This window comes from Sitophilus oryzae, unplaced genomic scaffold, assembly GCF_002938485.1.
Source record: "Sitophilus oryzae breed Bouriz unplaced genomic scaffold, Soryzae_2.0 scaffold_1576_pilon_pilon, whole genome shotgun sequence".
In the NCBI taxonomy this organism is placed as follows: domain Eukaryota; kingdom Metazoa; phylum Arthropoda; class Insecta; order Coleoptera; family Curculionidae; genus Sitophilus; species Sitophilus oryzae.
The window spans coordinates 7434069-7506157 of NW_022146254.1; the positions used below are offsets into that span (position 1 = coordinate 7434069).

Below are 72089 nucleotides of genomic sequence, written 5' to 3' on the forward strand. Positions count from 1 at the left end.
CATTGACTAATAAAGCTTGTCCACTTTAAATAAGGGGTCACGAAATATCCTCCTTGGAGTGTTTGGGTTAAGGGGTGTATAATAAATTAATCGTTGTTTTATAATAAAAACCATAAAACATTTATTTGTGAGTAAAATAATGCAATGGTTGGATATCTCTCTTGTTGGATAAACTCCTATCCTCCAAACAGAGAAAACACGCAAAAAAGTAGAAGCACGAAATCCCATTATAAGGAAGCTGACTAATAGTAAATGGGCCAAACCTATCGTAGTCAGAACTTCTGCTCAAGCTCTATGTTTCTCAGCTGCTGAATATGCCTGCCCAGTGTGGTGTAGATCTGCCCATGCAAAAAGGTGAACATCAGCCTGAATGAGACATGCAGAATGGTGACAGGTTGTATAAAAACCTTTACAAGGCCGCAGGTTTTACAAGCCCCGATTTAAGCAGAAAAGCTCATGAGCATACTGAGAAGCTAAAACAAACCTTTGATGCTCGACACTCAATTTTTGGCCAAGAGTGCGGCCCAGGTAGACTTAAATCCAGACGCCGCGGCCGCGCTGCTTCCTAAGCCACCCCCTGGAAGAACCTCCTCCCTCCCACTACCCACTTAGAAACGACCCACCAAATGGTGTTTCTGGCGACTGAAAACCTGGAGAATGCTCAACCGTATCAGAACTGGGGTGGCCCCAGTAAAATCCAATTGATCAAATGGGGTTTGCTGGACAGGAAATGACGACAAATGCGACTGTGGCGCATTTCAGGACATGGAACATCTTCTTTCAATGTCCTGCGTGCCCCCACAGATGTACCTCGATGACCTATGGCTGGCTGAAGGGGCAGTATTGGACATAGCCCATTACTGGGCTAATAAATTATAATCCGATTCGAAAAAGTAAAGTAAGTAAGAGTCTCTTAAATAACTTACTATTGGTGAGTTGCTTTTTTCCACGTTTTTGGGATTTCCGGACAGTGTCGACAAAAAATTGCATAATAACAAATAGTTGAATTGATTTCTATTTCATAAACGGAAAGCATAAACGTTTCTTTTTTCGTTCTTTAGTTTGCCAGAAATTTGGAATTGGGTAAGAAACCCGTCATTTGATGTTTTTTTTTCAAACATTTTTTTCTTTTTTAATCAATAATTTTGTTGATAGAAATGAAAGAAACAAAGATGGAATTCTAATCTTCCAATTCATTATGTTCAAGATATCTTCAATTCATTCCATTCGATTTAAATAGACTAAAATTTCTTATTTTCTCAGATAAAATTTGATTATTTATTAGCGTTTTTTTTATTATTAAACTTTCTCGTCTTTAAAATACGTATGCTTATACCTATCAAGTTTCTTATTGTTGAGTATCTATTTCTAGTTTAATTTGATCTCCTTTCATCTCTCAATTAGCGATGTAATGGTTTTTGCGCGCGCTGGCCGACTGCCGCCGCTGCGCCGCGATTTCCTTTACCCTTGTATATATGACGTCATGGTGTGGCAAATGTAGCATTTTAATTCGATTTGGGCTCCCTTATATAGGATAACAGAAACATTTTCAATGTTAAAACACCAAACACACGTAATAACACAGTCCAAAATGCAAAATATTTATCATTTCTATTTCACATAATTTGACACAAAACTATAACCTATAATTTGGCAAGAGTTTGACAACTCTCAAAAATTTAAGTCGAGTTCATACGCATCTGTCATCGTCGGTCAAAATCTTACCTGAGAAAAACAACAGAGTATATATGCTGCTCCTATTCTACACATTCGAGTAGTCAGAATACCGGTCTTGTTTAGTCCAGTAAATGAGGATTGAAACCACAGCCGAATTCGTCGATCGGACCTTTTCAAGCGCATTATGTACCTTTTGGGGTATAGTGTTAGGAGAAAAAATTGTAACACCGTACTCGGCCAGCTTTAGCCGAAAAAATGACCCCAAATAGCCAAAAAATAGTTTTTCGCAAATATCTGCCAAATTTGCAATTTGCAAGATTTTTCTTAGCATAAAAAATGAAGAATGAAGTTTAGGTAATTACCTACAAAAACAGTCCTTATCTATATTTCTACAACCGCCAAGTCGAGCACAGCCGTACCATCTTTTTCTCAAAGGTATTAGCTGCACTTTTGACCACCCTGTAACTTCGTTGTGGATAAAGCAATAATATTTTCACTACACATGAAGACATACTACAGCTGGCTAGGTTACCAAAATTTCTAGTAATTATACCTCATACTTTATGAATTATCGCTTGTTAAATTTCTTTAATTTCGACATTGACTCACTGGCAGATCATCAAAATTCTAAGGTACTTCTAGATGTGTCACAAACTTAAAATTTCGAATTTTAGGTAGCTTTAAGCTTATAATAGAAGGAAAAAATGAAAAATCTCGAAATATCCCTATGGATCAAAAGTTTGATGTCTAGCCGCTGCCGGTAACCGAATTTCAGACGATGGTAATAGGAGGACCGGTGAATAGGATTGTAACGAAACAGAGAAAACACGCAAAAAAGTAGAAGCACGAAATCCCATTATAAGGAAGCTGACTAATAGTAAATGGGCCAAACCTATCGTAGTCAGAACTTCTGCTCAAGCTCTATGTTTCTCAGCTGCTGAATATGCCTGCCCAGTGTGGTGTAGATCTGCCCATGCAAAAAAGGTGAACATCAGCCTGAATGAGACATGCAGAATGGTGACAGGTTGTATAAAACCTTTACAAGGCCGCAGGTTTTACAAGCCCCGATTTAAGCAGAAAAGCTCATGAGCATACTGAGAAGCTAAAACAAACCTTTGATGCTCGACACTCAATTTTTGGCCAAGAGTGCGGCCCAGGTAGACTTAAATCCAGACGCCGCGGCCGCGCCGTTTCCTAAGCCACCCCCTGGAAGAACCTCCCTCCCACTACCCACTTAGAAACGACCCACCAAATGGTGTTTCTGGCGACTGGAAAACCTGGAGAATGCTCAACCGTATCAGAACTGGGGTGGCCCCAGTAAAATCCAATTTGATCAAATGGGGTTTGCTGGACAGAAATGACGACAAATGCGACTGCGGCGCATTTCAGGACATGGAACATCTTCTTCAATGTCCTGCGTGCCCCCACAGATGTACCCTCGATGACCTATGGCTGGCTGAAGGGGCAGCATTGGACATAGCCCATTACTGGGCTAATAAATTATAATCCGGATTCGAAAAAGTAAAGTAAGTAAGAGTCTCTTAAATAACTTACTATTGGTGAGTTGCTTTTTTCCACGTTTTTGGGATTTCCGGACAGTGTCGACAAAAAAATTGCATAATAACAAATAGTTGAATTGATTTCTATTTTACCATAAACGGAAAGCATAAACGTTTCTTTTTTCGCTAAGTTCTTTAGTTTGCCAGAAATTTGGAATTGGGTAAGAAACCCGTCATTTGGATGTTTTTTTTTCAAACATTTTTTTCTTTTAATCAATAATTTTGTTGATAGAAATGAAAGAAACAAAGATGGAATTCTAATCTTCCAATTCATTATATTCAATATAATCTCATTCATTCCATTCGATTTAAATAGACTAAAATTTTATTTTTCAGATAAAATTTGATTATTTATTAGCTGTTTTTTTTATTATTAAACTTTCTCGTCTTTAAAATACGTATGCTTATACCTATCAAGTTTCTTATTGTTGAGTATCTATTTCTAGTTTAATTTGACTTTCCTTTCATCTCTCATTTTACGTAACATTGCTTTTCCGCAAATTGGCGTGTGTTACAGAAACGAGTTCATATAATAATCAAGAAAGCTTTGCCAAGGGTTACGGGAACATGGTAACCGAATCTATTAAAAAATTAAACGAATTTCGGGAAATTGTTTTACGTACATGTACTATACAGACGGTCTTTTACAAGTTAACTTCGTATATTAATATAATTTTGTATAATATAGAGTAAAGTAATTAATAGCAACATTTAAATTTAATTCAAAATTATTAACTTATGCAGTTTTAGATTTAAGTTTTAAAAATGATGTACTTTTATATCCCATTTTATCAATTTAGTATAAATATTATGCTTTTAAGAGTCCATTTCACTAGTCCGACAAAGTAGCAAAATAAGCGTTCGGCATTTAACGTTTTATGTAAAACTGGCTAGGTATTTTTACACAAATGAAGAAGGAAATTAAAGATAAAAGATTATACTATATCCGTATTCCGTATTGTAGCACATTTTTAGAGTACTTCTTTATTTTTAAGATTTTGATGGTCAAACATCAACAAAATATTCCTTATGTCTGGACTAAATTTTCTCGAACATAAAGACATAATTTAAAACTCAGTTTCAATACGGAAATATATTGAAGTTTGGTGATTACAGTGATATATAGAATAAAAATACGAGACTCATTGTCAGAAAGCATAAAAATTACAAAAGGCCTCAAGCAGGGATGTTGCCTATACTATTCAAAATATACCTGCAACAAGCACTAAAAAAATGGATGCTTAAGTTTAGAGGAATGGGAATCCCCCTAATAAATGAGGACACCCTATACACCCTATTTTTTGCGGACGACCAGATAGTCCCAGCCCAAGATCACGACCTTGAATATATGGCAAGGAAGCTGATAGAGGAGTATAAGAAATGGGGGTTGGAGGTAAATATCACCAAAACTGAATGTATGACTGTAGGGGGGCCACAAGAGAACATAGTCTTAGAGGATGGAAGCGTGATAAAAAAAAACTGTGACAAATATAAATATCTCGGATTAAAAATAACTAACGATGGAAAACTCGACGAGGGTATAAAAGATCGAATAATGCAAGGCAGAAGGGCAATATCTATGTTGAATGGTGTACTGTGGGATCAAGGAATCTCTAAAGCTAATAAGAAGAACATATATAATGCGGTAGTGAAAAGCATAATAACTTACGAAAGCGAAGTATGGCAGTTGAAAAGCAGAACAGAGAACATGCTATTAGCGACCGAAATGGATTACTGGAGGAGATCTGCTGGAAAATCGAAAAGAGAACAAATAACCAACAACAGAGTAAGGGAGATTATGGGAGCAGAACACAACTCATATGGTTTGGTCATGTGCAACGAATGCCCGATCACAGAATACCAAAACAAATTTTACTGTGGACACCTCGAGGCAGAAATAAAAGAGGAAGGCCGCGACGAAGGTGGAGGGAGGGTGTGGATAAAGAACTAGAAAATAGAGAAATACCTGATGAACTCTGGCTAAATAGACAAGAGTGGAGGTTAGGTGTCGGAAAACGTCGTAGAACGCTCTGAACCGACTTGTATATGCTATATATAGCAGGGTAACTTGGGTCCGCATAGCCAACAATAGACAACAATTGGCCCAACTACAAAGAGAGTATGTGAGGGAGACTACACCATAATTGAAAATGATTGAATAAGCTGAAAATGATGAAGATGATGATGATACATTTAGTATCGTTTGAGTCAAAATTCGACGTTTTATAGCTCATTGAATTCCAGCTCAAAATCAATAAATTCACTGAAGTCTCCTCCTTCAAAGTCAAGTTCCAAAACCCGTCTTATCCCAAAAACATTGTTTCGGGATAATAAAACTGTTTTAGCAAATGTTTGAAGCGTTGTTTTACAAAAAACGTGTCGATTGAGTGGAATCATCGTTTTGTGTCGGGTTTTTTTAGAAATAAAAATTAATATTTAATTTTTATAGAGATACAAAAATAATTCAGATAAAGCCGGTTTTGTTGCAGTGTGGTGCATATTGCGGGTTTTTTGCTATAGCAAAATATTTGCATCCTAACTTGATTTATTAGATATGCAAATATTATAATTAATAAATCAAAATTAGGTAAGGACTTGAAATCGATAAGATGTCAGTATTATACTTATGTAAAAAAGCCTATGAAAAAATGCCGGATTTGCAACAATAATGGCAATAAAAAGCAAATATAAGTTGACAAAACGGATTTTGCTGCACTAACGGAATTTGCAGTGAATTTTTTATAGGAATAGGCGATTATTGCTGCAGTTAGGGACTATGTTTATGTAGATCTCAGGGTCCACTCTTAATATATTATGTCATTAGACAATTTTTTTAATGGATAAGGCCGGTTTTGCACCTTGACGCCTCATATTCTTATATTATAATTCGTCAAGAAAACTGTCAAAAATGGGGGGAAGGATTATGATATCAATTCCGCCTTTAATGTATTAATATATGAATAGTAGAATATTATAATCATTCCTTAGTGTTCTTATTCAAATGCGACACCTGACCTGACATATGACAGCTTTAACTAGAAAATTCGCATACAGTAAACCAGAACAACCAAACCAATCGCTAGTAATCTAAACTACTCTGACAAGATACAAATATAAATTCTAAAAAATAAAATTAAAATCGTGACATGCTGTATAGCAGAAAGTACATCAGTCGCCGAATAGTCTGGTTTCGCCTAATGAAAGTCATTAGTATTGAAGTTTTTTTTAATTTTCACCGACAAGCAGGTGTTTGAAAAACATCCTATTAAAAAGTTTATAAATTTAGAATTTCCAGTGATTCGATTACGTGAGGAATATCCAACATATCCCGACACCGAAGAGAATGTCAAACGCAATATTAAAATTTACTTTAGAAAGATTGTTTTCAATTAAGATACCTACTAAATATAACTGCAAGCATATAATTTCGTCTTGCTTCTACTTTTTTTATTATTTTCGTCCATAGCTTGATAAAAGAAATAATGAAATAAAACAAGGTAATGTGACATTTACATGACGGGTTGCTCTATTCAAAGTCAACTCGAAAAATTAATTTAGATGTGTTGTCATGCTGTCAGAACGTTTAACTAGCGGTTTTTACGGGTAATTTGACACTATTTGCGTCAATTATATTTTTGAAAGACGAACAGCTGAAAAGAAAAATGACACATGGTAAAAACAAAAGGAGAGATGATACATGATATACATGCTAACAGAAGTATATCAGTTTATTAATGACTGTATTGGGGACACCGCATAAAATAATTAGAATAATAATTATGGATATATTATAGCGGGTGTTGGCATCGCTTGCCTGAACATAGAAAACTACAGGTTAATTCTAATCATGACAGAATTGGCAATACTGTCTTAGAGCAGGGGTGGCCAACAAGTCGATCGCGATCGACCGATCGATCAAGAGGCCCATTTTGGTAGATCGTCCCAGATGAAGAAAAATTCCTATTGAATTTTTTTTAGCTACGGCATATACGGAATGCTATCAAAAGTTGGGGCTACAAATTTATTTTCTTCATAAGTCGACAAGAGTGGTTCAAATTATATTAGGGAAACTCCGGCAGCTTATTCTGCAGATAAAAATAAGTAAAATATTCGTATAAATATAATAATAGCTCCCGTATATAGCGTTTAACGCCTTGGGAGTAGCAAGGTACAGCTTGCCATGCTAGAGCCGTTCGGTATACAAGGAGGTAATGTGGCTAGCACTACGCTTCAACCGCCTATTATTACCTTAGGATTGTGAATCTCAAGAACTCATTTAAGGCTGAATCGACCTAGGTACCCAAACTACACACACCGGAAAAATCTAGGGATATCATTTTATTAAAGTTAAAAATAAATGTTTTGAATAAACAACCACATATTTGTAGGCCGATTATTTCTACTTCGATTGAAACGAAGTAGTCACACTAGTTATTTCTAAATTTGGGATATTTGCAAAAGTGTTTGTGCATTTTTTGTCAAATGTATAAAAAGCACCTAGCATCAATTATTCGAATTTAACCTGTACTGGCTATGTTTTTATGATAACTGGCCAGCATTCATTCAAATAACTCTGTTTAGTATTAAACGATATTATGGAGCGTAGACATCTTAACAGAGTCGAAATGCTAAGGGCCATGGGTAAGCTCGACGTATGGGACGCGGTCCAAAAAAGAATTTTGAGAATGTACATGCCTCGTGAAACTCGTAGGGATCTGGTTCGGGCCGTGAATGCAGCGTGGCAGGGTGTACCTCAAGAAGAGATCGACAACCTGATCAGGAGCATGGAGAGACGATGTAGGGCTGTAGTGAACAGTAGAGGAGGCCATACCCTTTATTAAGTAAAAATGGTTTTATCTTTTTTTTTAATTCGCAGTTCAGAATTTAAAAAAATGTGTGTATTTTTTTGAGTTCAAAAAAATCAAGGTAAATTTGAAAAATTCGGTAAATTTCGCATTTTTATTTCCAATACGTCCTGTAAACTATTTGTTTATTTTAATTTTATTATATCAGAAATGCAAATAATAAAATTACTGACGATGGCTGGATAAAATTGTAATATCCCTAGACTTTTCCGGTGTGGTATTTTTATGTTATTAAAAATATTCGGTTGATGAAATGCCGGCTATAGGATTCGAACCCACAACCTTTAGATTGGTAGACGAGAGATGTACCTCTACGCCATGCCACCGGCCAACCTAATAATAAGAAAAAGGGTTGTACAGTAAGCAAAAGTTACGGGTGCTACAGTTATCTCGGCAATTCAGAATTGGTAAATTTTCTTTTTTCGGATGAGACCAGAATTGGCCTAAGATCAGATGACCATCGAATTCGGATTCTCAGAGAGCCTGGAAGACGAGCGAGACTCCAGGCTGCCAAAAATGTACCAAGATATAAAGAAGAAATTGTAATGTTCTGGGGAGGTATTATGCTGGGAGCAAAAATTCCATTGTTACCACTTCAGCAAACTTTAACGGGTCGGAGGTATGTTGATTTAGTGCTAGAACCAATCGTTAGGCTTTGGAGAGGTACAGTAATTACGGATAATTTTAACTTTATGCATGCACGATAATGCACCTCCCCAGATCAGCAGAGTGGCTAGAGAATGTCTTGAAACAGAAGGTGTCATAGTTTTAATCAGTTTAGGACTGGGCTGCATGTTCACCAGATTTAAACTCTATCGAACACTTGTAAGACCAACTCAAAGGAAGGGTTAGAGTTCATCAAAACAATCCAGGAAATCTCGCACAGCGTATTGAGAAACAGCAGAATGGGAAAACCTAAGGGGAAAACATACCCCAAGACAACGTTGATTCAATCAACGTTATCCAAGATGATTGAATACTAGAAACAGCGTATTTTTTTAATTTTTAAATTTAGAAACATACATTCCTATCCTAATATCCGTTCCTTAACACATTATCAGCCTTTTTCTGCCTAATGCTATCTATCTGACATGTATCATCCTTGTCCTTAGTATAATTGTTCCCTCCATAAGATATGATGCATGGCTTAATACTGAAATATGCTGATCCTCTGAAATAAACTAACGCTTCTAATAATTACACTAATCGATCAGAAGAGAAAATCTACCATATACAGTTAAAAAGTTGTAGGTGCAAGAACGTACCTCAGTTATTATTATAAAGAATATAGTATTTAATCCTCCTTTTTTCCTCCTTACAGGTTACAGTTTTAACGTCAAATGAGCAGAAAGTTACCCATGCAACATAAAATAGAGGGAGATTGGGTATATAGATAAACAGGGATATATTCATAAAGGATTGTTTGGCTGGATACTAAAAAAAATCCGATTAATAAAAATAAAACCAAAAAAAAAATTTTTCAAACTAAAAAGGTCCGTCTAATATAAATGTAAAATTCTTTCTTCCTACAACATTAAGACAGGATTTATATAAGCACTGTTCAAAAAGCAAAATTAGAAAACTTATTTCCAAACAACCACGCAGATTGTACAGTAAAAGTATTTTTTTAATTAAAGAATAAGCATTTAATAAAATGAGATATTTTTCTGTCTTCCCAGTGTCCGATTTTAGTTCCAAGATCGATGTCATAAAAGAGCTAAAAATAGTCATCTGATACGAAGGGTTCTTTTCACAATATTCATTAAAAAGGTGATATTTTTTTCGCATAACAGAAATAATAATAAAGGTATTCTTTCCTATTAACAATATTCTACTCCAATTTTAAGATAGTGCAGTTCATAAGTATGGGCTTGCTAAGCAAAAAGAAAAAACACGTCTAAAAAATTTGAAGATTGTAAAGATGCAGTATGCATTAACTAAAAATGTATCTTTTTTATTTCCACAATATCCGATTTCTATTCCGGAAATCGTATGTCAATAAGGGATTTTGCCTAAGCAAAAAGAAACGCGGTTGTTTCCAAAGATCCATTGACATGTAATGTTATAAAAGTAATATAGTTTAATTTTCTAGTTAGAACCAGGTATTTAGTTCTCAGTATCGATTTCAATTCCATGATCAATGCTCATAATAGAGTGTTAAGCCAAAAAAAGTAATGCCTAAAGAACAAGGAGGATCGAATAGAAGTTTTTTTTAAATACCAAAACTATTGAACTAAGACAAATGCGGTATTCTTTCTTCTCGCAATATCATATTCTAATTTTAAGATCGGATATTAAATGATGTTCCCTAAGCAAAATGAAACAAGTTGTTTTCAAAGAACTAAGAAGATTGTACAGTAGAAGCGCTGTATTTTAATTTTCCAAATAAAAATCATATGGAAAGGATATTTTTCTTGAATTTGATATTTTTCTTGAATTAACAAGAAGGTAGTAGAACAAGTATCATCCATAAAATATTTAGTGTCCTCGTTACCGACTCAAAAACTGAAATTTTGCAAAGATCGAACAGGCCAGACGTAGTTTTGTTTCCATGAAAACCCTCTTCTCTAGCTGAGATCTAAGCCTCTATACTGCGTTGCTACATCTTTCCAGTATTTCTCTATGGCTCCGAGAGTTGGACACTCAATCAGACATTGGAAAACCGCATTAACGATTTTGAGATGTACTTGTATCGTCGTATGCTGCGTATATCCTGGATGGATTGAGTAACAAAGGAGAAGGTGATCAAGCGGATGGGCAAAGATAAAGAGCTCCTGTCAACAGTTAAGGAAAGGAAGTTTCAGTACGTCGGTCACATCATGAGGGGTGAACGATACGAGGTGCTCAGACTCGACATTGAAGGCAGGGATGTGTATTATCCCCACTCCTTTTCAACATCTACTCCGAGGCGGTATTCCGTGAGGCATTAGAGAGCGTCGAGGATGGTATCAAAATCAATGGTACCCTAATTAACAATATTCGCTTCGCAGATGATACGGTCATTCTAGCTGGCAATATTCTACACCTTTAGAACATGATGGACTGCATCGTTGAACATAGCATGCAGTACAGATGACATGTCATTTCATACATATCATGTTTTGTTAACATATCATGTTAACAAAACTAAACTTGTATTTTCCAAAACACCGGGAAGACTGTTCTCCTCTCACCGGGAATGAATTAACAACAAGATTGTAGTATCAACAAGGCCCAAGTGTCAACAAGTATCGTCCATAAAATATTTAGTTGCCCTCGTTAACGATGCTTGCGACCCAAAAACTGAAATTTTGGCGAATATTGAACAGGCCAAACGTACTTTTGCTTCCATGAATATCCTCCTCTTCAGCCGAGATCTAAGCCTCGAACTGCGCATACGTATGCTGCGTTGCTACATCTTTCCAGTATTTCTCTACGGCTCTGAGAGTTGGACATTTAATTAGACATTGAAAAACCGCATTAACGCTTTTGAGATGTACTTGTATCATCGTATGCTGCGTTTATCCCGGATGGATAGAGTAACAAATAAGGAGGTGCTCAGGCGGATGGGCAAAGATAAAATGCTCCTATCAACAGTGAAAGAAGGAAAGTTACAGTACGTCGGTCACATCATGAGGGGTAAACGATACGAGATGCTCAGACTCGACATTGAAGGCAGGGGTGTGTACTATCCCCACTCCTTTTCAACATCTACTCCGAAGCGGTCTTCTGTGAGGCACTAGAGAGCGCCGAGGATGGTATCAAAATCAATGGTACCCTAATTCAGATGATACAGTCATACTAGCTGGCAACATTCTACACCTTGTTAACAATGATAAATATAATAATTACAATGTTAACAAAACTAAACTTGTTGAAAGACTTGTGAAAGCCTGTTCAGAATTAACAACAAGGTTGTAGAACAAGTATCATCCGTAAAATATTTAGGTGCCCTCGTTAGCGACGCTTGCGACCCAAAAACTGAAATTTTGGCAAAAATCGAACAGGTCAGACGTAGTTTTGCTTCCAAGACAACCCTCTTCTCTAGCCGAGATCTGAGCCTCGAACTGCGCATACGTATGCTATGTTGTCTTTCCAGTATTTCTCTACGGCTCTGAGTTGGACACTCAATCAGACATTGGAAAACCACATTAACGCTTTTCAGATGTACTTATCGTAAGCTGCGTATATCTTGAATGGTGAGAGAAAACAAATGAGGAGGTGCTCAGGCGGATGGGCAAAGATAAAGAGCTCCTATCAACAGTGAAGAAAAGGAAATTACAGTACGTCGCCGTCGGTCACATCTGAGGGGTGAACGATACGAACTGCTCAGACTGCTCATTGAAGGCCAAATTGAGGGCAGGAGATCAGTGGAAAGAAGGCAAAACTCCTGGCTTAAGGATCTGCGTCGTTGGTTCAGAAGAACATCGATTGAAATTTTCAGAGGTGCGGTTTCACGCACCATCATAGCCAGTTGGATCGCCAACCTCCGAATAGAGACGGCAACCTAAGAAGAAAAACATAAAAAAGAGGAAGATTGGGTCAATAGATGAACAGGGATAAATTTGTAAAGGATTTTTTGACTGGATACAGGAAAAAACGTGATTAATAAAAATAAAACCCCCTAAGATTAGTGTAATCTTTATTGACAAATGTATTTTACACATAGTACGTATTAGAAGTTATTAATATTATTAATAATAATAAGGGTTTTTGATAAAGTACAAAAAGCATCGTACAAAGAATAAGTACTAAATTCTTTCTTAACCTTCTACATTGAATAGACTTTTTTCCAGTGTTTTTGAACTAGTTTAAGGTACTAATATTTTTTCGAACAAAGGAATAACGGCAGTCTAATATAGTTTCAGGTAAGTTACTAATTATATCACTGTTTTAGCTTTGATTAATTTTTTTTGGTACATACTAAAATTCAGACGATGTGATGTGATGATTTTGTAAACGAAAACTTGATTCTACACTAGGCTGCGCCGAAACATTTAAATAACTAGATAAATTTGTTAATTTATTATTATATAACTAACTAATACTATTAATGTTGAAAAATACTGATTATGAAATAATATCCTACCTAGTAGTAATGCAACTTTACAAGGTTGCCGAATTTGTCTCGACAACGCCCGCTTATTGTTACTAAGTATATCACAAAGGATAATGAGCGCAATACATGCAAAATAAGTTAAAACAAAATGTACAAAAAACATTACATTCTCCCCGTTCGGTTTCCTGGAAGACACCCTCCCTCACTCATTCCTAAAACAACTAAAAACAAACATTCTTCAGCGAAAGTCTAATAAACGATTAAAAACAAAAATAATAATTCTCATTCGGAGGTTGTCTTCCACGAAAAAAACGTTCACAATTTGAAAATCCTATTAAATATTAATTTGAACATATAACTTGATACTTATATATTACATTTTTTTTGACGAGTTACATGCCCCGCTAAATCCCTATATTTTGCACAATCCGTCAACGTCTCGTTTTATAAACAATCTAATCGGCCCGGTTGCCGAATCGTGCAAACTATCGTATATTGTCTGAAAAGTTTTGAGGCAAACTGTAACCCGTCAACGATTTAACATCCGGGACTAGCGCTATAATTCGGATCACAACAAGCTCTAAAAAAATTGTTTCATTTTTTCTTTTTGATATATCGTTTGGAAGAAATATGTATTTTTTAGTTATTTTTTTGGTCGGCTTTGGTCGATTAGATCGACGAAAATTGGTCAAAGTTATCTTTTCTTCTAAAAGCAATGGAATTAACGATACTGAAGAAATAGATTCGTATGTCTTTTTTGATGATGCGTTCGACATATTTAAGCTTACTGAATTGAAACTGGGATCTCCTTGAAGGAAATACGTAATGTAACGGAAAAAAAACTCTCGGCGCTTAGTCCTAGAGATGTCCAGGTACAATATAAAAAAATCACTCTAATATCACTTCCACTGAATACAAGGCTCGAAAAATTTCGTTGTGAACGTCGTGGATTTTCGGGATTCAATCAATGTTGGCAACGTTTTGCAACGTCGCGGACATTCCCAGTCGCCGAAAAACGACGACCCAAAAAAGCACAATGAAATTTCTAAATCAGTCACATTGAATAAACTACTACTCTTTTTTGTAATATATGTATATATAGTTTTTTCTATTTGTTTATATTAATTTCTACGTAATACGGTTGGATGTTTCCATAATCCCCAAAATTTCGATAAACTCGAGAAAATATTTCCTCCATATGTAAACCACTTGCATACTGGTTCGTTAATGAAAAATTGAAAAACTTTTGGAAGCATAACATTTTTAGATCCACATTGTACAGGGTGGTCTCATACAACGCAGACACTCCAAGGTGAGATACAGTTGCATTGAAATGAAATTCTGTGAACATGTTATGTAGGTTAATTTAGAGCATTTTAAAAAATAGATTCTAGAGTTCTATAAGGTGTCCCCAAAAAAAGTTACACATCAAAGTTGTGTTTTTTGTATCCGCACACCCTATATGTTAATTGATTGTCGGACTCTACGAAAAAATAAAAGTGAGTTTGATTAAAGAAGCATGTAACTTAAATGTAAGGTATTTGACATCTTTAACATTTTCTAAAAATGAAAAAAAAAATTTGTTCAGTACATTTTCGGAAATGCATTGGAAAATTCATGTCTCTTCAAAGTATTTGCCCACTTCAATAAAGTTACCCACCCCTGAGACAAAGACTTTTCTAAATATTTTTATTTTCATGATCTAATATGAATAGGACTTTATTATGTGATAAAAATGAAGGATCTTGTATTATTCATAACATTACTTCAACACAGCTGTCAAATTAGTTCAACTTTTGTAATTAGTTATCATTTTGTGTTGGTTGAAACAAAAAAAAATCTCATAAGTTTGTCGAAAATAGAAACCAATTTAAAAAATTCTTAAATATTCCTTTTTGGGGGAGGGGGGATAGGCAACCTTAATAGTATATTAAAAATGACCCCTGTTCATATTAATTTTTGTCTGACCTTGTATAACTTTTCGGGACAAGTGTTAATTTGATTTAAAATATAATGGTTATTTTAACTACACATTAGGCTATACCGGGTAAATTCCAATTTATGTAGCTTTTATTCAAATTTAAAATGTATTCTCTATGTGTGTTGTATGTCGAAAGCCTTACATTTTCAGTCATCTATACTTCTCTAATAAAACTCATTGTTGCATTACAATAAATATAACTTTGATGTGTAACTTTTTTTGGGACACCCTGTAGAACTACATATTTTGAACTTACAATGCCTACATTTTTTAAAAAAAATCTCTAAATTAACCTACATATGCTCCCAAAATTTTGTTTCTTTACAAACTGTCATTCTACTTGGAGCCTTCGCTTCATATAAAAGGCGCCCATCCTGTATATAAAGTATTTGAAATTAATTATACTAGCTGAATGTCCTAGCTAATGTTATAAAAAATAAAAAATACATTTCGAAGATATTAGTTATAAAAACACGCCACATCGGAATTATACAAACATTCAACCGTGAATTCTAAAAACGCCATAAAATATTATATTTTGTACGGACTATTTCTTTATTATTATTATTATTAAACAGTAATAAGAAGTGTTTGATTAAATTGAATGTATATGTATTGGTTCCTAATACCGGGCGATAACAAAAATTACCTTCCTCCCAAACCAGGTGTATTCAGGTCTTAAAACACTAGTAATGACAACAAACATTACTATTATACAAATAATGTAGTATATTTCTTTAAAACAATCGAAATACACTGCCCTTTTGATTTAATCCAACTGTGCCCTTATGTAAACTATTCAAGATATGTTGTAAATTTGCTAGCCGTAAACGTGTGTAGCCGTAAATTTACTAGCCGTAAACATGCCCGAGGCATTGAATTGACAGTGACAAGTTAATGGGAAGCGTGACGATGATAAGGGTTTAGAATTAGTGACACTTTTCCCATTTGCACTTCAACCGCCCCTATTTGTTCTTAAACGAAACAGGAACATATGTTTACAACTTACAAACATATTATCTCTATGGCAATAGTTTATCTAGCGCTAATATTTGTACTTAGGTTCGACTAATACACAGTGCAAACTTTTTATTCGTTAAAAAATGGCTAATAAATTTTAATGATCTTACAATATATCCCATGTTTGTTTATAAATATGAGTGAATAGGTTAACAAAATATATACAGGGTGGTCCGAATTGTATTCCGGAAACTTCGACAACATATTCTTCAAATAAAAATAAGTGAAAAAGTTCGTATAAATAAATGTCCTAAAATGGGCTTAGTTTTGGAGATACAGGGTGTAGAAGTTTCACTTTTATTTCGAATTATTCCAAATAATTTCTGAAGTAACGTCAATATTTGGATGAAAATTAGTGTCTGCGAGTTTTTTGACATGAGAAATTTTATTTTGATGTCAATATGACTCCTACATGTAGAGGGCGCTACCTACATATTTTTAACTGGTTTGAAAAGTAATAACTTTTTGTCCGTACCTGTATAAAACTACTGAGTAAAAAAATATACATTTACGATGCTTTTTACGTAAAAAATGTATCTTGGTAAAAATCGCTACGAGTAATAGTTCTCGAGATATTTATAATCGAAATTATTAATACCTGTCATGATTGACATAAATTATACATGTTGACTAAATAGTTATTAGACTGAAATCATAAATTTGAAATGTTTTTGAGCTAAAAGTTCAACAGAAACTGTTTAATCATCATTTTTTCGAAGAAACCACCCTGTATTTATAATAAAATGTTTTGAAGGAAATGAGAAAGAATTAAAAATTAAATCAAGAACGAGAAACAAGATAATTATATTAAAATATAAAATAATTATTGAATTTTAAACCCAATTTTTTTTTTATGCAAACAAGATATTCGCATCTAGAAAAGTTGATTTTTGCAGATAAAAATACGTAAAAAAGTTCGAGAAAATTATAAGTATATACTATATAATATCCAGAATACAAGATATGTTATTACACACCCCAATGAACGCGTAGAATATAACAACAAACAGTGTATTTTATCGTCCGGCCAAAAAAACTCATTAGACATAAATCCGTCCCGAGAGCGACACTGGCATCTTTTTAAATCTACATTTTTCTACGCCATTTACCCCGGTCCAAAAAAAGGGAAGGAAGCAATTTTCCGCATCACCCGGTAGCGAAAAAAACTATATGACACCGAGTCCCGTCTATGACAAACGACGGACGTTTTCAAATAACATGGAAACGCAAAATTCCACAGACTTCCACAACTAACCTTCGTACATATTGTTGTTGTTCTCGTTCGTATTCTTTGTGGACTTTTTTGTTTGTTTGCTTACGCTTGGGAGATTCTTATTCAATTTGCCGATGCTCAGTCTTGGAGGGCGACGTTCACTTTTCCACCAGCGGTTGATCGGCATGAGATCTGTAAAGTTTCTTCTTGCTCAACATGTAGGCCGGGCTTAAGACCACCGTTCCACCCCGAGTAAGGTTTCTGAAACAACGGAAAATACACATGTTGATAAAGTAATTAACTCCATGTGAAATGTTGATTGAAGAAGAAAGACACTTTAACGTTAAAAACGTATATTCTGTTAAGGTACGCGCACACTGACCAGAGCCGCGCGCGCCGCGTCGACCGAAGAAAAATATTGTTTGTGTTACTTTCAATGAAAGTGCGCACACTAGCCAGAGCCGCACGAATCACATAGACGAAAATGTGGCCAGCATTGTTGGGCCAGAATTATTTTCGATAAATGCGGCTAGTGCTGCTGACGTCACACGCAATTCCTTCCACTCTACGTAGGTAGCCGAAGAAGAGATTAGAAATTCAATATGGTAAGAAAGTTCACAAATTTTTCATGTCTCATATTGAAAAAATTTTAGTTCATCCTCAGTTAAATATGGAAATAATGTGGATTTTTGCAAATATTGTGAACCTATAACTTTCGATTCTTTCTCATGATTTCTTCTTATTCTATTAGCAAGGAGCTTATATTTCTTGTTCATTGTTATTAGGGAATGCAATCTAGCAAATGCTGGATCCCTCTGAGATTCCGCGGGATCAAAGTTGCGGGATTTACCGTGCGGGATCTGCGGGATCGACACATTACTACTGAGTAACCGAATCGATCTCAATCAAGATCAAACCGCTTCGTTCCGGGCTGATGCCGTCGACGCTCGGAACCCCGGGGGATCCCCTTACGGGTTGGCCATTAAAAATAAGTAAAACAAACAGGTTAGTTGTTAGATTTCTTTCTGGCTTATGTGAAGTGAAGAAAAGCGTTTAACTAGTACTTGTGGACAATTTCGTCAAATAAACCGCCGGACATAATTATCGGGAGAAGCAAAATTTTAGGGTAAATTTAAAGTTGAATATCTCTTGAACTAAAAAAGATTTTTGGATGCGGTTTGGACCAGGTTTTAGATGCATATATTGTGTTTAAAGTGCTATGTGGTTTTCGGAAATATATTTAGTGAATTTTCGTAAATTTGGTTAAGAATCTCTTTTACCGCCAAAAAATTACTCATATAGAGTGTACCTAGAAGCAGATAATTAACACAAGTTAAAAAAACTTCAACATTAGAATATTTCTATTTATAAAATAAGTACATAACTTATAATAAAATTTAAGTTTATTTAATATTAAATATATTTTTTGAACACTCTGTATACATCGGTTCAAATTTCTGTACAGCTAGTTTAAGATACACGCTATATCAATATATTATGGACCTATGCAAAATGTACAATGCCTTTTGCACCATTTAGGACCAAATGTATGACTATTGTTTAGTCCCGCAATTTTGCGGATCCGCGGGATTGATTGCTGTAGTCCCGCGGGTTTGCGGGATTGAGATTTTGGTGCGGGATTGCATTCCCTAGTTGTCATTCATTGTCGAGAAATATTAAAAAACACGCTTATCACCGCAGACAGGACTCTGGAAGCGACTGATGACAAATTCGATTGGGAAATACGGGTGTAGTAGGGGAAAAAGAAACAAAATAGCGAATAAGGCGGCGCGTGCGGCGCGTTCGGTACGGCTCAGTGTGCGCGACAAGAAAAAAAAGTGCGATTCGTGCGGCGAGTGCGGCTCTGGTCGGTGTGCGCGTACCTTTACAGTTTTGTTAACTTTTTACAAAGGTCTCAAGATAAAAGTTACGGTAATTATTGGAAAAACTATAAATCGTCCAATTTTCACCAAAATTGGTATACACTCTATTTTGAGTTCGTAAATTACGAATCTGCACATGGAAAATTTTTCCTGGGGGTCTCTTACCGTTTTTCAGAAAAACGGAAAATAATTTCAACACTGAATTTTTCTTTATTTCAGCCGTATAAAGTAATATTTTCATTATATTATTTATACCTGCAACAAGTCAGTTATAAAAAGACTTAAGTCTTAAATCATTTCTAAAATCAAAATGATTTCAGTCTTATGTCAAATTCAATACAGGGTGGCCCATCGAAAACGTTCCGCAAGACATAATCAAAGCTATTGAAAGTCTGAAAGTAATAAATGAAGTATCCATCAGCCATCTCCAACTTGATGAAAACATTGATATAAATGATATATATATATATATATATATATATATATATATATATATATATATATATATATATATATATATATATATATATATATATATATATATATATATTAGTTTTGTTTATTTCAAATATCAAACTTAAAATGTTCTTTTATTTTTAGCATAGTTATCTTTAAAAAAAGTTTTATTTTTGTTAAACAAAGATACATCCAAATAAGCATAAAAATATTTTCAAAATTTTGTATATTATTTAAGCCGAACCAGTCAGTTTTTAATTCAAATATATTTGCTGCAGATAATTGATATTGTTGTGTACTTAATTAGGTATATAAATAACGCCACATACACTGAAATAACACTTATTTGCAAATATATTTGAAAGAAAAATTGACCGTGTATGATTCGAGTTAAGGTGAATTTTTGTTACAAATTCCCAGTGCTTTAGTTACAAAAACCACAGTGCCTTTGTTACAAATTCGCAATGATTTTGTCGCAAATTTCCACTATGTTGTTACAAATTTGAAGTGCTTTTGTCACAAATTTGCAGTGTTTTATAACAAATTCGAAGTGCTTTTATCGCAAATTCTCAGTACTTCATAACAAAGTTGAAGTGCTTCTGTCGTAAATTCGCAGAATTTTGATAATGATCTTTGAAGACTTTGGGATGAAGTCGTGCAAATCGCAATACTTTCAAGATAAGGCTGTAGTCTTTGCAACCAGGGATTCTAAAGCCTTTATCCCAAATGCATCTTGAAATTACCCCAATTGAACCATGCATTTGGCATATATCAAGAGCATGGCGAAATTGGTTCAAGTGCCTTCGCCCTTGGGCCGATAGATTTGTTTTTTCAGTGCAGTTTAAAAAGGAACGCTGCTGTTAAAAATTTATCAAAAAGATATAGAAAAATCTGACTTAAGCCTTTTATAAAAAGACTTAAATTTGTTTAATGACTTAAGTATTTTCTAAAAAGACGGAAATCTTTTTCTATTTCGGAATAAACATTTAAATCGGAAGTCATTTTGAAAAAGACTTAAATCTTAAGTCTTAAGTCAGCTTACGAAACATGACTTAAGTCACTAAAATAATTTAAATCAAAAAAAGACTTTAGTTTTCTGTGAGCTTGCAGCTTTGATTATAGTTTATTTAAAAGCCATGCACACTGGACTGAGGATAGAAAAATTTCCCAAATTTTACTGAAAAACACTTTTCTTAACAAAATAATACAGAAAATTGAGACAAAATGGAAGTTTTTTTTTCATCATCCTAAACGATATTTTCACGGTAACTAAAAAGAAAAAAAATAGTTTGCTTTTTTTTTGGTGCACCCCCTAATATATACATTTAAAGTTTTCTCTAATTATTATTCCTTCTTTGGTAGACTATTATTTTAATATTGTAAATGCTAAAACTTCGTTAATTTTCTAGTTTAACAAAAAAATAATTTCCCAATTCAATAAAACACCAGACTAGATTAAAAAACGCTCAACTGACTAGGAGGGATCTAATGAGGCAAAGCAAAAAAAAATCAGCGCTATGAAGCATATTCGATTATTACTTTTTCAAATTGCCTTTTAATTGCACCACGAACGATCGATATAATTACCACATTGTGTGCGAAATAGCACGATAATGACCGAAATGAACCGATGATGGATAGATAGGGCAGACAAGTGGTCGTAAGCTATTGGGAAAGGAGCCTGTTTGTGCTGAGCCTATGTTAATGGTCCTTCTTCATTATAACTGTCAGACAGGGGTGATATTATAGTTGCATTTCGTCAAAATATGATAAGTGATGATAATCTTCTGATTGAATAGACACAGTCATTAATCAAAAAGATATTAAGTGTATTAAGTCAATTACTGTATAGAAGGCGGTTAGAAGCTAGTGTCACCGTACAGTTAAGCTCGATTTATACACAAGTGAACATTCAAAAGTCAATTTCAAAAAGACTTAAATCTTTACCAAACCAAAGGCAAAACCCCTCACCCCTAGCCAACAAGAGAAGAGCCTACATATGCAAAATCAAAAAGATTTTAATTAGTGATGGTCATTACAATTCTTTTTAGTGAATCGAATCTTCCCCTAGGAGATGCAAGACCTTGTCGTTGGTGGGGAAGCTCCTGGTCCTGGAATCCCCCCTAGCACTTGGCTTGGTCTAAGAAGCATCTCACTCATCGTCTTGTCCCTGACTGTAGTGTCGTGGCCAGGGAATTGCACCAAGACATATAACGATACCGGGCGGGGCTACGGTCAGCCTCAACCTTGGGGCATCGGGGGGCACCCCATTGTATTTTACCCCTTACTTCTACATGCGGGGCTCTGTAGAAGTGGACCGACTGTCCCTAGCGACTCATGGGAACACTATGAGATCTGGTAATAATAGTAATAAAAACATCACTGGTGAAGCTGTGGGGAAACCCCCTAGCAACACTGGGAACAGTAACAATGAAAGTTCCAAGGGGCCAAACCCAAAGAGAACTACAGGAGAGGTGGCTGACACTTGTGTGAGACCATCCTCCGCAAGTGGCATACAAGTTACCACCTCCTCCAAGGGTCGGGAGCCTACCTCCTACCTCTAAACCCAACAGGCGACACAAGCTACTGTTTCGTCTACCCGGCCTGGGTCGTAGCCCCTCGACTGTGAAGGACACGGGTCTCCGTAGGAAGTCCTGGGACTGTATGATGAGTTATAACTCAAGAAAGGGGGACACAATAGATCTCTAAGGTCGCAGAGATCAACCCCCTCCCACTTATTCTAAATTCTAGTGAATCGAATCACACGATTCAATTTCTCATATTGAATCGACTCCTACGATTCGTTCATTTAAACGAATCACATGCACAATTTACGTTTCATAAAATCAAGAATCGTAAATGGCACTACCGGCGATAATTTGGTGGGACAATTACTTAAGGGGCCAGAAAAAGAAATATACAGTTCCTTCATTTGTTTTTCAACACTTGATGGCACTGGCGTAATTGGATTGATTGTTTTACCAACAATAGTAAATTATCAATCCAATTCATATATACTATTTATTAAACACTTCTTAATATCAATTTAATATTTTTAGTATATTTTAATTCCGATTTAATAATCGTATAATAAATAGTTTATAATACCGTATGAAAATGGCGTCCAGTTGCCTTGGAAATGGACATGGATGATATTCCCCATATAATTTTAAAATGACAGCAATCTTCATTTCATAAGCAGGCCAACAATATTATTTGGAGTTGCATAAAAACTCAAAATGTTATTTTAACAAAAATATTAACGTAAAAATTAAATGCATTACAGATACTCCCGTACTAAGCACAGTATAAATATTTTTTTCTTGTAAATAACTTTCTTATCGTTTGCATTTTATGCCCATGATGTTTGTTTAGGGCTTTTGTTCAAAGATCGCATTATGGTCCGATTCAATTCTTACGACTCTTTTTTACGGCTCATCTTTCAAATTTTATGGATCTGTACTGGCCACGATTCAACTGAACGAACCGTATTGTAAACAATGAATCAATTCTCACGACTCTTTGAACGAACGAGCCGTAGAAACGAACAACCGCATTGTGACTCGATTAGGGTAGGTTAATTCTCACGACTCTTTTTTACAACTCGTTCGTTTAAATTTGGATTCTGGATCCAGGAGGATTTTATGGATCCGTGCTGGCCACGATTCAATTGAGTGAACTATATTCTAAGCAGTGAATCTATCTGTTCACTTCTAATACTCGTTCAAATGAACGACTCGTTCAATCTTTGCCCGCCTCTAATTTAAATAGCTAGTCAATTTCAGCATAAAGTTCAAATGTTTAAATCTTATATCTTTGACATGATCTTTGACTTAAATCATTTTCTTTCAAAATCAGTCATTGTCGCAAAGACTTAAATCAGCATTTTTTAAATTGTAATTTATTTTAAATATATTTATGCATACATTATATATTTTAATGCCCAATTATTATAAAAACACATTTTTTATCGGTTTCACATCGGTTGACTGTAATATTTTCAAACATAAAGAAGAAAGAAAAAAACACTTTCGTGTGTTGCAATACAGGTTAAACTTTGTTGCGTGATAAAGCACCATATTTATCATTATTATTTCCAGGTAAAGTTCAAGTATAAAATGGTCAAATTAAATGGGATAGGTTGGTACCTTAAAAGCATTTTAATCTAAGGCTTGTCATAGAAGGGGGTATAGATCTATAATATAAGAGAGAAAAAAGAAATAGATAGTGGCCTACACAAGTATCGATTTTGTATTTAATACAGAAAGTTTGCGTGTTCATGGCTTTTTTCATTGTTTAGATAATAATAAACATTAACACACTGGCGAGTATAACGAGTTTTGTTTTAAATGGCCGTTATTAAAAATAGTTTTTAAATACTACATATTGCAACAGAAATAGGCCAGTAAACGTAGCCGAGTATTATATGTAATGGTGGAAAAAATTAGTAACCAACCAATCTCAACGGGAATATGTAGATAATGATCTCCTACTTAACCCCTCAAAAGTCCCATTCGGTCCCAGTGGGGGAAGTTTTTTTTTTCAAATATCTCCGTTTGCTTAACTTTTTTCGAAAAAACTAAAGATATGTTTTTTGTAGAGAATTAAATTTAGAATATTTTACCTTCAATCATTTTTCTCTAAAATAAATAGTAATAAAGATAAAGCAATATTTTACTTTTGAGTTAACAATATAGTGTAAATATAGATTAACCAAGTATAAATTTAAGCATTAAAACAATTAAAAATATCGTTTAAATATTATTTATTAAATAAAATTATTGTTAAAAAAATTATTATTAAATTAAAATTATTAAATGAAATCTGTTGTGACGTTTACTCAGAGCGTCATTTTCGTCCTCAACTAAAATAAAAGTTTGTGCAATTGATTCAGTAGCACTAACCACACTTTGAAGAACATTAAAACCCAGTTTTCTACAAGAGCAATTTTTAGAGCACTGTCTTTGCAATTGTCAGGAGGTGCCACATCTTCTGTTGATTGAATGTGTCAGATTGCCTTTCTGATCTTTCTTCCATCCATATTGTAAAGGATCTAACTTGTTACCAATCCAATAGTTAATCCATTCTTGAATCCAAAAAATACAACTTATAACATTTCCTATAATAGATATAGGTATCTTGACAGTTACCTGAAAGTATGTCCTGAGTAAATGGAGTTTTGCAGAATTCTCAGTTAAAGGTTTGTCTTGATGTAATCCTATTGTATAGAGTGTATCTCAACTGGTTAATATGTTTAATATAGCTTGGGCACTGATGGGCCCTTGCACTTGGGCCCTTAAGACTACCTTCAATTTACCAAATTTGCCTCCAACTGAGAACTCTGCAAAACTCCATTTACTCAGGACATACTTTCTGGTAACTGTAAAGATATACATATCTATTATAGGAAATGTTATAAGTTGTATTTTTTAGATTCAAGAATGAATTGGCAACAAGTTCGATCCTTTACAATATGGATGGAAGAAAGATCAAAAAGGCAATTTGACACCTATTTAATTAACAGAAGATGTGGCGCCTCCTGCCCTACTAAAATTAATTTTTTGCAATTGCAAAGAGAGTCAGTGCTTTAATAATTACTCTTGTAGAAAACTGGGTCTTAACTGTTCTTCAAAGGCTGGTTAGTGCTAAGGAATCAGTTGCACAAACTTTTATATTTTAGGTGAGGACGCTCAGGATGACGTCATAGCAGATTTAATTTAATAACGTTAATTTAATAATAATTTTTTTAACAACAATTTTATTTAATAAATAATATTTAAACGTTATTTTTAATTGTTTTAATGTTTAAATTTATACTTGGTTATCTATATTAACACTATACTGTTAACGCAAAAATTAAAGCTGATTCGTTTAAAAACACTGGAAAATTTATAAAACAGTATAGTAAAAAATTGCTTTATCTCTATTACTATTTATTTTAGAAAAAAATGATTGAAGGTAAAATATTCTAAATTTAATTCTCTACAAAAAACATATCGAGGCAACGGTCCAGCTACGTCGAAACACCGGTTCCCATTAGAACACCGAAGTTAAGCGACGTAACGCGATACTAGTGGATGGACGGGTGACCGGTTCGAAACTCTGTATCGTGCTGTTGTCCAATAAAGACAAAAGTGTAAAATCTATTGACACACATTACTCATTCGCGCCGGTTCGAGGCCGGATGAGATCGGATATCTGGTGAGTAAGAGTTGATTTAGACACTTGCCAAGTCGGTAGGCCATTGACCATGATATGGCCGAGGACCGCGGTTCGGATTCTGCGTAAACAAAGTAGGCCCCGTCCAGATTAGCCCTGGCAGCAAAAAGGAGACGTTAACTGAAATCTTTACTTTACTTTTAAAAAACATATCTTTAGTTTTTTCGAAAAAAGTTATGCAAACTGAGATATGTGAAAAAAAAACGAAAAAATCCAAGATGGCGGCGGGTTTTTTTTCAAACTTCCCCCACTGGTACCGAATGGGACTTTTGAGGGGTTAAATAAGAGATCATTATCTACATATTCCCGATGATATCGGTTGGTTACTAATTTATTTCCACCTCAACCTCCAGATTGACTGGCCTAAAATGTAAAAGGCTGAACTTTATGTTATAAACAAGACAGTGCTTCCATCTATAAAATGAAACATGTTATGATGAAAAAATAGGAACTCTATGAACTGTAATATCGGATAACATTCATTCCTTTGTAATTAAAGTTGTATGAATTGTTGAATTTAGTTATTAAAAATTAACAATGGCAAGTTCTTTTATTTATTTAACTGATGAAAACTAACTTGCCATGTCAACTTTTTCATCTAAGAAAACAAATTGAATAGTTTTCTAATCATACGTTAATAATTTGCATACTAAAGCATTACAATTTTTCCAAAGCCTACCATGACTTCACTGAGGCGTTGTTTCTTTTTCACTTTCATTTATTTATTATACTTTTTCTAATATCTTCGGTTTGAAAAAAAATATCAAAATGCGGTTTGTGCTGATTTTTTAAGTTTTTATTTCTCTTTACTATCAGTTGTGATACATATTATACTACTGAAATTACATATTATACTATTGCATTTAAGTTTTTTGAAAATTCGCACAATGTTTGTTAAATCATAGGACAGCGCCGCCTAGCGTCTACTGTTAAATGCTTATTATTATTATTTATATGATAATATCATATATTTATAAGATTATCTAAAGTAGAAACGAATTCGACCAAAGTGTACTATCAGTCATGACCTATGCATGGGAAACCTGGACACTTGGAAACCTGGAAACGGATATTATACGGAAACTGCAGGTAGCACAACGCTCAATGGAATGAAATATGATGGGAATAAACAAGAAAGACCGTAAAAATAGAGTGGATACGACAAAAGACCCAGATAATAGATGTCATCCACAGAATCAAATCCCTCAAGTGGCAATAGTCCAGAAGAACGGACAATAGATGGACCATAAAAAGTACAGCATGATACTCACGAGGAATTAAGGACCTAGGAGAAGACCTGAGATGGGACCATGGACTTAGGAAATTAACAGGAACATCTTGGGCCCGCATGGCCAATAATAGACAACAATGGACCCGACTACAAAAAGAGTATCTAAATATGTGAGGGAAGCTACACCATAATTGGAATAAGGTTGAATAAGCTGAAAATTATGTTGATGATGATATCAGTGGCGTAACTATCGACGTGCCGTGTGTGCGAAGCACACGGGCCCAAGCCCTCAAGGGGCCTGGGCCGCATTTCCATATCTATCACATGCTATCGCGAATCAAGCAGAATCCTTCTGTTTCTGATGAGAATATATATGAAATGGGTCAGGTTCTATACCTTAAATACCCCGATGATATTGCCTATACGATTTGTTCTCAATTACTCTCCTTCAGGCAATATTTCCGAAATAATTTATATGAAATCAATTGCATTTTTGAACTCATTGAATTTATTTTAATTAAAACCCTTTCATCGTCTTCTAGTTTCAGCGAGATTTTAACAGCGTGTCATATTTTTCTCACCATACCTGTTTCTGTGGCCTCGGCTGAATTTTTTTTTCCAAATTAAAGCTTGTCAAAAATTATTTAAGAAATACTATGGGCGAAAAACGGTTATCAGCTTTGGCAATTATTTCAATAGAAAATGAAGTTGCCTGTACAATAGACATTGGTAATATTGTGTCAACTTTCGCCCATGCTAAAGCAAGGAAAAAAGAATTTTAACATGTTCATGTTCCTATTTACATTGTTTATTTTAATTTAGTTAGTAGTTGTTTTTTGTTTTGTTTTTATTTATTTTTTTTATTTATTTGATATTTTATGTTTTGCGTTACATATCTCTGTGTTGCAGTAATAAATAATACTATATAAAAATTAATTTGATAATTTTATTTCTAACCTAAAATATGAGTGCATATTATTCAGATTAGTATATAAGTATTGAAATATGTAGGTGTAATAGAAGGCCCGGTAAAATTTTTGCACACAGGCCCGTGAGTCTGTTGTTACGCCACTGGATGATATCATATCGAGTAAGGAATGCTCTTTTAAACGAGCCTCAGTTAGTTGGATCCCGATAACCCAGTCCGAAGTTATTAACATTTAAATATAAACAGATCTAACCTTCCCCCACCACTTCATTTTAGCAAATAGGGCAAAATTGTCAATAATTTATTAAGATAAAATTTATAAGACTCCTTATCTAGGCAGAATTTTGTAAAAAAGCATAGACCAATACTTTCCGAGATACAGCCGAGAGCTAATCTTGGTAGAACACCTCTAAATATAATAAAATAATGTAATAAAGTAGCAATAAAACCTTATTTAGGGATTACAAACTTACCTTATAAACTGTGGCAAGAAATTCCATCCGTTGGAGCTTTGTTTCAGAGTTAAGTACAGCTCGAAAGTACAAGCAGTACCCGGGTCGCACTGAATCTTTCCTATGCGGGTGGTTGGCAACCCACCCTGTGGTTCGAATATCACGTACAAATGGCAACCTCTCAAGCCACATGGCTCCGACTCGGCCATAGAAGCTATATCTCTAGCCACCTGAAAATTAAAAAAAATATATATTATAAACAATGAAACTACAAATGTTGTTCTTCCTAATTACATTATTGTAACGAATACAACTTATAATATTGTACCGATGGGTAAAGCGCATTTCGAGGCTGTTGCAAATCAGCTGATCTGTTTGCGCTGGTGAATTTTAGGTTATCCAATTCATTTGAGATTTTACTCAAAACAGTAAAAATCTGACAAAACTAAAAAAATAGGCAAATGTAAGATAAGCCTGAAAAAAGATTTTTATTATTCAAATAGTCTGAATCTATGTTTCTAGAATTTTGGTGTTTGTTCACAAAAAAAAAGTAAGCTTGGTATTTGCTGCTGATTATCGATTGCTACATTATTTTTCAAAGTTAAATAACTCGGTTATTATCAATTTATTTTAAAAATGGTAAAGAAAAATATGTTTCTTTTGGCCAGATCTACACAACAACGCTACCACAATCAATAAGAATAGCTGAAGATCAAGATGAATGGCGACTGACAGTACGAGACATTTCATGAAGGCACGATGCTTGAAATCAAGTTGCCGACTAAGAATAAGAGCACCCCTTAAAATACTTGCACTTATTTCTGGGGCACTCTGTATATTATAGATAGTGTTTTCCTGACTTTTGCTGTATGATTTCCTGACTGCATTAAAATTTTAAAAAATCAATTCTGTTTCAATATCACATAAAAATAAAAGTCTCCATTAGACAAATATTTTTCATTAAAGTTGCATTAAATTACTTTAACCCTCGGGTAGGCGCGTACTTTAAGAACTTTTTTCTAGTGATGGGATAACTCGAGCGAAAATTTGGATATTTCACTCCAGCAATCGCTTGAAACTCGAGTACTCGATTATTGAAATTAATCGGTTTTTCCCATCACTACTTTTTTCACACAACCGGGCGCGTATAACAGCACTGGAAGAAACTATTTTAGAAACTATCATCTAAATGTTTAGACTTCTTCACGTTTAGACTTCTAGACACTGTAGTTTTTGCGAAGAAATTTGTTGCATTAATTGCAAAAACTAGTAGTTTTATGGGTTTCATATACATGGCAGGGACCAACTAGTACCTTTGACACTGGAGCATATTTAGCGCGGAAAACTTGGAAATCTCTGGAAAGAGTTTCTATACTGGCCTTTCCGTCATTACTACAGGTTATATAACATATATTTAACAGATTATTATGAAAGCAATTGAAAAAATTAATTTACAATTTAAAATTACACCAAATAACGCAAAATAAATAATATGATAATTATTTTACTCAAATAACCGGGCACGCAGTGGCACGGAGTAACGCAACTTTTGTAATTGCCAGGTTTACGACAGAATTGCTACTGAACCAAAATTGCTGGATACGCAACTACTACGACCCAGGGTGTCAAATATCCCTAAATAAGAATAGTTAATGGCAAAACCGACCTACGTCCAATGGATATTTTGTTTTAAGGAAATTAGTAAAATTGTGGTACAGAATTTCGGTCGCGCCTGCTCGTACTATATTAATACTACCTATTTGTTTAGAGATTTTTATGTAGAAAGTGCAACTAGTAAAAATCTATTAAAAAATTTCAAAACTTCCAAGAGTGTCAAATTACAGCAAGACCAAGACCAGGACTACTTATTTCCCGCAAGATTAAGACCAAGACAAGGCGAGTCTTGGTCTTGCTCACCACTACTTCCATTTCCGCAAGTTAATTAAAGGTTAATAGACAGACCAGCGATTTAGATTGACCAGGTCGGTATAAGGAATTTAAGAAGAAAGATAATTACCCTCTGTAGTAGCCCGCACGGCAACAAAACCTCCCCGCAAGCTAAATGACTCCGCTTGGCCGCTCGCAGCTCTTGCTCTAAACGCCTGGTGAGGGTGGCGGCGTTACTGATGATATCGTCACCGATGACGTCTTCGAGAAGGGTGCCCCCAGGGGGCGTGGTCTGCGACTGATGATGGTGATTGCGATGATTATGATGAGGGTGGCAAAATTGATCGTTGGACCAATTATCTGGAACAAATGAGGTAATTTTCGCTTAGTCGGAAATTAAAAATTTAGATTAAATATTTGGATCGGAAAGATTAAGGTCGGGTGAAGTTAATTGCAAAAATGCTTATAAAAAACTAGCTTTTTCCCACCTCTAATCTTTAGTTATACACTGTGTCAATTTTAAAACTTCCCTTTAATATCTTTCTTGCAGTTAAGAATATGAAAAATTGAAAAGACACGTCAATTTTATTTGTAAGGGGGACACTTTAAATGAGTATTTTGAGCCTTTTTCATTCAACCCCCTAGGAAGGGTAGGTGTAATCCTTACAATATTAAATGGGAATGGGGGTCAAGTGGCACATCGTTTGAAAGGGCGTTTAATTCTCTTTTCAGTGGTATCCTACTTTGTTGCTTTTTGTCCAGAGGATTCTGAATAATCGCGTTTCAAAGTTGCAGAAACAATTAAACATGCCTGCATTGAGATTTTGGTTTTCACAATTATTGCAATGGGTCTCCTTGTAGTACAAATTATTAGAAGATTAGGTGGTAACATAGACGTAGCTATTACATTTTTCTAGGGGTGTCAAAATACTAATAAACAGAAAACATCATAAACATTAACATTTCTTTTGTCAAATTCGAACGAGTGGCAACTTTCAGAGGAGGCATGAAGGCTGTTTTTCCGTTGAATGTTAATTTTTTCTAAATGCAAATGTTTATTAGTATTTTGATATCATTAACAAACAAAATCGTCGATATTGGAGTGACCAAAAAAACCCGCATGTTTTTCGAGAAGGACATACACAATATCCCCAAAAAGTTAATGTTTGGGCTGGTATTCTTGGAAATGCCATTATTGCTTCTTTATTTATTGAAAGAAACTTGACAGGTGATCTGTATTTTAATACGCTTCAAGACACATCTTCACTTATCACCCAAGAGGTAGAAACAAATTGATGTAGAGGGTAATCCGGTTTTACAGGAGGATTTGTTAACATTCAAGCAGGACGGTGCTCCACCTCATTATTTTCTTCCAGTCAGACAGTAGTTTTTAACTAACGGGAGATTTCCGGGTTGACGGGAGATTGGCAGAAGGGGACCAATTGAATAGCCTCCAAGATCACCGGATTTAATACCCTTAGACTTCTTTCTTTGGGGATGTCTTAAATTCATTGTTTATAAAACACAACCTACTGAAAAACCTTAAAAGGCGAATTACAGCAGAATGCCGGTCAATTCCCGGTAAAGTTTTCCGAAACGTTAGGGAGGAGTTTGACTTTATTATTGTTTACAGGAAAATGGACAACATTTTGAACAACTTATAAGAGCAAGGGTGCAAGTAATATAACCTAATCTTCTAATCCTTTGTACTACAAGGACATTGCAATAATTTTTGTGTAAACACTAGCCTGAAAACCAAAATCTCAATGCAGGCATGTTTAATTGTTTCTGCAACTTTGAAACGCGATTATTCGGAAACCTTTAGATAAAAAAGCAACAAAGTAAGATACCACTGAAAAGAACTGAAAAAACGTTCTTTAAAACGATGTGTCGCTTGACCCCCAATCCCATTTAAGATTGTAAGAGTGACATCTACCCCTCCTAGGGGGTTGAAAGAAAAAAGCTGAAAATATTCATTTAAAGTGTCCCCCTTACAAATAAAATTGACGTATTTTTCCCATTTTCATATTTTTAACTGGAAAAAAGATATTAAGGGTGGGAAGTTTTAAAATTGACACAGTGTATATTCTGTATACCTTATAGTATAATATGTAATTAAAAAAATCTATGGGGGGACGCATTTCCTAAATTTGCTTTGTTCAACTCTCTGTCCAACTAATTAACTCATGTTTTTTAAACGGGCCTATATGCTAATTTTTATGTGAATGATTCAGCGGTCACAAAGTTTAATATAATTTTTTATTAACTTTACCCATTTAATTGGTGAATTTCAAAAATGTCTTCTAAGTGTTCCTCACTTTGTATAGCTAATATACTAATGTCATTTGAAAGAACCTTTGTAAACTTTGTCTAAAGCCAGCTTATGAACTGATCCTTAAAATATCTAAAAACTTGATATACCGGGTGGTGCATCGTCGCGCGTCGTTGGAAATATACGAATTCCCATGCACATTTTGAACTGTTCAAATATTGGCTCCCCTATTGATTTTACAGCGATGTCGTAAATAGATTTTTTAAAGGATTATGTATGGTAAATACACATGCCAAATTTGAACAATTTTGGACCAGCCGATTTTAAGTAATTTAAGAAAGATTGCATCTATTTTTAGATTAAAACCGGACAGGTAACAATCAAACACCAGTCAAAAACTAACATACCTTAGGTTTACAAACTATAATTTTGTCATGGTCAAAAGTAATTTAATTTTAATATTCAGGGAAAATAACCGAAACATGTCAGATCCACTGTCTAAGGTATTTCCCGCGTAGTAGCATTTTATCATGCTCACTTTTTCTTTATGTGTATAACAATAAATTATTACTAGTACTGAATATTAAAATTTTATTAAAATTAAGTTACGTTCGAAAATGACGCTGCCAACTTAATGTATGTCTGTTTTTGACTGGTGTTTGATTGTTACCTATTCAACTTTAATTTAAAAATCGATTCAGTTTTTCTCAAATTACTCAAAATCGGCTAGTCAAAAATTATTCAAATTTGGCCTGTGTGTTTACCAAACGTAGACCTTAAAAAAATATATTTACAACTTTGCTATAAAATCAATAGGAGAGCCAATATCTGGACAGTTCAAAATTTGGATGGGATTTTCTATGTTTCCAAGGACGATGGTTGGTGTTTTTCAGGTATGTTTTAATAGTTTCGTTTTGCATAAAGAATAGCGATTAAACAATATAAAAATACTTCATAAACAAATCTACGGATAAACTTCTCGTGATTCCTGTTATATGTACCTTCTTGTGTACCTTTCATGTAAAAGAAGAATCATTAAAATTGGTGAAGCGGTAGCCGCGGGATGGATGGGGAAAAAACCCTTTGAGCTTTTATAGCTGGATTATTACAGTAATTATATAGGTAAAAAAAACCTTTGAGTTTTTACATATGGATTATTACAGTATAATTAAAATTCAATTCTGTTAGAGAGATCTATGAACACTTCAATATTTTATTATCTATAAAATAAATGTGCGTGAACTTAAGACAATTAAGTATGAAGTAATTTATACTTAATATTAGTTTTTAATGAGTTTTCAGTAGCGTTACAAATTACCTTTTTATCGGTCATATTTTAGTACGTCATCCTGTCTCTATCGTCATTTTCTTTTATTACCTTCACATTAATACAGTATTTTTAATTTTTACAAAAATGCATTTTTTGTACTAAAATAATTTGTCCTAAAATTTCTGTGTTTCTTTTTTTTAATTAGGGGGGTCTTTGAAATTGTGCTTGATTTTTTAGGGGTCCACGAACTGAAAATGGTTAAGAAACGCTGATATAGGGTTTCATAAACCAATGTTTTAAGTTTATTTTGATTGTATTTAACCGACTGAACCCAACCCTTTTTAAACCAATACTAAAAGCAAATCGCAATATCGTCACTGGAATCTTCCGCAGAAATAATTACCGGGATTTCTTCCACAAGCCCGCCCTTCGCGCCATCTATCTTTCATTTTAATTACTTCCGTTTACCGTTATCTGCCGAAACTAAACCACCGTCCCCAGTGCCACCTAATCTGGCCGTTCACGATCCGTTAGATAAAGACGCTAGTAAGGGAAGGTCCTCCCCTATCGCCTCACCCTTAAGTAGAGATGGGCAGATCTGTTATTTTTTTTAAATCAATTGGCGACAGTGAATGTTACTTTATAAACATATCATAATAAATATTATAGGAACTTCAAAAGAGAAAAGAAGCAAGAACAATAAGAAATAGCATCATTACTTATTTAGAAGAGTTTGATTTCGACCGCTAGAAAGTATCAAAGAACTTTCTCACGTAAAAAAAATAGTTATTGTTACCGAGGCCCAGTTCTGTGATGGCCAAAAAGATCTGAACCCTAATTGGTGGTATTAATTTTAGAGTTTCCAGAACTGTAGGTACTAAAATATTTTCGTTCAACGATTGTGGAGTTTGTCAATTAGCAAGTAAGGGATGGTTCTCAAAAGTAAAAAGACATTAAGTAAGATAATTAAGTATTAAATTATATACCGTGTGTTGCATCGTCGAGCGGGACATAGGAAATCCCATGTAAATTTTAATGAGATCAATTATTGGCTTCCCTAATTATTTTAGAAAATAATCCTATTTAGGTTTATTGAAGAGCACTAAAACCCACATTCAAAAGAATAACTTTAGATATTTTTGATTAGCCCGTTTACGAGTTATCGCCGATTTCTTTTTAAATATTTATCCTTTCTTATGGCCCTGTATTTACTTATGAGCACCAGTCAAAGTAAAAGATAACTGTCAAATGAAGTTGTCATTTCAGAAATTTATCTATTTAGTGCTTTATTATTATTATTAAAAACTCATACCTACATCGAAAATATTAGCCATGAATTACACTACCGAAGAAAAAGTATTGATAAATGGTATTATCAAGGAAATAGTTATCAAAAGGTGTCGGACATGTTTGCTGCTCTGTATTCGAATAGACCGATATCTGGAAAATCTACAATCGCAAGGAATATCCAGAGATTTGAGACCAAAGGTACCCTAATAAATAACTGCAGATGTGAAGCAAGGCAGGAACAAAGAGAAGATGTAAGAAATGATACCGACTTGGACGTTTTATTGTGCGTGGAAGAGAACGATGGAAAGATCAGCACAAGGAAACTTGAGGATGAAATAGGAGAATAGATCACACTACAGCGTTTCGAATTTTGAAGCGACATAAATACTATTCCTTCAAATATGAAAAGCCCCAAGAGCTACGAGATGGGGACGAAATACGGCGGCAGGCGTTTTGTTTTGATATGATGGAAAGAGCAAACACGGATAGGGAATTTTTAAAAAACATATGTTTCACTGACGAATGCACGTTTACCTTAAATAATGAACCCAATGTTCAAAATTATCGATATTGGAACAAAGAAAACCAACACAGGTTTGGCGAAACAAGGACGCAATATCCACAGAAAGTAAATGTTTGGGCAGGGATATTCGGATACAATATTATCGGGCCATTATTTCTTACGCGAAATTTAAATGCAGAATATTATCGGGAACTACTCGAAAATCATATTTTACCTGCTTTACATAATGCCGCTAGAGAAAATCAGGAAGTTTGGTACCAAATGGATGGCTGCCCGGCACATAGTACCCTGGCTGTTCGGGAATATTTAGACAATAGTTTTAACGGAAACGTTATTGGCCTAAATCATACAGTAAATTGGCCAGCAAGGTCTCCTGATATTTCGCCAAATGATTTCTTTCTCTGGGGCCATTTAAAAAACAGGATATACAAAGATAAAATATCTAGACGAGTTAAAAAGTGCTATTTCTGCCGAATGCAATAGAATTTCAGTTTACCAACTAGCGAATGTAAGAAGAGAATTTTATGATCGCCTGGGTTATTGTCTAGCAGTCGATGGAGGAATATTTGAACATCTTAAATCCTAAAGTTCTAACAATTTAACAGTACCTAAATTAATAAGTTATTGAATATTGTAAATATATATATTATATATATAAATTTCAATAATTGCTAACAAACATTATAGAAACTTCAAAATATCTTCAGGGGTAAGAGTGATCACTACTTATTTAGAAGACTTTGATTTCGACAGCTAGAAAGTATCAAAAGTCCTTCACACGCAACAAAAATTATGTTTTTAATTATTACTACCGAGTCCCGAAAGTACCGAATTAACCGGGAATTAATAATTTCAAGTACTTTCGGTACCGGGATTTCCAGGGTTTAAACCCTAGTCTGTGAACCCCTAAACTCAGTGATGAGTTGTTTCCCCATTCCCGCCGCTGTTTCTTGCAATTAAACTACTAAGGTATTCATTTAGGAGAGTGTGACAATCCGAAGATTGTTCTTACTTAAATCAAGGAAAATCTTTTATTTTTCTTGGTCGTCTGAGAAATTTCTTGTGTCTTAGACCGTTGGAGGAAGTCCATTCTAGATTAAGAATAGAGTCTTCCAGATTCTTGAGTTCCGCTTTAAGTTAGTTTCCAGTTAGGAAATAGGATGGTTCTGGTCCAGTTACTGGGATGATCGCTCCTTTTCTAGCTAGATTGTTTTCTTTTTCATTACCTTCTTTCCCTTGGTGGACAGCACCCAGAGAAAGAGGACTTTATTTTCTCCGACTAATTTTTTCAGCTTGTGTAGGCATTCTTTGACAAGCTTCGAATTGATGGTTACTGAGTTGATAGCTCTTGAAGTTGCTGGACTATCGAATAGAACTAATTATGTTATAGCAGACTATTACTTTCTTCGTATTTAAAAATAATGCCATCATACCGTGGTATTATACAAAATGTTGTTTTTCGGCAAAATTTCAAAACACACTGCGTGAAAAAATTGGGGAAGGTAATTTTCTTTACAAATTGTTCGCTGTAATTTTGGATGTATTTTGTTTTTTGGATCGTACCATTATTTTATTCCTACGAGCTGCAAAATGAAATACATTGGAAAAATAAAAGCGTGAATTTAACAGGGTGTATTTCCACCTCATGCAGCACAAGTATGGCTTCAGTCTTCATAAATAAATGAGGTTAACTATTTATTAATTATTGGGGAAGAGGTAATAAAATATTTTTCTGTTAGTGCTCTCCTTAACTATTGCAAAGTTCGTAGTTGCATAGCGCAAAAACAAACAGTTTATTTAAGTTCATCCCAAAGTTGTTCGATAGGATTGAAACCCGGGCTCCAAGTGGACCATTCCAACCTTATCCAGATGTTCGTCACTAACCGTGAAGTCATTACCACTATCCCCCAAGAACAAATCTTGTCGAACCTGGATTGCAAAAGTAAATATTAAGTAGCAAAGACAGGAAAGCCTCAGACAGTCTAGAGCCTAGACCCTATTTATAACTCCAAGGACTGAAAATAAGAATAAGAAACTAAGAAGAAGCAATTTTAGAAAGTTTAGGACCATTTTGTAAATTTAATAGAGTGTAAGTTTTGTATTGAAGTCGATATAGTCTATAAATGCCACGCACTTGTTCATTTTAGAGTATTGTGGACTAAAACTGTCTGGGAATCTAATATCTGGAACATAATGACATATGATGAATCAGGGCGGAAATGATCTTCTTCTTTAGAAAGGAGCCAGATCTTGAGGGCTAAAACGACAACACCAAGAAGGTCCAATTCTATTTGTTAAATGTCATCCGATATTTGACGAGCTGTATTAAAGAATATGTATAACATTTTTTCTGTCAATTTATAACATTTGTTAGCGTGGGTGTTAAGAATAAAGATACAGCATTACCTAGCTGATGCCGGGTCCAGACCGAGCAGACAAAATAACGACAAGACAAAAACATTTATGTTTTACGACAAAATTGCGACAAATCCAATACATTTCTGCGACATTTTTGTCTTATTTTTGTTTTGTTTCAAAATTCGGAGACTTTTCAGTGTCCCGTCTTGTGTCGGTACAGATAAAATCAAATGTCTATGTTTTGTTCGTATATTTTACTACAAGTTGTCGGCGCAGTGTGGATGGCGTGTGCTGCCAACAGTAGGAGACCAGTGAAATCACACATGGTTAATAAAACTCGCAACAACTAAACTTTTAACTTTGTTGTACTTTTGTCCTCGCGGTGTGGACCATTATTTGTCTCAAGTTTGTCTTATCAGAATTCTCCATTTTTTGTCGCAAGTTTGTCCTGTTTTTGTCTCAAAATCGTGTTTACTTTTTGTCGCCTTGGTCTGCCAGAAATAGAGAATATAAGAGCATATAAATTTTGACAACAAACTTTAAGAGAACTTAAGTTTTATTTACGAAAATATATAAAATCAAAAATTTAACCTAAACTCGGTAAAATTACCAGTCTTTTGCATATGTCCAACTTTAACATAAATAACCACATAAAAAATAATAAATAAAAAATAAAAACCCATTCCTATTCCAATTCTACGCCTAACAAAGGCGTAGAATTGTTGGAAGAATATAGGGGTCGGGGGGTGAATTCGTTCCCCAATTTTATCTGTTTTAGGCATTAATGAGTGCTCCCCTGGGAAGATCGTAATTCAACGTTTAACGGGGCGCTAATATCTCAGTTTTATTGTGTGTGGGGAATGCGAGTGCGTGAAAGAAGGGGTAAACGCAGAGAGCGAGAATGGATACGGATAATTTTCTTTAAAACTATCTGAGGTGAAGGTTACAAGTATTCATTTGATGTTTCTATGGTACACTCAAAAAAAATGCATTGTAAAATGCACAATAAATCACGTTAAAATAATTAACTCGTTCTATAGAATTCGATTTACCTAATTATTTGTTTCATAAACGATTGCTGATAATATAATATTGTTTTATATACATAATAAAAATTAAAGCATTCGAAATAAAGTGGATACTATTTTATCGGATATCTAATATTTAGTTCTTTTAAAGTAATTATTACCCTATAGGTTTTAAAAGAACCACGTTCAAAATAAACTGGCATTGCCTTTGTTATTTTTGAAATGTTGCTTGTCTATTTATTACAATAAGACGTCCTTATAGTAAATTTATTTTAAGCACGAGAGTATTCTATTTCTATAAGAATTGCTAACAGTTTAAATAGATTTCTGGTAGGTACCTATGTGATTAATACTCTCCAATAGAAAGTAATTCGAGATGGACATAGAAAGATGGTGTTTGGCGGTATTGACGGGATAAGGCCGATCAGCCACAAATTTTTATATGATTTTTGTCGCGTTCCATTATTTTGAATAGTACAATGGTATTTATTGTGTATGACAGTTGTTAGTGACAAAAAGGAGAATTGTATCGTTTACAGGTAACGTGTTGTTTCAGTAGTTGTTTAGAATATATATATAATCAAATGTTAATATTAATTTAGTAGCAATATGGTAGAACCAAAGTTTTTCTTTAAAAGTGATGGAAATGATGCCGGGCCGAGGGCATTGTGATTTTGAATTTAACGCTGAACGAATTCAACAATTCAAATTTGCAAAGTAATATTTCGCTAGATGATGAGAATTCAGATGTAGAGGAATACGAAGTCAAGCTAGCAAAATTGATAAAAAAAAAGTGGAACTTACTACAGCTCGTACCAATATAAAAGGTAAAAAAATATATTGTTGAACATTACTATTAAAAATGTGTATATTAACCTTCCCTAACATTTAAAATGTGTATCTTAACCTTCCCTATACCTTTTGTATTGAACATTTATGTAAACATCCAAACAAATGAGATAATGGACTTTACCCTTTCGTTGACTCACCCTGTACAGAACAGAAATTTGTACAGGGTAAAAAATGTAATGTATTACGCAACTACAATATTTTTTCGCTAAAGAAGGAGTGATTGACTTTCGAGCCTTTCGAGTTATTTAAGAACCCCACTTATTTAAATTCAACATATTGCTGTTTTCTCATCTATAGTGGCGTTAGGAACGTAAAAAAATACTGTTTTTGCATTTATACGATTTAGAAAATCTGCAAATCCTGTATACTCTGTAGAGAAAAATTGTCTGTTTTAGGTTAACTCCAGTTTTAAGATGGAGAAAAGTATGTCACATATTTAACTGAACGTTGCTTTCTTTTTTAGAATCTCTGTGACCTTTGAAGGAATCTAATAAAGGCAGATCAATTCCAGGACATTACAAAAATCATTCGTCACTAGACAAAATTCACCGGGATACCCTTATATCTATTATTTTTTATTCTGGAAGACAAAATTTCTGGAAGACAAAAATTCGATAAAATTGTATATACCTACTTATCACCAAAATATTAATTCCGAAATAAAGTTATTTTACTAATAAATTTGATATTTATTTCATTTAAATTGTTAGTACTGATCCTATTCCATCAAAATCGACTCAAGCTTTAAACAAAGTGACATATTAATAAATCATTAAGCATTACACTTCAAACTATAAAGTATCTCAAATAAAGTACCGTATGATCGAATAAAAACGGCGTCAGCGATGGCTATGAAATGAAGATCGCTGTCATTTTATATGTAAAATTATATGGGAAATGCAGGGGAAATGTCATCGATTGTCATTTCCGAGCCAACTGGACGCCGTTTTTTCTCGATCATACGGTATAATCTCAATAAGGTTTTGACAAAAGCCAGTATCTGAGACGATTTTACAGAAGTTAGGTTCCCTATTTTCCCCACAGAATATATAATCGCCTTTGTTTCTTAGCTTCAATCTACGTTCAATTGATACGTTCATTTAGGAGACAGGGTCCTTTGGCCCATATACCATTACAGTTTGCAGTAAAAAATTTTACAATTGTAGCATTTTTTTGTAACATAACATTTTTTTTCGAGCATGTAACGTCAACTGTTAAAAGATATCCTTAATTTTAGTAACTAAGCATGGGATTATCATGTGTTTGCCTGGTTCCGCGTCCCCTTTTGTACCGCTTCAGATAATCGAATGAAATATTCGAAATATTCCGAAATGAGGATCGAAAAGCTCCAAGAAGAAGGGGGGGAGAGCATCTTTTCGAGATTGAGTTTTGGGAGATAGGGGGCGAGAGAAAGGGGATGAATGCCTGCCAGCGACCGCCTCCTCTCCATTCAAGATTCGAGAAATTTCAGAATAACATCCCCATCCAGAAGTTTTCGTTTTCTATGTATACACTCGAAACTTCTCAACGAGAATAAAAATAAACAAATCGGAACTGATGGGAGGTTTTAATGATATTGGATAAATACGAGGGTTGTCTTTTATATTTTGCATATAAAAACATAGGAGGCGCTTGTCAACATATACCAAATGTCAAAATTAACCGTTATCTTTAGTTAACGCCAAAGTTTTAGACCGCTTCGTTTAAAGCTGGACCTAAACTGGATTTTTGAAACTGACGAGTCAGCCGAAAAATGGGATTAAAGCGAGAAAAATTTCGCGCAAAATTTTTTTACAATTTTTTAATTACAGTTGCTTAAACAAGAATGCCTTACCGAGTTGGTTTCAGCAATCGACATCAGTCGACAATTTCTCGTTCGTATGGAGAATTTAAACGTGGACGGATTAAGCTTGATTTTCATGGGTCCGTTATCCGTTGATTCAATGGTCTGTCGGCGCTCTGATTGGTTAAAGCGTTGTCGCACCACTTTTCATGCGTACATTTTTTACTCCAGTCCGTCAACGGAGAAAACGTACGATACCGGATGTTTTAACACTTTTTTGACAAATTTGATCTAACCTTAATAAAAATATAGTACGAGAGCAAGCGTCGAGGACACGAGAATTTTAAGAAAGCTTATTCTTTAATATATCTTTTGCTATGGCTCCCTGACCAAAGTGCGGGCCGTCTGGCTATCGGTACACTACTGCGGTTCATTACGGCACATCAGATCTGTACAGGGTATACCATTTTCATGTCTTTTATGAGATTTCTCGTTTATGAGTAGAGATACAATGATGTTTTCACATTATTTTGCTACTTTTTATGAAACTAAATATGCTACACATATGTTTATCCTAGCCTCTTAGTTCTTGAAATACAGGGCGAATTTGTGATGCGCAGTAGTAAACAGATGTTGAACAGAATACAGATGTGATGCGCAGTAGTGAACGTCTACTGGCACTCTGTTTAGGAGAGCATAAGAAAAGATATATTAAAGAAGCAGTTTTCTTAAAATTCTCGAAAACGTTGCTAGCATTGTCCAACAGTAGCGGTACTGTGTCTCGCTAAAAAAACACCGATCAGTCCAGGAAATCAATCCAGGAAAGAAACCAAATATATAAAAATGGAATTTCCTTCCGGAAAGAGGCCAGAAACATTGTACTAGAGCAATGGCAGACACGATGGGAAGCATATAGCAGGTGGACAAAGACTTTCATAACTAATATCAAAGATTGGATAAAATGCGACCAGGTAAACACGGACTACTACATCACGCAAGCCATGACTGGCAGACTGGCCATGGAGTATTTGGTGAGTATCTGCACAAGATCCGCAAGGTTGACTCTCATACTATGCTGGTATTGCGAGGCGTCAGACTCGGCTAACTATACACTATTTGAGTGTCACGCGCACGAAGATATACGGGAAAACGCAGAAACAGTATGTGGTGCGAAGATTACTAGAGCAAACGTCGGAAACCTTCTAACATCATCGAAGTAAATTTTGAAGCGATTTGCGGTATGTTAGGGAACATTGTGAAGAAAAAGGAGAGGACAAAAAAGACAAGATTTGGGTACAGACAAGACCATCATAGAAGAATGATAAGTCTCTAATCTTGATGAAATGCCTTCGGCGGTACCGAGATTGGCGAGCTTAGAGCACATATGGGTCTTTAGTGGGTAGACCCTCTCGCTTGGGGGAGATCCCCACACTCTGGCCCTAAAGGCGTTTCCCATCTATAAAAAAAAGATTCTGTGGGGAAAATGAGGAAACACCAGAACACCTTATCACTGAGTGCGCCGAGACGACGACCGTTCGAGCCATGAACTTTATATGGCTGCGATGTCGAGGATGGAGAGTTGGCGTTTGTGGGGTCGTCTCAGATACTGGCTTGTGATAAAGCCCTGAGATTGTATGATGAGTTATAACTCGTTATAATTCAAGAAAGGGGAATAGACAATATATCTGTAAGGTCGCGTTGATTAACCCCCTCCTAAACATTCTACATTCTACATGAGCATAGAGGTATGTTATGTGTTAAAATCCTACCGCCATTACTCGCTGACGAGTATTTGACACGCATCAGAAGATGGTCACGCAAGGCGTTTTCTTTCATGAGCTTTTCTGTGACTGAAAAGCCCGATACGTGATGTTATCTGTCTACCGCACTCCAGACATTCAAAAATCTCATTGCTTTGTTGCCTCTTTACTTTTTGGTTGTCGCTCTTAGCTGACTTTACAATTCTTCTCCATTCCGTTCTATTGTGAGCTGCCTCTTCCCACTCATTCTGCTTGTTAATTCCCTTTAAGTTTTCGTGGAAAATATCCTTGAACCTTTTGAGTTTGAAAATATCCTTGAACCCTTGAACCTTTTTGAGTCGGCCTCCTCGTACCGAGATTTTGGTATGCGGTTTTCTTGCATTCTGTATACGTGACCAGCCCATCTTAAGCGGGACTTTCTAATCATGACTTCAATACTCTCGCAGTTCAAGGACGCTTTTCAAGGACCGATACGTTTGAGACGTGATGGAACCATTTTATTCTTAAGAGTTGTCTAAGATGTCTCTGTTGCAACTTGTTTAATGCGTTCATGTGTCGGCGGTACGGCACCCAGGTTTCGGTTCCATATAACATGGTGGGAATTATTATCGCTCGGTACACCGCAAGTTTCGTTTTTGTGCTCAAGTCATGATTGTAGAAAACCCTGTCTTTTAATTTCCAGAATGCTCTTGAAGCGCTGCTAATCCTGTGCTGAATTTCAGAGTCGATATTGGCCTTTTCCGAAATCAAACTGCCTGGTAATTGAATTCCGCTACATATTCCAACAGCTCATCTCCGATTTTTAAGCATTGTTGTGATCTTCCGGGGGAGTGCACATGATTTTAGTTTTATCGATGTTCAGCTTAAGTCCCAAGACCTCGTATGCCCATGTATATGTGTTCAACATTTCTTGCAATTGCTGTAACGTATTTGCAACTAGAGTACAGTCATCAGCGTATTGAAGTTCTGTGATGAATCTTGTACGTGTTTTTGCACTGAGTCTTTTTATGTTGAACAGACCGCCGTCGTATCTGTATCTAATGTCCAAACCTCTCTCCTGCAGTTTGCTGTCCACTATAATGGAGAGCGCTGCCATGAATATATTGAATAGGAGAGGCGCTAAGACAAATCCCTGCCTAACGCCTGTGTTTGTTAGGAAGGGATCGCTCAGTGATTCATGATATGACACTCTTGATTTGTTGTTGTTATGGAGGCTTTTACACACTGTAAGAAATTTGATGGGTACTCCGAACTTTTTCATAATTGCCCAAAGTGCATCTCTGTTCACAGAGTCGAAGGCTTTTGTTAGATCGATGAATGCAACGTAAAATTTAGACTGCTGCTCTTTTACTTTTTCCTGTAGTTGCCGGATGGAGAATATGGAATCGACGGTACCGCGGTTGGTGCGAAAACCCGTTTGCGATTCTGGGAGGATTTTTTCTATATGTTAAAATCCTACTTACGTTATTAGTGACATTTGCTGAAGAAATACTTAAATTTATAAATTTAATCGAATTTAGTATAGTATAATTCATTAAAATACTCCAAGTTAATTGGCGTGTCAATTCTACGTAAAAATGTGTGACTTAAAATACCTCTTTTATGTGTTTTTCGTGAGCCACGCTATACTTTTTGATACAGATCTCAATAACACGGACCCTCCGTATCGTTCGTTTGATTCACGGCGATTTTATTTGATTTTTATGGACAGGAAACGAACAACATTTAAAGCGACTGTGTAAAAATCACCGAAAAAAAGCGATCCAAAGCAATGACGGCGATCGCAGTAAAACGTGACCAATTGCCGAGAAACGCGTCGAAATTAACGACGAAGATCGTTAAATCGATCTTGATGAGCCTTTAAAACGGTTATCTACGAGATTGTCTCGATTACACGACAGAAAGTTACCCATATTGATTGAATAAGTGACAACACTGTACATCCATATATCGGGTGGTGCATCGTCTTTGGAAACATAGGAAATCGCTTGCAAATTTTGAACTGTCTAGATATTGGCTCCCTTGTTAATTTTATAGCTATATTATAAAGAGATTTTTTAAAGGTCTGCGTATGCTGGATACTATTATAGAGATGAGCAAAATTGCGATTCTCCAATTGAAACTGCGATTGCGATTTTTAAATCGCTGCGACTGTAACCTGCGATTGCGATTTTAACATTTTAATATTGTGCTAAGTGTATAATTGTCTGTGTATGTACCTGTAGTTTAACAGTCAAAAAAAGTTAATAAATAATATCAGTTGTTTATTGTTTAGCATTTAAATTTTTTTTTTAAGATCTGACAATTTGACTCGAAATACCAAATGTGTGGTACCAAATTATACCTTCGTTCCATTTGAAAACACTGAGATATGATTAAAAATACGATTTGGGCATCTTTTAATCGGCCAGGACAACACACGAAAAACAATAGAAAATTACTTTTTTTCCAAGGATCCTTGACTAAAAATTAGTGTTTTTAACACAGTTATGGCAATCTACCTTAAAATTTAAAATATGATTTTTTTAAGCGTAAATGTCAAAAGTTGACATATGATGTGTCATTATATTCAGAGTGTCATTTTCTATCGTATAAACAAGGATATATAGAATAAGGATATTCGACTGGCCCAAAAAAAACGTGCCGTATTTTGTCGAGGAAGACGATTTCGTCACGACCAATGAGCGTCGAGTATTTGAAATTGAAAACATATAAATTGACGGTAACCTATGTTTTTTGATTCATTTCACTGACAGATGTGATGAGATTGTTATTGTAATTTATTGATCCAAAATCCAAACGTTTTTTGAATAAATAATTTATTTTAAAGTTATTTCCTAGAGGTTTGGTTTGGCCTTCTATATTCTGTTATTTGTCTACTAATAAATAATATCTTATTTTGTATTTCGATGTATGGAAATCCGCAAGTTTTGTATCTGAAGCCGCAAAGAAATTTCGCTCTATAGTGAGAAAAATGTTATATCTTTTTAGGCGCGTAGAATTACAAAATTTCTTATTTCAGATGTTCTAAATGTGAGTGCTTAATGTCAAAAATTAAAATATATACTTGAAATATTTCAAGTTATACCCTTTGCCCTTTGGAAGTAAACAAATATTGAAGAAAGTGTTGTGCCTTCACAGAATTTAAATTGGCATTAGGAATAGATTTCCTTGATTTAGTAATAATATTGCTCATAGAAATTGATAATATACTATTTTATATTCACTCGTTCAAGTGCTGATCTATTTTTAAATTGAATATTTATGTAAGTATTATGTATAACACAATATAAATAATTTAAGGACATAAGAAGTTAAAATTTCAAGTGCCAATATTGATTATTTTTCCAGTTTTATTCAAATATATTGAAATTAATATGGAAACAAAAGTTCATAAATATTATTCTTAATAACAAGAATTGAGATTTGGGCATAAGTTTGAAAAGCCATGTCAGAAGAGTAGGATTAAAGACAAAGTATTAAGGTAACATATATTTACATAAAGTTTTAATAACACTGACAATTTTATTTGTTTATGTTTATTAATTAAAATTTAGTTGCAATTTATTTCATATTCTAATATTTTTGAGAAAATTTTACTTATATACATACCTGAATATTATGCTGCTTTTTTATTTTAAAGTGTGCCGACTGTGCTGTTATTTTTATACTAGTAATATTGTATACTGTAGGTATCGTATTCATATATAGTTATATATATATATCAGTAGTATAGATACTTACTTTCTTTCTATGCGTACTTATATCCTTTATAGTCTTTCTAAGTGCATATAATACTACTTTTTTAAGAGAAGGCAGTTTTTAATAATCTATTGTTAATTCCCCTAATTCTGTGTCCCCTGGTTCTGCTATACAACAATTATATATTTTTTTATCATTACTGATTTTAAAAGTTTCTTTTCAAAGAATTTGACCATATATTTTTTTTTCAGAGTAATTGGGCTGTTCCTGAACAATATTGAATATAAATATTCAAAAATATGATAAACTGCATATCCTACTAAGTAGATCAATACCAAAATTCCATTAGAGAAATAAGTTAAAATTATGTTTTACTTGTATAATTTTCTTGCTATTTGTCCACCATTATTTGTGACTTAGAAATTAAATAGTCAAAAAGAATTTAGTACCAGTTTTTATTTCCCAAAAAAAATAATTGTTAAATAATTACATATTGCTTAAGATACAGTATATTATATTGTGTTTATAGTTGATAATTCTAGTTCTTAGTTGTTTATAGTTGATAATTAACAATATTTCTGATGTTAGATATTATATTAGATAAAAAATTTAATTACCAACAGCTACCTACCTATGTAGCTGCAGATTATTATATTGTGTAGTAGGTACTGTATAATTCTTTAGTTCAAGAAACAAATATCAGTACAAGTATATAACCAAAAAAATGTTGATGCAAATTCTTTGTATAACATACGTACCCCTATGGTATTCAACTTTTCATTGTTCTTTTAATTAGATACACAATAAGCACATTAATTCGTTTATTAAACAACCAAAACTCTAACTACTTAAATTCACAATATAAATATCACAATAAATGTATAAGCTTTGATCAATTCCTATTATTAATACCTGACGACTTCATACTTTATAACTACCAATGGCTATCCTACTAACACACTAGCCAACTAATATTAAATCTGTTCTAAAAAAATACAACATAAAGACATCGTTATTGCAATAATATAGAAATATATTCCATGTATCATTAACTACCTAGGTATAAATACAATACCCACATCTTCTTTTAAGCGAATAGTGCGTTAGGAGGCAGAAATATTGCCTGCATTGTACATCGTACAAATTGGCTAGAATTTATTAATATCCATTGCAAACATTTCTCTTTCAAAGGGTCTAAATGTTTTGTCTTTTACTGTGTCCCTGTAATATGTTATCAATTAACAACAGTTATCAAATATGACCTGGACAATAATAATTGTTTTTAACTTTTTCAAACTAAACTCTTTAAACAAACTATATAAATAAAATTTATCTCATAACCTAACTTGCTGCTAGAATTTCTTCTTGTTATTCTATGTTCCTGTATTGTTATTCTTCACATTATCAATTTCTATGAGCAATATCATTACTAAATCAAGAAAATCTATTCCTAATGCCAATTTAAATTCTGTGAAGGCACAACACTTTCTTCAATATTTGTTTACTTCCAAAAAATGTCAAAGCATATAACTTGAAATAATATATCAAGTATATATTTAAATTTTTGACATGCACTCACATTTAGAACATCTGAAATAAGAAATTTTGTAATTCTACACGTCTAAAAAAGATATAATAACATTTTTCTCACTATAGAGCGAAATTTCTTTGCGGCTTCAGATACAAAACTTGCGGATTTCCATACATCGAAATACAAAATAAGATATTATTTATTAGTAGACAAATACCAAAATATAGAAGGCCAAACCAAACTCTAGGAAATAACTTTAAAATACATTATTTTTTCAAAAACGTTTGGATCTATAAATTACAATAATAATCTCATCACGTCTGTCAGTGAAATGAGTCAAAAAACATAGGTTACCGTCAATTTATATGTTTTCAATTTCAAATACTCGACGCTCATTGGTCGTGACGTAATCGTCTTCCTCGACAAAATACGGCATATTTTCCTACATAGCCCGCTATAGGGAGTTGAATATCCTTCTTCTATATATCCTTGCGTATAAAGTAAAAAAATACCGAGGGTGCATTCCATCCATTTAAAAATTAAAAGTTGTAGTCATTTTCAGTGACACAGGAAGTGATCGAAACGAATTGAATACGTCAATCAATCCTAATTTATGTAATATGCCAACACACCAAATCTCGTTTTTTATCAGAAAAAATAAAAAAGTTATAGGGGGCGAACCACTCTTGAGAAACACTCGGTATATTATTAATTTTGGCCTTAGAAAATAATACCTTTTACTATAAAATGTTTCAATAGACCACAAAATTACATCCAAAAAAAATCGCAAATCGCAAGTCCTGAAAATTCAAACTCGCAGATAGAAGGTTATCACGTTCCTGGTTTACGACATCACAATCGCAGCAAAATCGCAACTCGCAACTACAGGGTGAGTCTTAAATAAGTGCAAATATTTTCAGGGCTGATACACCTCGATAAAAGAAACATATTTTCTCTTTACCGTTTTTCAAATAAATCTAAAATAACCGAGATATCTTATTTTGAAAATTTCCAAAAAAAATATTTATTGTTAAAATTTTGAGAACCACTGGATCTTTTCTGGATTTTCTTTCTTGTAAATTTTATCTACTACCTATGTTGTCATATTATCAACAAATTATATTTTTTAACTAAAAACTAAAAAAAAATCCAAAATTTTTTTTCAAAAAATTCCAATTTTCATTTTTTTGCGAAAAAAACCTCATAATCGTGTATGTGGGGTCGAAATATACTACCCCTAAAAATATTTGCACTTATTTAAGACTCACCCTGTATAGTAGATAATATTGGTTGCCTAAATTGAAACTCGCAAATAAAAGAAATCGCAGTGGCAGTTTCCTATGAGAACCAATCGCAGGTGGCGATTGCAAAACTGCATCTATTTTTAAAATAAAACTGAACAACGGTACTTACTTAAGGTACATCCGACGTACCTTAAGTTGTTAGATTTCAAAGATTGCAAAGTATATCAACCGATTTTAAATTAGTACGATTCAAACAGCGTCCAAATGTATTTGACCGTGCCTAACCAGGCTTAAAAATCACTCCCATAATAAAAGTTACGTCCTGTATACAAATATCTTGTTATATATTAACTTAACTGAATTTTAAAGTAGACTAAGGTTACAAGAAAATCGTCTAAAATATTTTTGATGCTACTTCCGCAAGTGTTTAATGTTTATTTTTATAATATGATTTTAAATTAGATTTTTAAAATTTTACATCTGTGGAGTTGACAGCGATATTTTAGCTGTAATATAATGTTGACTTAAACGATTCTTTAAATAATATTACACATTTTTTAAATTGGTAATTGCCAAACATTAAATATGATTAAACATTAAAAAATTATGTATGTACAGTGTGTCCCATTTTAGTTGAAATCATAGGGTATCTCCGTTATTAGTGAAGATAGAAGGGTGCGTTTTGCACAAACCTGTCCCACTTTTTCGTCAAACGGAAGATGCTGCAAACAAAATTTTCATAGCCCTCTTCATTTCTGAGCTACAGAGTCTTTTCGAAAATTTTACAATTTGGGACACCCCCTGTATCTCTGTTATTGTTAAAGGTATCGAGAAGGCGAAAACTGCTTATTGTAGAACTTTTTACGTAGAATACAGTGGCGTAGTCTGTTTTTCTACCAAAAAAATATTTTTGAAAATATGTACTAAAGTTATGTTTTTTCAAATGGAACACCCTGTATATTTATAAATCATATGATCTGTCTTGCTATGAGCTTCTCAAAAATATATATCACTCTATATTTATTTTCACTATTTACTGCAATATTTAAAATATATCATTTTCTTATTAGTAGGCCGTGATAAATAACAAAAAATCAAAATGGTATTTACTAAAATAGTCATACACATATTAAAATTTATTTGGGATTGATATATTTTACTTTGAAATAACTGTTACCACTGAAACTGTGAATATATTTTTCTTTTTTTTATAACGGGATGGGTTTGCAAATATCTAAATCTTGAATTATTAAAGCATTTTTCAGGTGTTCGACATTGTTGTAGTGCCCACGATATATTTCGTATTTCAAAAATCCCCAAAATCAGAAATCGAGAACGGCGAAATCCGGGAATCGAGGAGGCTACCAATATGCGTTCATTGGTTCCAATTCATTGATTTGAAAAATAATAATTTAACAGTATTCTAATATTTCCATAGTTATGAGGGGGAATGTTTCCCATCTTGCTGAAAGTATATTTCACGTAAATTAGCTAAAGGAATATCTAAAATTTCCGATACGATAGATTATTCTTACGTAAACACGTATTCCAAGATTTACATATAGCGGTAGAGAGTTAAGTTTCCCTAATATATAAAGAATTTATTAGCGGCTCCCAAAATAAAACAAGAGACAGATAGCAGTATACTTTTAATAATTCTTTAGTATCTTTTATTATCAATCATGGCCTATGATAAATATGATATTTTAATAAAAACTTTAAGAAATTTTATAAATTCTTCTTAATATTTTAAGAAAAACAGACTACGGCACTGTATTCTACGTAAAAAGTTCTACAATAAACAATTTTCACCTTCTCGATAGCTTTAACAATAACAGAGATACAGGAGGTGTCCCAAATTGCAAAATTTTCAAAAAGACCCTGTAGCTCGGAAATGAAGAGGGCTATGAAAATTTTGTTTATGGCATCTTCCGTTTGACAAAAAAGTGAGATAGGTTTGTGCAAACCGCACCCTTCTATCTTCACTAATAACGAAGATACCGTATGATTTCAACCAAAATGGGACACCCTGTACAGGTTGGCTCGAATTCGACGCTCATCATTGGGATTTCGGAAACCGTAAGAGATACAGGATGGGTTAGATGGAGGCAAAGTTAAATAAAATGCCGTATTGCATTTTGAAAAATTCCGAATACTTCCGAATATATTTGAAAAAAAAACGGAATTTTCAATTTTGTTTTCTATTTTTTCCTGGCTTTATTTGTTAAGATAACTTAAAATGAAAAACACATTTTCATGGCTACTTTTTCTGCTCTATAACTCTGTGTGATTAAATATTGACTCTGACGTTTCGGCCGACGTTTGTCTGATATTCGACGGTTCGTACAGAAAATTCCATCACCAGAATATTTTATGCAAAAAAATAAATAAAAATACAATACGGCATTTTATTGAGCACCAAATTGTGCCATTTAACCGATCCTGTATCTCTTACGGTTTCCGAAATCCCAATGATGGGCGTCGAATTCGAGCCACTCTGTACATGTGAGAGATGATTTTTCAAAATTTAATAATTTGAAGCTGAAGTTTCTCTTATTTACCCTAAATCATTGATTATTTACCATCAATCAGTTTCTAGTTATTTACACTAAATCATTGAAAGAAATATTTGTTAACTATCTTTCAAATGACAAAAAAAAGTTTTAAATTTGCCAGGCTAATTAATCTAACTTTATATTAAAGCCTCTCCAAAGAATCAGGGAATATTTCGCCAGACTCCAGACTACATCCAAAGAACGACAGAAAATACTGTATGCTCGAAAAAAAAACCGGTGTCAAGAAAAAAAGTTATTACTCTTCAAACTAGTTAAAAAATACGTAGGTGTCGTCCTCTACAAGTAGGAGTCATATTGACATCAAATCAAACTTCTCATGTCAAAAAACTCCCATACACGAATTTTCATCCGAATCTTCTTCTTTACGTGCCGTCTCTTTCGTGGAGGTTGGCGATCACATTGGCAAAATCTTCGCGATTCTCGGCTTTCCTTATAAGTTCTTCAAAAGTTAGGTGAGTCCAGTTTCTGATGTTTCCCAACCAAGATAGTTTCTTCCTGCCGAGACCTCTCTTTCCTTCAATCTTACCCTTAACTATCAATTGTAAGACGTGGTATTTTTCATTTCTCAATATATGCCCTAAGTATGATGTTTTTCTTATTTTTATTATATTGAGCAATTCTCTCTCTCTCTGCCTATTCTGTTGTAGACTTCAGTATTTGTGATATGGGTCAAATATATCAGTCAATATTCATCCGAATATTGACTGATATTACTTCAGAAAGTATTTGAAAAAAATCGAAATAAAAATGAAACTTCTACACCCTGATGTGTCTCCGAAACAAGCATTTTAGGACATATTTATACAGAGTGCTTCAAAACAAATGCGAACAACTTTAGGGGGTGATTCCTTGTTCAAAATAAAGGGTAGTTTGCTTTATAAACATTGGGTCAAAAGTCAACCATTAGGGTGATATCGCGGTACAAAGATGGCGGAAAATTAAGGTTTTTATTTTTTATCTTGAAAACAAAAAGAGATAGACTAATGAAATTTTATGGAAGCATTACTGTTATGAAAACACACTTTCTAGTAATTTTTTCACTTTTTTAAAATAAGTGGAAGGGGTTGAAATAAACTACCCCTATCATTCTTGTTAACGAAATTTAAAGAAAAATCTTATCAAACACATACAAAAAAATTAATTTGGATAGTTTAGTTTGTTTAGAAACTTTTTTATCTCTTGTGTTTTTTTGATAAACTCACCGATTTGAAATTAAAAAATAAAATGTAAAGCATTACATGTCAGGACAAAAAACATTTTTAGATTAAGAATCTAGTGATAATAACGATAATAATAATCATCTAGATAATAACGTATTGCAGTAGAGTAATGTCAAATAAAATAATATTAGGAACATCCTAAAAAGTAACAGCGGCCGACTAGATTTTTTCCTAAAAAAATTACAGCAGCCCACTAGATTCTTTATCAGAAAATGTTTTTTGTCCTGGCATGTAATGCTTTACATTTTATTTTTTAATTTCAAATCGGTGAGTTTTATCAAAAAAATACAAGAGATAAAAAAGTTTCTAAACAAACTAAACTATCCAAATTAATTTTTTTGCATGTGTTTGATAAGATTTTTCTTTAAATTTCGTTAACAAGAATAATAGGGGTAGTTTATTTCAACCCCTTCCACTTTATTTCAACCCCAACCCCTTTTAAAAAGTGAAAAAATTACCAGAAAGTGTGTTTTCATAACAGTAATGCTTCCATAAAATTTTATTAGTCTATCTCTTTTCGTTTTCAAGACAAAAAATAAAAACATTATTTTTCCGCCATGTTTGTACCGCGATATCTCCCTAATGGTTGACTTTTGACCCAACATTTATAAAGCAAACTACCCTTTATTTTGAACAAGGAATCACCCCCTGAAGTTTTTCGCATTTGTTTTGAAACACCCTGTATAAACTTTTTTACTTAATTTTGTCTGCAGAATATGCTGCCGAAGTTTCCGGAATACTGTTCGGACCACCCCGTATAAATATATTTTTAAAACATCAATATTTTATCATGCTGGTAACAAAAAAGAAAACTGATAAAAGCGGCGAAATATAAATATATATACAGGGTGCTACAAATTCGAGGTACAAGCATTGGTATCTCGGTAACCGTAATAGATCCAAATATACCGTATGATCGAAAAAAAATGGCGTCAAGTTGGGTTGGAAATGACGATCGATGACATTTCCCATATAATTTTACATATAAAATGACAGCGACCTTCATTTCATAGCCATCGCTGACGCCGTTTTGATTCGATCATATGGTAGTTAAATTGGGGCAAAGTTGCGCTTTGTGATGATGTTCGCCAAGATGTCATCAAAAAAGTTTTAGAAATTTCAAGGATTGCGGAGTTTTTTGAAAAAAACGGATTTTTTGGAAAATCAATTTTATTTTTTCCTGTCGTTACTTTTAAGAAAATCAAAAAACTAATTGCACATTCTCATAATTACTTTATTAGGGCTATCTGATAGTATTTTTAGATTTTCAAATTAGCTGATAATTTGTGAGATACAGAAGCCAACTTAATTTTTTTAAATACGGACCTGCATTTTTTATTTTCGGTTTTGAAAGAACTCGGTCTCCTGGGTACAATTATATGCCATACTTTATACTTTTTTTTTGTTTTGGGTACCTTAACAACAAGAAAACTATTTAATTATTATTCAAAATAATTTCCGACTCTGTTTTTTTAAATTATTTAATCTGATTATATTCATCGTAACAATATTGATCAGCACTAATTAACATTGAATAAGGAAAATCCAGCCAATTGGAAGATTCAAATAAATTATATCCAGGTCAGCAATTTAAAGATATTATTTTTATTATTTTTTATTGTGAATTTTAAATCTCAGTGTGCGATCTAATAATATGCGTAATATTCATCGTAGTTATTATAAATAAATAAACTTCTACAAACTAGTTTCTAATATTCTACGAAAGGGTTACAACCCTCCCTATTGCACAAATTTATTTTTCGTTCAATTTTATTATTTTTAGCTCTTTGAACTTTCTTCTTATACTTCCGAAAGCATTTTGTATTCTTTATTGTAAATGTTGAGATGTATTGATTTCACTTTTATAAATGACATGATGTACTCATTTGTATATTATTTTTTATTATTTTATTGTGTTTGATTTTCAATATTTAATGTTTGACCCCACGTCATTTTTAAGTTTGAAAGCTTATCGATACTGTAACGATGAATAGATTAAATATTAAAAAAAAAACAGAGCCGGACTTGAAATTAGTTTAAATAAATTGTGTTCAAATGTCCGAAACAAAAAAAAAAAGTATAAAGTGTGGCATATCATTGTATTCAGGAGACCGAGTTCTTTAAAAATCTGACATAAAAAATGCAGGTCCGTATTTAAAAAAATTAAGTTGACCTCTGTATCTCACAAATTATCAGCTAATTTGAAAATCTAAAAATACTGTCAGATAGCCCTTATAAAGTGGCTATGAGGATATGCAATTAGTTTTTTGATTTTCTTAAAAGTAACGCAAGGAAAAAATAAAATTCATTTTTTAAAAAAATCCGTTTTTTCCTTGAAAAAATCCTTGAAATTTTTAAAACTTTTTTGATGGCATCTTGGTGAACATCCCAAAGCGCAACTTTGCCCCAATTTAACCATGTTCGTATCTATTACGGTTACCGAGATACCAATGCTCGTACCTCGAATTTGTAGCACCCTGTATAATTAGAAGAAACTAAGTAATGCAACATAAAAAAGTACAGAAGGATTATCACATCCCATTTCATTGAATAAATGACTGAACTTCAAACGAGCTTTTGTTACCCGGCACCTCCACCATTTTTTAAAGAAATTTCGAAATATTTTCTATTAATTAAAATTAATGTAAAGAAAAAAGAAGTATTAACAATAAAACAAAATGCTATTATTTAGGTAGTTAAAAGATTACTTAGAAGTTTTCTAAAAACAGAAAATTACTTAACATTTAACTGAATTTAAAGTAATAGAAAACTAAAATTTAGTAACTGAACTAGACATTTGTTATTATTTGTTACCTAAAACTTGGAAAAGGTTTAATTTTGCTTGCAATATATTTAGAGTATGATTTGAATAAAAATCAAACTACCTCAAATATGTTATTACAGTCTGTTCCTATTAAAAATTTAGTAAAACAAAGAATTAGAAAATTGTTTGAATTATATCCAAATTACTTTGTGTTCCTTTAAAGCAAAACAAGATAAACCAATTGTATACTCCTTTATATTCTATTTATAGATATACTGTTAAAGATATCAATATATACCACTGATAACTGTTCTGCATTTGACTTTTTATGAAAGATCTAAGAAAGAAATAATTTTAAAATGAAATTAATAAATGTTAAAATGCAACAGTTTTTCAGGCATCTAAACTCAGACGAATAATTATACAAAAACTCTGGTTTTTTGTATAATTATAATTCCTAATTTTTAAAATTTATCTGCTTTTATGTATTTTTTTAGCATTTAAGCCTCATGATGAGGTAGGTCCTGACACCCCGGAACTTGTTGGATTAGGTAAGTATTTAATATTTAGAAAAAAACATAAGTCATTTAATTTAAGGATTTTCTAGGCGTTTCATATTAAAATCTACTCGCATCGGGTCAACCAAAATTACTTAAAATTGAAATGCTTTTTCATCAAATTAAATAAGTAACCAGTTTTTATTAAAAAAAAACACCAAAGTTATATGTATATTTAATAATATCCCAAAATATCCCAAGCAGTATCATACCATTTTATTTTAACGCTGTACTTGATTTATACAAATCATAACCATGTTCTTATCATAAATAGTTTAAAAGTACTTAATAAAAAATATTATACCTTTTCATTCCAATCAATATCATACCAAGGAATAATAAATATTTTCCCATCAGAGCAATGGCAAATATTAATAATAGCATTAGCGTAACTACTGGGGGGCCCGGGGGTGCAGGGTCCACTCCAGATACTGCTGGGCACCTCTGCCATGTTGTTTTGTTCAAAAAATGTGTTATTTTTTTTAACAAAATTTGTAGGTTTTGAAATAATGCAGTGGAACACAGTTTGATAACCAAGTCTATGAAATTTATTGATAGAGAAATTCATGTAAGCGTTTTTTAAAAAAATGTGTTTATTTTTTAAAGGTATTTTACACTTTTAGGTATTTTACATTTTTTTCAAAAAACAAAATTCCTAAGCCCCCCCTCGGGGCTCAACCCGTGCCACCTCCACAAGATGAATTGCTAGTTACGCTAATGAATAATAGCCTTGTATATGAATATATAAACAAGGATAATAGGTACTTAATAAATGGTTATGAAATTTTTAGTACTCTAATTATTAGGTATTTTAATATTCATAATTCTTCCCAAAAAATCACAAAACCCTATAAGTACATTTTTAAAATGTTTCTTATAAAACATAACACACACAACAAAATCCTACATACCTATATCGAGGATTAACACACCTACCTTTGTTACTACTTTTTTAAAATTACCTACTTTAATTAATGAGTAGATGATTTTTTACATAAAATGAGCACCAAGATTATTTTGTTTAAAATTATTGAGAAATTAGGCTAATCAAAAATCTTATTAGGAAGATGTTGAATAAATGCCAGAATATTTTAAGTTAGGCATGAGGTTATAAAAAAATTAGTTTTTTTAAATCTAATATGGCACCAATACTAAATCTGCCTACTATTAAAATATTCATTATTATTTGATGATGTATATTTTATCCAATTACACTCATTATTAGCAAACCAAAATGAAAAAACAAGGGTAGATATTTATTTCTAAAAATAAATAGCAAATAGACAAAAAGCACATCGTCATCAAAGAACTTACTTGTCGTAACAGGTACAGGACTGTCGGCCAAAACGGACTCAATTATATCTGAAGACATAATTTTCGGGATAGTATTGCCTTGAAAATCTTCGGCCCTAGGCAATACTCCAGACAGTTTGGTAAAAACAGCCTGTAGTTTGGAGTCTTTGGCCAAACTCTCCTCTTGAAAGCTGCTCCGAAACATGGCTCTTCTTTTTCTAAATCCGATTCCAACGGTTTTTTTTTCAAATAAATATCTTTTGTTCTAGGGTGCTAACGAAAAGTGGAGCTACCATAGCCCTGCTCGCATCGCCGTCCTATGATGGTGATGATATGAAGCCGGTGCGGAGGAGGAGATGTTGCATCGATGCCGGCTAACAAAGAACTCGCTGTAATATCAGCTGATCGACCGGCAGGCCTCCACATCGCGCAGTGGACAGGCGCACTGCCGTTGGGACAAAATAATTTAGGGGTTTCGGACATAAAACCAAGTCTCTTTGTTCTATAATTTCTCAGAATAATTCATGTTTTTTAAAACATGCAAACTTTAAAATAATATTACGTTTTATATGTATATACTTACTGTTTCTATTTGATCTTTCTTACCCTTTCTATCTCTGATATAAAAGTATCTCATAATATGTTATTATTAAGGAATAAAGAATTTTATATAGGTCTACGTAACTTCCAAAAAAAATGGGTATTGGTATATGCCCAAAAACATAAGAAACTGTTTGTATAATAACTATCTTAATTTTTAGTTCTGACCGATTACAAAAATAAAAATATATTCCAGAAAGTTTCTTTTAAGTTATTCATGTTATCATTATTTTTTGTTTGTATTTCACTTATGATTATTTTTGTTTTTATTTCAGTTATAATTATGTGTTATTTATTTATTTTATTTTTATTAAAAATATTAGAATGTAATCTAAATTGTGTGTTTTTTGTATGCTACTCGAAAACGCTTGGTATAACAAATTATTCAGTGTAAGTGCCGTATGACCGAAAAAAGAACGGCGTCGGCGATGGCTGTCATTTTATATGTAAAATATATTATGGAGAAGGTCATCGATGTTCATTTTCAGGCCAACTGGACGCCGTTTTTTTTTCGATCATACTGTATAAGTATATATGGTAATCGCAAAACAATTTCCGATCACGTGATCAACTTTGAGTGACAAGCGATAGCGACAGCGCTGCCAGATTGTGATGGATTTATGAGAAAAAACTTAATTTAAAGTTGACAAACAACATATTTATTATATCATTTTTTAAAGAGTTTTACGTTTTATTTTTAATTTAATAACTAATATTTTAGTGATTAATTGATTTATTTGTTTTATAGTTTATGTTACTTATTGCTTATTAGCAGAAACTAGTCCATTTAAAGATTATTTTAAGCGTTATTATGGGTTATTTATTTATTGATGTACATCTTACAACACCATAAGTGGTAATAACAAGTAAGAGGGTGCTATTAATGCACAAACTAATAATCACAGAATTTAATAAAAACTAACTTTCAAAGTGGTATAATGTGCTTATCAATCAAACTTACTTCTCTGACTGCAGTCAAGGGTAATAAAGGACCTATATTGTCACGTTCTCGTTCAAAATAGTTTTAATCAAACATGGAAGCTACAAGCTCTTTGCTTCGACTGTTTAAATGCTTCTGCATATTTTCAACACACAAATTTCAAGAAATGCAAAAACTCGAAAATTTAGTTCCTATAAGAACTGTTTGTGCTCAAAAGTGCAGTTTAAAAAAAAGACTATGAAAATGCCCAAAAAAATGAGAATTACTCACAAAGATTCAACAACACTATATTATACAAACTGCACTATATTATACTCACCTGTAATGTCAAACGTACAGCTTCTCCACAAAAAATATCATTTTTACTCCTAATAAAACAATATACTATTTTTACTTTATCAATAAAATCAAAGTTCTATAATTATAAATTCTATGGTTATAAAAATAACCTAAGGCAACGTTGATAATAAACACATTGATTATCTTTGGAAAGTTTTTCCTTTATGTTACCAATTTTTAATACAAAATGACTAAGTAAATATTGATTATTTATTACAGAAAGTTTGTTTATCAATAAGTATGTTACCGTTGGTCTCAGCTAATTAATTTGCAATTTTGCCATGCCATAAAAAATCGTTATTAGTGACTATTATTTTTATATAACATAAATAAATTAAAAAGGATAAAAGTCTGTAGTTAAAAAAACAGGAAATATAATTTACAATATTATTTTGATCCATTTTCAAGTATCTTATTATATATTTATGGCAGCTGATCCGCATTTCCAATATATCCTTTAAATTAGTAAAAAGGCAACCAGTGTCTGGTATTTTTCCACTCGCCCGAGAAAAAATCATCTATTATTAAGTTAATTGCATTATTTCGTCCGACGTTACACCGTTCTCGGCCCAGTGGGTTGTCCTGTAATTTCCACCAATAGAAAGGCAGGATTCTTCTCATGAACCCCTGGCCTGGCAACAGCCGTGTGTCAGAATCAGCTGTAACGATCGAACCGCTTCAATCCACGACGTGCCCAGCGTATATCGCTCTTTTACCAACGCCGGCCTGCATATTCCGATAAGTTTTTGTATTTTTGTGCTCTTTTTGATGTTTAGTACGAAAAAAACGATAGATATAAATAAAATATTTAATTCTTAATATGAATTGATGTACTTTATAAGTAGTACGTGTGTATTTCAAGTAAAATAAGCGGGAATCCCCAAACAAACACAAAGAACCGTGAAACCGGTAGTTAGGGAAGTAAATGATATAACGTAACGCCGAACTAGATACATGGGATCTAGCTACCGGTTTCCTGTGATAGAAAATCGGAGGTTTTATTCATAGGCGTGCCGATCGCTCGGAGAGTTTTGGTTTCTATGTCGTTTTGTAAAGGGAAAAGAATATTAATTGTTGAAGTTGTAGAGCATTTTTATAAGACTATTAAAAGCTTTCCTTTGCTTCTCTCTCGCTCACCATCCTTTCTCTCTATTTTTTTCTATGGTTTTTTTACAATAGTTAATAGTTTGTTGGAGCTTGATTAGGTAAACTTTGTTTTTTTGTTCTTTCCTTAGTGGGTAGTAGAAACGCAAAATAGCCGATTGTTTGCGAACTGTTAATAGTAGTAGAAAATATAATAACAAGATTAACGAGTTCTGATGTTCTTTACAAATATTAACTATTAAATGATTAGGAGATACCTACCTACTGTTTTTTTTTAAATACACCCAGCCTGTAGTGTAATAAGTAGATTTTCTAACGGGCAACTAACAATAATTAATACCGTATGATCGAATAAAAACGGCGTCAGCGATGGCTATGAAATAAAGATCGCTGTCATTTTATATGTAAAATTTTGTGTGAAATGTCATCGATAGTCATTTCATAGCCATTCCTGACGCCGTTATTTTTTTCGATCATACGGTATAACCTGTAGTATAACTTTATATTTCATTATGGTTTGAGTCAATAGGTATATCTATATTAGAGTAATGCAATAATTGTAGGAAGAATAAGGGTTGTCTCGAGGGTTGTCTTGTCTGGGTTATAGCTTTGGAACTAGGTAATTGCCAAGGATAAGCGTTACAATAACTCTACTAACAAGGATTATATGGTTACAATAAAAATAATAAAATATAAAAACCAGGATTGGCATTTAAATCGCGATTTAATCGTTCAAAAAATTTTTGTATCTGCAACATATTTTCTTTTTACGTATACCGGGTGTTTCTCACCCCTATAACTTTTTATTTTAATATTTTAATATTATTTTTTCAGATAAAAAAACGATATTTGGTACGTTAACGTTAGTACCTATATGACCTAAATCAGGATTGATTGACTTATTCAATTGTTTTCGGTCACTTCCTGTTTCACCGGAAATGGCTACAACTTTTGATTTGTAAATAGTACACTGTATAGTACACTCTCTTGATGACACTTTGAATAGAATGACATATCATATGTCAACTTTGCACATTTCTGTATATGGTTTATTTCTAATTGTAACATGCGGTTCATAACGATAATTTGACTCGAAGTACCAAGTGTGTGGTATCAAATTATTCCTAAAAATATACTTTTTCCACATATGCTAACAAGCCAGCCTCGTTCCATTTGAAAAAATTGAGATATGATTAAAAATACGATTTGAGCATCTTTTAACCAGTCAGGACAAGACACGAAAAGCATTAGACGATCAAATCTATTTTTCCAAGCCTCCTTGATTAAAAATTAGTGGTTTTAACTCAGCCACTCCTAACACACTCTAGATATGCATTTTATATCTATATTTTAATGAAGAATTGTTTTAATGTTTAATGTGTGAAATTAAATATGTAGTCCGTTCGTTATGGCAAATAAAAAAAGAAAATTATTCAAGTAGGCTTATCACTAATTCACATAAAAGAAAGGTGTTAAAGGACAGCTGATCTCTGGCAGTACCACACACCACTACAATCAAACGGGTATAAAAAAACAGCTGCTTTTTTATCATTATCACCATCTGGAAAAAGTTAAAATACGACTAGGTAGGTACATATATACATTTACCCCTATTTATAACTTTTCAAATTAGCTCTATAATTATAGTATAAAATGTTAAAACTGTAACCGCAACTATCTATGAACCATATCAGTTTAAATGCAATTTCAAACAAAGAACCTACTTGAAACCTACGCCTACTAAAAGTTCTAAATTGCAGAAAATTATATTATCTATTTTTAATTATTTAGTTTCCATGCACAACTTTGCTAAAGAGTAGACAATATTCCACCATAATATTGTATTATAAAATACAATATTATCGAAAAAAGGGGTCAGCGATGGCTGTGAAATGAAGATCGCTGTCATTTTATATGTAAAATGCTATAGAAAATGTCATCAATCCTCATTTCCAAGCCAACTGGACGCCGATTTTTTTCGATCATAAGGTATTTTTTCTTATTTTCTTATTATTGCTCCGAAATGGTTGAATGGAACTAAATATTAATTATTTTACTGTCTTCTTTATCTATCTTCTAGGTTCTAGAGAAAAGATATAAATATTTTTTATTGTTTCTCTCTTTGAATAAAAATACTATTTCTGTTACCACTACAGCCCTCTGTTAGAAAAATCCATGAACTTCTTTTATTGAATTGCAGCATGCGCCATCTATTTAAGATGATGTGAACTTGAAATAAATATTACGCAGGTATTGATTCTATCACAGAGTAACCTATATATTTAATTTAGTTATGATTCTATTAAAGAATTCTTAATAAATATAACACGGTTCCATCTCTTAAAGATTCGCAAGAAGCTTTTGCTTCACTATTTAACAGTTTTCCACTTATGGTTATTTTGCCAATATTGCCTGGGTAATATTACAACTAGATTTAAATATTTATAAAATGTTAATTACTGTTTTAAAAAGCGTGTGTATATTTTTTTATGATTTAAAAAAATAGAAAGTGGGAAGAAAAAACGGCCTCAAAAAGTATTTTTTATTTTATTTTATCAGATGCTGATGCCAATCTAATAATAATAAATAATTGCAAAAATTCATTCGCCATTTCATTTTTACTATTTAACAATGTAACAGTTAAAATTCTTTCAACAAAAAAAGAAAATAATAATAATAAAAAGTTTTCTAAAATTTAAAATAACGATATGACAAAATGGTGAATGCGCTATAAATATCTATATTTTCTAATAAATATTCTCTACAACAAATCTGGCCCACAGGAACACCCAGAAAGTCATTACTGTCATTAACCCGATTCAAGGGGTTTATAAAGTATCAAAAAGTAAAAGCTTAAAGATTCAAACCCCTCTGAATTATTGTATTTTTTTTTAATATGAAACTATATTCACTTAGAAAATAGAAAAAAAAACAATCAGAAAAATATCTAAATTTAAAGAAAAATATAAAAAAATTAATATATTACTTTGCATATAATAAAACTTACTTTCAAAGGTGCAAAATATATTGTAAGTACCTTTAATACTTCCACCTCTTACTCATCTACATTTAATATTCTTACATAGTTCCACAAATAGTTCTAAAAAAAATTTATTATACGGATATACAAGTTATTAATTTGTTACATGTAAAAGTCTAAAACTTATTTATTTCTTTTAAAACAGTGTTTAGTTTCAATTTTAATTTAAATAATATAACAGGTAAAATTGATTTGAAAAAAAGATAATTATAAAAATACTGTTTTCACATGATTTAAAATAACGGTATGACAAAATGGTGAAGGCACTGTAAATATACGCATTTAACTGTTAATTATTATTTTCCACAACAGATCTGGTCCAGAAATTCCCAGGAAGGCATTGCTGTCATTAGCAAGATTCACGGGATTTATAAAGTACCAAGATACCTACCTAAGATCGTATATGCAGTAAAAGTTTAGAGATTCAAATCCCTCTGAATTATTATAATTTATTTTTTTTAGTGTGACACCATATTCACTTAGAAAATAGAAAATAAATGAGAAAAATATTTGCGTACATAAAAATAAAATAATTAAATATAAAATCTAAAATTAATACTAAAATTATTAGAGTTTTTCTTTTACATACACTGTGACAGTGTTTATAAATTTTAATTTTAATATTGTAACAGCTAAAATGATTTTTAAAATTAAAAAAGTATTGTAACAGCTAAAATGATGATTTAAATTGAATAGATTTGACAAAAAAAATAGTAAGACAAATACAGGGCGCATATACAATACGGGAGGAATTACCTCTTCCAGAAATAAATTTGTAAAGATAAAATGTGACAAAATAAAATAGCCACAAAAGAAATTAAAAATACCAATCAAAATAGAAAATCCAGACCAATCGAATATTTTTGTTCACAGTCACAATACCGTTCAAAGAAAATTTAATCTAAATCTAGTCCTTTATTTAAATAGTGCCATTACCCCTCCAAAGTCAATCTTTAATCACTAGATGCGCCACTGAGAAAATATCATAGAATCACAGATAACACATAATCATAAAATATACAATACTGTTTTTACAAGATTTAAAATAATATGAGAAGATGGTGAAGGTATCTTATTTTCTAATAGTTATTTTCTATAAACATATCTGGACCAGAAACCAGTGGCGCATCTAGAGATTGAGTCTGGGAGGGGTAGCAATATTTAAATAAAGTACAAAATTTAAACTAAGTCTCTGAAAGGTACCTATTTTAGCTGTGGAAAAAGCGAGGGAAAAAGTAAACTCGGATTGGTCTGAAGAATTTTTGTTTTATACGACATTTTATCACTTAAAACTTCTTTCTGAGAGGGGTAATTACCCCTATTACCCCTCTCGTATATGCGCCCCTGCCAGAAACAAAGAATATTTTAATAATTTATAATATTCTTTGTCAGAAACACAGAAAGTTATTACAGCCATTATCAGGATTTACGGGATTTTTAAAGTACCAACATAACTAAGATAGTTTTTGATGTAAAAAGCCCAATCCGTCTGAATTATTGTATTTTTTTAATATAACATCATATTCACTTAGAAAATATAAAAAAAAATGAGTCAGAAAAATATCTAGATAACTACAAAAATAATTATTCCAAAATTTAAAATAATGATATGGCAAAATGGTGAATGAGCTTAAATATTTAATCTATACCAATCATACTAATATATAAAATCCTTAAGTGACTGATATACTGATTAATCACGATCCTGCTAAAACCACTCAACGTAAGCTCAATTTTGGCATACAGACTGATTCTAGGGTGTAGAGGTTCGATAAGAAGGGATTTTTCGAAATTCCAGTTCCAAGGGGGTGAAACCACCCTTCAAATATTACAATATTTTTTATTTAAAAAACGGTTTCCGAAAAAACGCTTAAACACGTATATTTTATTTTGTTTTTTTTATATGTTTTAAGATTTTTTAAAAATGTATACAGGGTGTTTGGTTTGGTTTGGTTTGGTTTGGTTTGGTTTGGTTAAGCTTAATTGGTTTGGTTTGGTTTGGTTTGGTTAAGCTTAATTTTGATATTGTAACAGCTAAAATGATTTTTAAAATTAAAAAAGTATTGTAACAGCTAAAATGATGATTTAAATTGAATAGATTTGACAAAAAAAATAGTAAGACAAATACAGGGCGCATATACAATACGGGAGGAATTACCTCTTCCAGAAATAAATTTGTAAAGATAAAATGTGACAAAATAAAATAGCACAAAAAGAAATTAAAAATACCATTCAAAAATAGAAAATTCCAACCAATCGAATATTTTTGTTCACAGTCACAATACCGTTCAAAGAAAATTTAATCTAAAATGTTTTTTTTTTTTTTATATTTGTTTATAATATAGTATTATAAAAAGTGTTCTCTAGTTGCGCCACTGGAGAAAATATCATAGAATCACAGATAACACATAATCATAAAATACTACAATACTGTTTTTTACAAGATTTAAATTAATATGAGAAGATGGTGAAAGGCTATCTTTTTTCTAATAGTTTTTATAAACATATAATGGACCATGAAACAGTGGCGCATCTAGAGATGAGTCTAGGAAGGGTAGCAATATTTAAATAAAGTACAATTCATAAACTAAGTCTCTGAATCGGTACCCTCATTTTAGCTGTGAAAAAGCGAGGGTAAAAGTAAACTCGGATTGGTCTGAAGAATTTTTGTTTTATACGACATTTTATCACTTAAAACTTCTTTCTGAGATGGGTAATTACCCCTATTACCCCTCCCGTATATGCGCCCTGCCCAGAAACAAAAATATTTTAATAATTCTATAATTATCTTTGTCAGAAACACGAAAGATTCTCACAGATCATTATTCAGGCATTTACGGGATTTTTAATAAACAGTCACCAACATAACTAAGATTAGTTTTTGATGTAAAAAGCCAAATCCGTCTGAATTATTGTATTTTTTAAAAAGTAACATCATATTCACTTAGAAAATATAAAAAAATTTTTTTTTTCTAGAAAAATATCTAGATAACTACAAAAATAATTTTTTCCAAAGATTAAAATATATTTTTTTTTTTTTTTTTTTTTTTTTTTCTTAAATATTTAATCTATACCAATCATACTGTCAAGGTGTATTACTAGTTGCATAACTGCGTACTGCTGGATAGTCGCGGCGTGCATTGAGGAACCTGGCGCATTCGCCAGAAAGTAAAGAAAATTATGGAATTCTTTAGAAAAATCTAGAAACAACCGCCAGGGGGTAAATAAGGCCCGCGCTTTGAAGTTGGACAAAGTTTAACGTAAAAGTTTAAAAGGTTTTAAACCGTTTTGAAGTTTGAAGTCTGAAGATAGTCTGAAGTTTGAAATTACCGCGAAATACCGTTAAAGTAATAGTGTTGCTTTAGTTGTTTGTAAATGTATAAGTTGTGTGATACAGGTGAACAACAAATTTAATTCGTTAAGTATTTTCTCGTGAGTTTAAATAGGTAAGGGACCACGGAATCCGTAACAATTGGTTTCGGAAGTGCGATTCAAGAGGATTTTAAGAAGAAATTAAGCGGATTGGAAGATTTTTAGACCGGATTTAGAGTATATTTATGGTTGGTACAAGGGAACAAGCGAAGAAGAAAATGGAGGAAGTAGGCAAACTATTGGGCGATTTTATGGAGAAATTAGAAAGAGAAAAGGCAGAAGAACAAGAGAGGTTGCGAAAAGAGAAAGAAGAGGAACAAGACCATCTACAGGAAATACTTATGGAAAATCAAGAGAAAATGTTGGGTCATTTTGAAATCGTTTCGAGGAGCGACATCGTAGAGAAAAACAAGAACAGGACCGGCTTGAGAAAATTTTAGAAGATATGAAAATCAACGACAACAAGACAAAGAAGAAAAACAGCCGGCTTGAGAAAATCTTAGGCAATTTAGAAAGTTGTCAGAAGAATGAATGGATGGAAATTTTAGGAAGATATAGAAACGCGCCGGCCAAAGAGAAAGACAAGAAGATCAGGACCGTCTTACGAAACTTTAGAAAATCCAGAAATTCGATACACAAGAATTTTGAAGACCTGGAAAAACGACAGGAGCAACCCATTTCCAAGAAGTCGCCTTTTTAGAGATCTTGAGCGACGGCCGTTCAGCAGAAAATTGGAAAAAATTAGAGCATGGACATTACAGAAGACCAAGGTACAAATAAAGACACCTGGCGTTCAATGAACAGCGAACCTTAAGGACCCGACCTACGATGGACAAAAGACATGGACAATGTACCACCGCCAGTTTGAAGCAGCCGCTGCTGCCAACGGATGGACTGACCAGGAGAAAGCAGCGACACTTGTCATCGCGCTGCGTGGCCCTGCCCTGGAACTGCTTCAAACTATTCCTGCAGCCCAATAGCAGGAATACGAAACATAAGTTGCTGCATTGGACAGAAGATATAGCGATCAACATCGACGTCAACTTTACCAGGCCCAGATCAAGACACGCCCGCAGAGGTCCGGAGAGAGTCAGCAGGAATTCGAAGCAGACTTAAGTCGGCTGGTACACCTGGAATATCCAGAAGCACCGGAAAGGTTTAGGGAGGAACTCGCAGCCCAGTGCTTTATCAGCGGGGCTGCAGGGGACAACGAATTATAGAGGGCGCTGCAAATATTCCGATTTTCTACCAGCAGTGAAGCATTGGTCAGGGCGTTGGAAATTAAAGCTGCTTTCAGCGCCATCCCTAGACCGAAGATAAGATCGGTAACGGTAGAGGAACAGCCCGAGAGAACCCACAGAAGTTTGGAGAAGATGTGACAAAATTCTCGATTATAATATCTCGTAATGGTGGAATATCGTGATCTATTAGAGCAAGTGAAACTGGTGACATTAAATAACAACCTATTTATTCAAAGAAAAGAACCATCAAGATTAAAGTATTCTCAGTATATGAAAGGTGCTCCGATGGATCGCGATGTGGCAAGAATGGCCACATCAAACGGAATTGTCGCATCCAAATGCGATTCCATTCCCCATCCAGAGAACCATCGGCACATCGGAAGAACCCAGGACATAAGTTGCTTTAGATGTGGCAGGGATGGCCACATCAAATGCTATTCCGACAATATACCATCGAGATGAACAATGGCACCATGGTAAAATCAACAAAAATGAGCGCAAGAATATTGGCCTGTAAGATAACGTAAGCCAACCTAGGGAAATGTTTCCGTTAGTGGAAATGTCCAGGAAATTACCATACAAATATTGAAGTGATCGAACGAGAAGGTTTCAATGAGTAGATAATGATATTTCGACATTTTACAATGACTGTGAGACCATCAGGCGACTAATTTAGTCATATATACAATCCGGCGGCTTGTTTCGGATACCTAACATCCACGATCGCAACATGTGACATGAAGGTAAAGATTCGTTGCCTCGACTTAGGTAAGACAGAGTGTATACGGTTACAGCTTACGGGGGAAAATGGCCGTTGTACGGGGAGGGGCTTTCATGGGAATCTGAGTTTAGGAATTTGAGTTTGCCGGCAAGCGGGGCGACATTGAAGAATGATCTTTATCATGGTATGGACTGTGATCCATGTCAACATGGTTTTTCGTTTAATCACCATAGAAACATCCTGAAATTCGGAAATGAGGAATTTTTTGTATCTAAAGAGAAGAGATCAGGAAATATTGGAAGAAGATCGAAACAAATTGTGATGATACCTGTTGATACCAAGAAGACTGTTTTCGGGAACTAGAGAAAACCGCAGGGTGCCGCGTAGGACGGGTACAAATTATCGACAACGAACCGGATCGACGACGAGCTACCTTGGGCAAGAAAATGCAACATCGCGAAAGCACATTCATCAGATTTAAAGAATTATAAACTGAAACTGACGAACAATGGACGACGATACAATTGAGGAAAGACAAATGGAAAAGAATACCCGGACATCGGAAGCAACTACTACGGTCAAGGAAAGGTAACGGCGAGAGACCACCCTGGCAGGATATTGCGGACAAAGGGCTCGTTTTCAAAGCACTCTGGGCTCAGTGGAAAAAAAAGCTCTCTCTTTTCAGTGCTTCACTGGTGATTGAGAAAGGATTGCTAAAGCGCGCGTGGGAAAGTGCGGATGTCAGGACAGTAACAACTCAGTTACTGGTACCAAGAAAAAAAGTTACCCAGGTATTGGAAGAAATTCATGGTAGTAAAACTGGAGCCCATCTTGGGGTAAACAAGACCATGAGCAAGCTGAGAGACCATTTTTACTGGGTGGATTATTTCGAAGATGTTAAGAAATGGCGTCAACGTTGTAAGATTTGCGCAACTAGACAAGGACCAAGTACTCGATCTGGGGAAAAATGGAACAAGATAGCGTTGGACTGTCGTTCGAAAGAATCGTTAAGAAGGAAAGATTACTGGACTTTCATAAGGCCGTTAGAACTAAGATTGCGCTAGCCAGTGACCGAATGAAAGCTCGTTACGACCAGAGCTCAATATCTACCGGAGATCTTTTCAACAGGACGATAGGTTATGGTTGTATAACCCACAGCGCAAGAAAGGAAGGTCCCCCAAAGTTAACTCCAGCGTGGGAAGGTCCTTATACAGTCATCAAGAGGATAAATGATTTTGTGTACCGGATTCAACGCAGCCCTAGAAGTAAGATGAAAGTAGTTCAACTGGATCGATTGAAGAGATACCAGACAGGAAACATTGATCGGGACGATCAAATTTGAAAAGGGGGCAATGTCAAGGTGTATTACTGGTTGCCAAACTGCGTCCTGCTGGATAGTCGCGGCTTGCATTGAGGAACCTGGCCGCATTCGCCAGAAAGTAAGAAAATTATAGATTCTTTAGCAAAATCTAGAAAACAACCGCCAGGGGTATATAAGGTCCGCGCTTTGACAGTTGGACAAGTTTAAAGTTAAAAGTTAAGTTTGAGTCTGAAGATAGGTCGAACGTTTTGATAATACCGCGATACCGTTAGCAGTAATAGGTAGTTGCCATCAAGTTGTGTTGTCAATACGTATAAGTTGTGTCTCGACAGCAGTGAAAACAATAAATTCGCTTAAGCTTATTTTATCGTGATTTTAAATTAGTGGACCCACTGAATCCGTAACAATACTAAATATACATATAAAATTCCTTAAGTGACTGATATACTCGATTAATCACGATCCTGCTTAAACAACTCAACGTAAGAAACTCAAATTTGGCATACAGCTTGATTCTAGGGGTGTAGATTTTCGATAAGAAGGTATTTATCGAAATTCCAGTTCCAGGCGGGGTGAAACCACCCTTCAAATATTACAATATTTTTTTTATTTAAAAAAACGGTTTTTTTTTTTAAAAAACGGTAAAGTTTCACACGTATATTTTATTTTGTTTTTTTATATGTTTAGATTTTTTAAAATGTTATACAGGGTGTTTCAAAAAATCTGCGTCACTTGATTTCAATCACGATCCTGCTTAAAGCGCTTGGGGTAAAAAGCTGAATTTTTGAAAAACAGATTGACTTTAGGGTATAGATGTTTGATAGAAGGGATTTTTCGAAACTGAATTCTAAGGGTGAAACTGGCCCTCAAATATTAAAATATTTCTTTCATTTAAATAACCCGGTGGAGTTTAGTTCCGCGAAAAAACTCTTAACATGTATATTTTATTTTTTTGTTTTACATATTTTAAGATTTTTTA

The 72089-nt window shown here is 33.5% G+C and overlaps 1 protein-coding gene and 1 long non-coding RNA gene across 2 annotated transcripts; one reads left to right on the top strand and one right to left on the bottom strand.

The window, feature by feature from the left end:
• Window positions 1–16924: 16924 nt before the first annotated feature.
• On the bottom strand, window positions 16925–58814 carry LOC115879282 (protein charybde-like). The gene is made up of 4 exons (XM_030896029.1): window positions 58454–58814; window positions 30540–30769; window positions 28544–28752; window positions 16925–17614 (listed from the first exon to the last, which is right to left on the bottom strand). Exons 1-4 carry the CDS (start codon window positions 58635–58637, stop codon window positions 17512–17514), a joined length of 726 nt encoding a protein of 241 aa, XP_030751889.1. The 5' UTR covers window positions 58638–58814; the 3' UTR covers window positions 16925–17511.
• LOC115879283 lies at window positions 46786–48221 on the top strand. The gene is made up of 3 exons (XR_004049688.1): window positions 46786–46811; window positions 46897–47029; window positions 47499–48221. It is a non-coding gene; the product is annotated as an uncharacterized LOC115879283 (long non-coding RNA).
• Window positions 58815–72089: the final 13275 nt, after the last annotated feature.

Bases quoted from the DNA above. Each gene is read 5' to 3' on its own strand.
- LOC115879282 (XM_030896029.1), bottom strand. From the start codon at position 58,637: ATGTTTCGGAGCAGCTTTCAAGAGGAGAGTTTGGCCAAAGACTCCAAA. The intron at 28,753-30,539 runs GTAATTATCTTT...TTTAATTTTCAG, and splicing joins CGTGCGGGCTACTACAGAGG to GTGGCTAGAGATATAGCTTC. The intron at 17,615-28,543 runs GTAAGTTTGTAA...CCGTTGTTTCAG, and splicing joins TTCTTGCCACAGTTTATAAG to AAACCTTACTCGGGGTGGAA.